This window comes from Mesocricetus auratus, unplaced genomic scaffold, assembly GCF_017639785.1.
Source record: "Mesocricetus auratus isolate SY011 unplaced genomic scaffold, BCM_Maur_2.0 Super-Scaffold_6730, whole genome shotgun sequence".
Lineage (NCBI taxonomy): Eukaryota > Metazoa > Chordata > Mammalia > Rodentia > Cricetidae > Mesocricetus > Mesocricetus auratus.
In genome coordinates this window covers 110,779,352-110,851,440 of record NW_024429184.1, presented here as the reverse complement: position 1 = coordinate 110,851,440, position 72,089 = coordinate 110,779,352, and the positions used below count along the sequence as shown (strand labels likewise).

Sequence of the window (72,089 nt, the reverse complement as noted above, 5' to 3'; positions counted from 1 at the left end):
CAAGTTGGCACTCCCACCAGCAATGGACAAATGTTCCCCATTCTCCACATCCTCTCCAGCATAAGCTGTCATTGATGTTTTTGATTTTAGCCATTCTGGCAGGAGTAAGATGATATCTCAGGGTTGTTTAGATTTGCATTTCCCTATTGCTAAGGATGTTGAGCATTTTCTTAAGTCTTCCTCAGCCATTTTAGACTCCTCTATTGAGAATTCTCTATTTAGTTCAGTCCCCCACTTTTTAATTGGGTCCTTTGATGTTTTGTAGAGTAGCTTCTTGAGTTCTTTGTAAACTTTGGAGATCAGCCCTCTTTTGGATGTGGGGTTAGTGAATATATTTTCCCAATCTGTGGGTTGCCTTTTTTTTTTTTTTTTTGTGATGTAAGGGATTGTGTTCTGGAATGTTATTTTAGCTGGGCAAAGATGTGCTGCACAATATTACTTTAACTAGGTAATGGGGCGTTACTTTTGTTTTTTTTTTTTTTTTTTTTTTTTTTAATCATTTTTTATTTTAATTTTAAATAGCTTGTTTCACATGTCAATCCCAGTTCCCTCTCCCTCCCCTCCTCCCGCACTCCCCTTCCACCCTCCCTCCCACCCTATTGCCAAATCCCTCCACATAGGGGATGTCTAGAGTCTATCATTTCACTCTTGGTAGGGTCAAGGCACTCCCCTAAGAGTCCAGGCTGAGAGAGCATCTCTCTTTGTGCCATAGGCACATGAAGACAGATTGTATACCAGGGATAGACACTGATCCACAGCTCAGAGCCCCATAGGTTGCCCAGGCCTTCTCACTGACACTCACATTTGGGGGGTCCAGATCAGTCCCATTCTGGCCTCCCCACTGTCGGTCTGGGGTTGTGGGTTGCCTTTTTGTCTTGCTGACTGTATCCTTTGCCTTACAGAAGCTACTCAGTTTCAGGAGGTCCCATTTATTAATTGTCAATCACAGTGTTTGTGCTGCTGGTGTTATATTCAGGAAGTGGTCTCCTGTACCAATTCGTTCAAGAGTACCACCCACTTTCTCTTCTAACAGGTTCAGTGTGGCTGGGTTTTTGTTGAGGTCTTTGATCCATTTTGACTTAAGTTTTGTGCATTGCAATAGACATGGATCTATCTGCAGTCTTCTACATGCCAATATCCAGTTATGCCGGCACCATTTGTTGAAGATCCTATCTTTTTTCCATTGTATAATTTTAGCTTCTTTGTCGAAGATCAGCTGTTAATAGGTTTGTGGATTAATCACAGAGTGTTCAATTTGATTTGCTTGGTCTACCTGTCTATTTTTGTGCCAATACCAAGCTGTTTTCAGGAATACAGCTCTATAATAGAGTTTGAACTCAGGAACAATGATGCCTCCAGATGTTGCTTTGTTGAGCAGGGTTGTCTTGGCTATCCAGAGTTTTTTGTTTTTTTCATATAAAGTTGATAATTGTTCTTTCAAGGTCTGTGAAGAATTGTGCTGGAATTTTGATGAGGATTGCATAGAGTCTGTAGATTGCTTTTGGCAGGATTGCCATTTTTACTACATTGATCCTGCCTATCCAAAATCATGGGAGATCATTCCATTTTCTGGTGTCTTCTTTAATTTCTTTCTTTAGAGACTCAAAGGTATATTCTTTTGTGTTTGGATGGAATGTTGCATAGATATCTGTCAAACCCAACTGGGCCATACTTCTATTAGGTCTTTTGTTTCTTTGTTAAGTTTCTGTCTGGTAGTCCTTTCTAGTGGTGACAGTGGAGTGTTGAAATCTCCCACTATAAGTTGTGATGTTTTACGTGTGGTTTGAGTTTTAGTAATGTTTCTTTTACGAATGTGGATGCCTTTGTATTTGGGGCACAGATGTTCGGAATCGATACGTCATCTTGGTGTATTTTTCCTGTGAGGAATACAAAATGACCTCCTTCATGTCTTTTGATTGATTTCAGTTTAAAGGATTGCGAACCCTGCTTGTTTATTAGGACCATTTGATTGGAAAATCTTTTCCCAAACTTTAACTCTGAGGTAATATCTGTCTTTGAGTCTGAGGTGTGTTTCTTGTATGCAGCAGAAGGATGGGTTCTGTCTTCGAATCAATTCTGTTAGCCTGTACCCTGTTATGGGTGAGTTAAGATCATTAATACTGAGGGATATTAATGACCTTTGATTGCTCGTCCTCGTTTGTTTTGGAATGGTGGAATTGTATGTGGATTTCCACCCCCTTTTCTCTTTTAGGTGTTGGTAAAGTGGGATTATCTATTTTCTATGTTTTTCTGGTTGTAGTTAACTTCCTTGGACTGGAGTTTTCCTTCCAGAACTTTCTGTAGGGCTGGGTTAGTGGATATGTATTGTTTAAATCTGGTTTTTTCATGGAATATCTTGTTTTCTCCATCTATAGTGATTGAAATCTTTGTTGTGTATAGTAGTCTGATCTGGCATCCTTGGTACCTTAGTGTTGATGGAATATCTATCCAGGAACTTCTGGCTTTCAGAATTTCCAAGGAGAAGTCAGATATAATTCTTGTAGGTTTGCCTTTATATGTTATTTGATCTTTTTCCTTAGCTGCTCTAATCTAAGTATTCTTTCTTTATTCTGTATTATTTGGGTCTTCATTATTATGTGGCGAGGGGACTTTTTTGTGGTCCACTCTATTTGGTGTTCTGTAAACTTCTTGTACCTTCATTGGCATGTCTTTCTTTAGGTTGGGAAAGTTTTCTTCTGCGATTTTGTTAAATATATTTTCTGTCCCTTTAAGTTGGGTTTTTTCACCTTCTTCTATACCTATTATTCTTAGGTTTGGTCTTTTCACTGTGTCCCATATTTCCTGGATATTTTGTGTTAGGGATTTGTTGGCCTTAAGATTTTCTTTGATTGATGAATCTATTTCCCCTAGTGTGTCTTCAACACCTGAAATTATCTCTTCCATCTCGTGTATTCTATTGGTTATGCTTGCATCTGTTGTACCTGGCCAGTTCCCCAGTTTTTCTATTTCCAGCATTCCTTCAGACTGTTTTTTTTTTATTGTCTCCATGTCAGCTTTCAACTTTGCACTGTTTGAATTGTTTCTTGTAATTTTTGCTTCATGTTTTCCTCCCTTACTTGCATTTGTTGGATTTTTTGGGTTTTTTTCCAATCTTTAAGGGATTTTCTCATACCCTCTTTGAGGGCCTCTTGTTTTTAAGATCATTCCCTTCTGCTTCATCCGCATTGGGGTGTTGAAGTCTTACTGGTGTAGAATCTCTAGACTCTGGTGGCATCATATTTGTTTTTATGTTGCCTCTTCCCCATCACTTCTTCCAATGGGTGTAGAAAAAGTCTCTTCCTCTCCTGGTGGGTAGGCAACCAGGGTTCCCTTTCGGTGGGTGAACTCTCTGCCCTCTGCCCTCTGCCCTCTGCCCTCTGCCCTCTGCCCTCTGCCCTCTGCCCTCTGCTCTCTGCTCTCTGCCCTGAGTGTGGATGGAAGTGAACCAGCACTTTCTGCAGGCTCCTGGTTTCTTGGTCATCCATCCTGGGGAGGGGAGTCGACCTGGCTGCAGTCCCCAATCCAGGGAATCCAAGAGAGGGCAAGCGGGAGGAATTTGGGTGTAAGATGAGGACTGGATGCTCACCTCTGCCCTCTGTCCTGAGTGTGGATGGCAGTGGATCAGCTCTCTCAGCAGGCTCCTTGTCATTTGGTTGTCTGTCCGGGGGCGAGCCAACCTAGATGCAGTCCCCAAGCCAGGGAATTCAAGAGAGGGCAAGCGGGAGGAATTCGAGTCTAAGATGGGGACCCAGTGCTGACCTCTGCCCTCTGCCCTGAGTTGAACAAGATGTTTTTAAGTATGAATGTTAAGATAATATGTCTGACTTATATTAGGAGATTTAACTCAGTGGTAGAGTACTAGCCTAGCAAGAAGAAGACCTTGTATTAGTTCCCCAACATAATTAATAACTATATAAGTATAACTAAAATCTCAAGTATATTTTTTCTTTTTTTAAATTTATTTTTCAGGTTAAATTTAGATAAGAAACAAGGTTGATTCACAAGTCAGTTCCAGGTCCCTCTCCCCTCCCCTCCCCTCCTCCCGTGCCCTCCCCCAACCCCCCCATTATCCCCTCATTTCCCCAGGGAGGGTGAAGCCCTCCATGGGGGTGTCCATAGTCTGTCATTTCATATAGGGCAGGGCCTAGACCCTTCCCCAAGAGTTCAGGGTGAGAGTGCACCTCACATTGTTGGATGGGAGTCCAAAATCCGTGTGTATACTCGGGATGGGTACTGATCTGCTGCCCAAGGCTCAATAGATTACCTAGGCCTCCTCACTGACACCCACGTTCAAGGGGTCTTGATCAGCGCCATGCTGGATTCCCAGGCATCAGCCTGGGATTCAAGAGTTAACCTTTGTCAGGTCAGCTGTTTCTGGGGGTTAAACCAGCCCAGTCTTAATCCCTTTGGTCATTAGTCCTCCCTCTCTGTTACCAGCTTTCTTGAGTTCACCTCAGTGTTGCCTCTTCTTCCATCAGCCACTGAATGAAGGTTCTGTTTCCCAGACTCTCTGGCCATGGGATTGTAGGCAGGCTCTCCCCAGATCTATGTCTGAAACCCATATATGACAGAGTACATGCCATGTTTCTCTTTTTGTGACTGGGTTACCTCACTCAGGATGGTTTCTTCTAGTGTCATCCATTTGTCTGCAAATCTCAGGATTCCATTGTTTTTTTCTGCTTAATAGTACTCCATTGTGTAAATGTACCATATTTTCTCTATCCACTCTTCAGTTGAGGGACATTTAGGTTGCTTCCAAGTTCGGGCTATTACAAATAATGCTGCTATGAACATAGTGAAACAGACATCTTTGTTGTATGAATGGGCATCTTTTAGATATATGCCTAAGAGTGGAGTTGCTGGGTTTTGTGGTAGGTTTATTCCCATTTTTCTGAGGAATCTCCATACTGATTTCCAAAGTGGCTGAACCAGTTGGCACTCCCACCAGCAATGGAGGAGTGTCCCCCTTTCACCACATCCTCTCCAGCATAAATTGTCATTGGTGTTTTTTTTATTTTAGCCATTCTGATAGGAGTGAGATGGTATCTCAGAGTTTTTTGATTTGCATTTCCCAGATGGCTAAGGATGTTGAGCACTTTCTCAAGTGCCTCTCAGCCATTTTAGACTCCTCTATTGAAAATTTTCTATTTAGTTCTGCAGCCCACTTTTAATTGGGTCCTTTGATGTTTTGGAGACTTGCTTCTTGAGTTCTTTGTAAATTTTGGAGATCAACCCTCTGTCAGATGTGGGATTAGTGAATATTTTTTTCCCATTCTGTGGGCTGCCTTTTTGTCTTGCTGACTGTGTCCTTTGCCTTACAGAAGCTTCTCAGTTTCAGGAGGTCCCATTTATTAATTGTTGATCTCACTGACGGTGCTAGTGGTGTTATGTTCAGGAAGCTGTCTCCTGTACCAATTTGTTCAAGGGTACCACCCACTTCCTCTTCTAACAGGTTCAGTGTGGGTGGATTTATGTTGAGGTCTTTGATCCATTTGGACTTAAGTTTTGTGCATGGCGATAAACATGGATCAATCCGCATTCTTCTACATGCCAGCCTCCAGTTATGCTAGCACCATTTGTTGAAGATGCTTTCTTTATTCCATTGTATATTTTTAGCTTCTTTGTCAAAGATCAGATGTTCATACATGTGTGGGTTAATATGCGGGTTTTCAGTTGGATTCCATTGGTCTACCTATCTGTTTTTGTGCCAATACCAAGCTGTTTTCAGGACTATAGCTCTATAATAGAGCTTGAGGTCAGGGATGGTGGTACCTCTGGATGTTGCCTTGTTGAACAGGGTTGTTTGGGCTATCCTGGGTCTTTTGTTTTTCCATACAAAAGTGATTATTGTTCTTTCAAGGTCTGTGAAGAATTGTGCTGGGATTTTAATAGGGATTGCATTGAATCTGTAGATTGCTTTTGGCAGGATTGCTATTTGTACCACATTGATCCTACCTATCCAAGAGCATGGCAGGTCTTTCCATTTTCTGAGGGCTTCTTTAATTTCTTTCTTTAAAGATTCAAAGTTCTTGCGATACAGGTCTTTCACTTGGTTAGAGTTACCCCAAGGTATTTTATGTTGTTCGTGGCAATTGTAAAGGGTGATGTTTCTCTGATTTCTTTCTCAGCCGTTTTATCATCTGTATATAGTAGGGCTACTGATTTTCTTGAGTTGATCTTGTAGCGTGCCACTTTGCTGAAGATGTTAATCAGCTGTAAGAGTTCCCTGGTAGAGTTCTTTCGGTCATTGATGTAAACTATCATATCGTCTGCAAACAGTGAAAGTTTGACCTCTTCCTTCCTAATTTGTATCCCCTTGATCCCCCTTTGTTGTCATATGGCAATGGCTAGAACTTCAAGTACCATGTTGAAAAGGCATAGAGAGAGTGGACAGCCTTGTTTGTTCCTGATTTTAGAGGAATTGCATTGAGTTTCTGTCCATTTAATTTGATGTTGGCTGTTGGTTTACTGTATGTAGCTTTTATTATGTTTAAGTATGTCCCTGTTATCCCAGATCTATCCAAGACCTTTATCATAAAGGGGTGTTGGATTTTGTCAAAGGCTTTTTCAGCATCTAGTGAGATGGTCATGTGATTTTTGATTTTCATCTTGTTTATATGGTGGATTACGTTGATGGATTTTCGTATGTTTAACCATCCCTGCATCCCTGGGATGAAACTTACTTGATCGTGGTGAATGATGGTTTTGATGTGTTCTTGGATACGATTTGCCAGTATTTTATTGAGTATTTTTGCATCAATGTTCATGAGGGATATTGGTCTGAAGTTCTCTTTCTTAGTTGTATCTTTGTGTGGCTTAGGGATCAAGGTTATTGAAGCCTCATAGAAAGAGTTTGGCAAAGACCCTTCTGCTTCTATTGTGTGGAATACTTTGAGAAGAATTGGTATAAGCTGTTCTTTGAATTTCTGGTAGAATTCTGCACTGAGGCCTTCTGGACCTGGACTTGTTTTGGTTGGGAGACTTTTGATGACTGCTTCTATTTCCATAGGGGATATAGGTCTATTTAAATTGCTTATCTGTTCTTGATTTAGTTTTGGCAAGTGATAGCTATCCAGGAAGTCAACCATTTCCTTTAAATTTTCGAATTTTGTGGAGTACAGGCTTTCAAAGTATGACCTGATGATTCTCTGGATTTCCTCAGAGTCCATTGTTATGTCCCCCTTTTCATTTCTGATTTTGTTAATTTGCATGTTCACTCTCTGCTATTTGGTAAGTTTGGACAAAGGTTTGTCTATCTTGTTGTTTTTCTCAAAGAACCAGCTCTTCGTTGCATTGATTCTTTGTATTGTTTTCCTAGTTTCTACTTTATTGATTTCAGCCCTCAACTTGATTATTTCCTGGCGTCTACTCCTCCTGGGGGAGTTTGCTTCTTTGTGTTCTAGAGCTTTCAGCTGTGCTGTTAATTCTCTAGTATAACTGTTCTCCAGTTTCTTTATGTGGGCGCTTAGTGCTATGAAATTACCCCGTAGCACTGCTTTCAAAGTGTCCCATAGGATTGGGTATGTTGTGTCTTCATTCTCATTGAATTCGAGGAAGTCTTTAATTTCTTTTTTATTTCTTCTTTGACCCAGAGATGGTGCAGTTGAGCATTATTCAATTTCCATGAGTTTGTAGGTTTTCTGCAATTTGTGTTGTTGTTGAATTCTAATTTTAAAGCATGGTGGTCTGATAAGATGCATGGAGTTATTCCGATTGTTTTGTAGCTGCTGAGGTTTGATATGTTGCCAAATATGTGGTCGATTTTTGAGAAGGTTCCATGTGGTGGTGAGAAGAAGATATATTCTTTTTTATGGGGATGAAATGTTCTATAGATGTCTGTTAATCCCAGTTGGCTCATTACTTCTATTAGACCCTTTGCTTCTTTGTTGAGTTTCTGTCTGGTATTCCTGTCTAGTGGTGAGAGTGGTGTGTTGAAATCTCCCAATATTAATGTATGTGGCTTTAGATGTGATTTAAAGTCCAGTTTGTTAGATATTAGGATTGCTACCCCTGCTTGATTCTTGGGTCCATTTGATTGAAAAAAAATTTCCCAACCTTTAACTCTCAGGAAATGTCTGTCTTTGAGGTGAGGTGTGTTTCTTGTATGCAGCAGAAGGAAGGGTTCTGTCTTTGAATCCATTCTGCTAGTCTGTGTCTTTTTATGGGTGAGTTAAGGCCATTAATGTTTAGGGATATTAATGACCATTGATTGCTCATCCTTCTTCGATTTGCAATGGTTGTTGTTGGTGGAATTTCACCCCTTTGTTCTTTTGGCTGTTGGTAGAGAGGGATTCTCTAATGCCTATGTTTTTCTGGTTGTAGTTAGCTTCCTTGGGTTGGAGTTTACCTTCCAAAACTTTCTGTAGGGCTGGGTTAGTGGATACGTATTGCTTGAATCTAGTTTTGTAATGGAATATCTTGTTTTCTCCGTCTATAGTGATTGAGAGCTTTGCCGGGTATAGTAGTCTGGGCTAGCATCCATGGTCTCTTAGTGTTGGTAGAATATCTATCCAGGACCTTCTGGCTTTCAGAGTTTCCATGGAGAAATCAGGTGTAATTCTGATAGGTCTGCCTTTATATGTTACCTGACCTTTTTCCTTAGCTGCTCTTAATATTCTTTCTTTATTCTGTATATTTGGGGTCTTGATTATTATGTAGCGAGGGGATTTTTTTGTGGTCCACTCTATTTGGTGTTCTGTAAGCTTCTTCTACCTTCATTGTCATGTCTTTCCTAAGGTTGGGAAAGTTTTCTTCTATGATTTTGTTGAATATGTCTTCTGCCCCTTTGAGGTGGTTTCTTCTCCTTCTTCTATACCTATTATTCTTAGGTTTGGTCTTTTCATGGTGTCCCATATTTCCTGGATGTTTTGTGTTAAGGATTTGTTGGACTTAAGGTTTTCTTTGGTTGATGAATCCATTTCTCCTAGTGTGTCTTCAACACTTGAGATTCTGTCTTCCATCTCTTCTATTCTGTTGGTATTGCTTGTATCGATAGTACCTGAATGTTTGCCCAGCTTTTCTATTTCTTGCCTTTCTTCAGATTGTGTTTTTTATTATCTCTATTTCAGTTTTCAACTATTGCAGTGTTTGCATTGCTTCTTGCAATTTTCTGTTTATCTATTTGTCCATTTGTTGCCTTTTATGAATTTTTTGGTTTGTTCTTTCTTCCATTTCTTGCATTTTTTGGTTTGCTTCTTCTTCCATTTCTTGCATTTTTTGCTTTGTTTCTTCTTCCATTTCCTGCCTTTTTTGGTATGTTTCTTCCTCCAATTCTTGCATTTTTTGCTTTGCTTTTTCTTCCATTTCTTGCATTTTTTGGTTTGTTTTTTCTTCCATTTCTTTGAGGGATTTTCCTATATCCTCTTTTAGGGCCTCTATCATTTTCATGAAAGTGCTTTTAAGGTCGTTCTCTTCTGCTTCATTCTCATTGGAATGTTGGAGTCTTGCTGGTGTGGAGTCTCTAGAATCTGGACGTGTCATATTTGTTTTTCTGTTTTTGAGTGTGTTTTGTATTGTCTCTTTCCTATCTCTTCTTCTAGTGGATGCAGAAAGAGCCCCTTACTGGTCTGGGGACCAGAGTTCCCTTTTGGTGGGTGCTAGCAAGTCCAATAATCTGGTGGTTCTTCTATTGCTTGTCCTCGTTCTGGTCCCATGGGATGGAGAAGAAGAACAGGCACTTAGCGTCCTACTTGGTCCCCTGGACCCTATGCTGGATCCTGTTGTACCTGATCCTGTGGCCGGAACAGCTGCTTCCCTGGTCTCCCTGGCTCCTCTGGTTTCCTGGTCTTGTTGTTGGGAGAGAAGACCTGGAGTCTGGGGTGCTTGGCTCCCACCAGGATTGGAAGCTCTGTGCAGTTCCCGGGCAAACCCCAGGCACTGGAGCACAGGCCCAGAAGCTGGTCTGTTTACCTGATGCTGCCACCAGAACAGCTGCTCCCCTGGTCTCCCTGGCTCCTCTGGTTTCCTGGTCTCATTGGTGGGAGAGAAGACCTGGAGTCTGGGGTGCTTGGCTCCTGTCGGGATTGGAAGCTCTGTGCAGTTCCCAGGCAATCTGCAGGCACTGGAACACAGGCCGGGAAGCTGGCCTGTTTACCTGATGCTGCCCCAGAACAGCTGCTTCCCTGGACTCCCTGGCTCCTCTGGTTTCCTGGTCTCGTTGGTGGGAGAGAAGACCTGGAGTCTGAGGTGCTTGGCTCCTGTCAGAATTGGAAGCTCTGTGCAGTTCCCAGGTGATCCGCAGGCACTGGAAAACAGGCCGGGAAGACGGCCTGTTTACCTGATGCTGCCACCGGAACAGCTGCTCCCCTGGTCTCCCTGGCTCCTCTCAATCTCAAGTATATTTGAGACATGTGGATGTTACTCATCATGAATATAGTCAAAGAAAATCTAGCCAGATTAGAGTGTTATGAGTGACTAGATAAAGATCCAAGAAATGATTTAGATTATGCAAGGACAAGCATATACACATGAGTTTACATATCTAAATATTATCCCCCTTTATACATAAAATAATTATATAAAATGTAATTGGGATATAATGATATGAAGGTGGGCTTTCAGTCAATGCAACACAATGTGACTCTTGACTATTGCATGAAGCTATAAAGATATTTATCTATTTGTGTCCTTAATCTACAGAGTGCTAGGATTAGAGTCATGAACCACTAAATTTGATCAAGATTGAGATTAGATCTGTGAATTGTTTGGCTTCTTTATCATTATTTTTCACTTGCAAATGAAAACAAACTACTTCTTTTTATTATGAGAAATAAAAATTCATGTTACTCACTTAGCTTTTATATGTAATAAGAGGTAATATATAGTGGCTGTGATTATTATGTTCAGTCACCATCTAAAGCATAATACTGTCTATATTCATATAGACTTTTTATTTCATATGTAATGTAATAGTTTTAAAATGTATATCTCATTTGTATATCCCACTTTTGGAACTCTTTTTTTTTTGGTTTTTACGAGACAGGGTTTCTCTGTATTGTTTTGGAGGCTATTGGTCCAGCCCTGCCTCAAACTCACAGAGATCCACCTGCCTCTGCCTCCCAAGTGCTGGGATTAAAGGCATGTGCCACCACCGCCCGGCCACTTTTGGAACTCTTTATCATAACTACTTTGTCCTCAATATCTGTCAGTCAAAATACAACTTCTCACTTGGGAATTCATGCCTTTACTTTACATGCTTACTTTAATATTACTCAGAAAAATACCTGTCCTTCCTGGGACATTTCTCACATCATCTTCTACTGCACAATCTACTTCTTCCTTCATACAAGTCTCTGAACTGCATCTTAATATGTAGAGTGAAGTCTTCCCACCAGCCTGGTTTCAGAGCCACATGAGTCCCAAATGAAAACACAGGATGCTATATTAATTATGAAGTTGTTGGCTATTTGTTTGGTTTCTTACTGGCTATCTCTGACTTAAGTATTTACCCCATAATTGGTAATCTAAATATTTCTCTTACCGGAGAAAGTGTCTGGACCTTTTACTTCTCTGGAGACTACATCATGACTCCCTGTGTTTCTCTTTCCTAGAATCCTCCTCAACTCCTAGTCCCACCTATCTTGCTTCCCTATTGGCCAACAGTGTTTTATTCAACAATCAATAAGAGACAGATTTCAGAATGACATCTCCCATCATTAGTCCTATCACGTATCCTATGGCCCATTTCATGAGCTGTATCTGAAAGTAGGGGAAAAATAAAAAAAAACATTTTCTATCCAGTTTTAAGTCATTTTTGAGGATGTAAAGAAAATATATAAAAACAAATAACAGAAAATGAGAAATTATATTTCCTATAAGGAAATGTAACCAATATTAGTATTCAAAATGTAGGGTTTTAGTGTTGTATACATTTACCAGTATTCATGGTTGGGTTATAGGGTTGTACACATATATCATAATTATGTTAAAAAGACTTAGTAATTATGACATGCATAGGCACTAATGCCTGTAATTTAATTTAAGCCACAGATGAAAGGACATATCCAAATTGATTCTTAGTATTGTAATTTAGGGAAGGCAGTACACTAGAGAAATATTACATGCACCAGGGTTCAAGCACAGGGATGTTTATTAGGGAAAGGGCTCATGAAAAGGGAAAAAGGAAGGAGACCAGCTTCCAGAGACAGGAGCATCAGGAGAGAGGAGAGAGGAAAGAGAGGGAGAGAGAGGAACAGAGAGAATGAGAGAGGAACATACAGAGAGAGGAAGAGAAAGAAAGAGAAAGAGAAGGATGGGAGATGGGCAGGGTCATTTTAAAAGGGAACATAGTGAACATGAACAGGTTGTGCTCTTAGTGGCTTCAGCTGAGGGAATACCCTATCAGAACCCCAAGGACAGGCCAGTTCAGATGTCTGAATACTAACACTTAGTAAAAGCCAAGCAAATAGAAACAGAGAGTAGAAAGTGGATTTCTAGAGTCAAGAAGAAAAACAATGGGAGGAAGGAAATCAATGGTTCAGATTTTGTTTGTGGAAATGAGTTATGTCCTAAAGATTTAACGTTCACAAAGACTGTGTTGATAACTTTGTATTGATACTGAAAAGTAACTAAGAAATACATTCATGTGTCGTGGAGAGTGTCTCATGTGTAATCATTCAATCTAGTTTTTATTTTTCTATGCATGTACATATGAGGACATGTCATATCTTAAACACACATTATAAAATAAGTTTAAAAATGCATAATGTCACAATCCATATGTATGGGTGTTCTCAATAAAATTACTTCATAACTGAAAATTATCAAAAAATAAAAATAATTTTAAAAAACTAATTCATTTATGCTATATTTTTCATTGTTTTCAGTGAAAAATACTTAAATTGAAAATCACAACCTTTCTCTAATGCACAAAGACAAATTCAGATATTAGGATAACACACATCAATCTGTTTAGCTGAGAAAAAATTTTCCACTGTTGTTATGCTCAGGACAAAGCATGCTCTTTCAAGTATGACCTGTTCTCCTTGTTCTAAAGCAAAACTAATAATAATTAATTCATTTGATCTCAGTTCCATGTCTATCATCATACCATCAGATCAAAAGGGGAACTTGCCAAGAACAGATTAAACAAAAGTTGCGATCATTGACTGTTCCTGGCATTTTCGCTTGCTCGCATTGTTGCCAAGTCACGTCTTTCTCAGTTATTAGCTTTTTTCTGACATAACTACATGGAAAACATTATTTGTATATCAATGATTAAGCTTTAGTGAAGGAATGTTGCAGGGCCTAACAATGTAAAGGACTCATGAAGAGAAATACGCAAGCACAAGAAAAAAAGAGATACAACAAGATAAATTAAAGTCCTAGAAAATAGTGATGCAGATACTGAAATAACTCATTATTAACCATGATAACTAATCTATTTACTGAAACTAACATGAATAGAATTTAGCAATAGCCCCTGCCTCCTGACTGTGAAGACAGTGTGTCCTGCCATTCCATCTTCTGCTGCCATTTCCTATCCACCATGACAGAGTAAGTATTCTTTTTTTAATATCATTTTTTATTTTAATTTTAAATAGCTTGTTTTACATGTCAATCCCAGTTCCCTCTCCCTCCCGTCCTCCCGCACTCCCTACCACCCCAGCCCCCCACCCTATTGCCAATTCCTTCCACATAGGGGATATCTAGAGTCTGTCATTTCACTCCGGGTAGGGTCCAGGCATTCCCCTAAGAGTCCAGGCTGAGAGAGCATCCCTCTTTGTGCTATGGGCACACAATGACTGTTTGTATTCCAGGGATAGACACTTATCCACTGCTCAAGGCCCCATAGGTTGCCCAGGCCTTCTCACTGACACTCACATTTGGGGGGTCCAGATCAGTCCCATGTTAGCCTCCCCGATGTCAGTCTGGGGTCCAAGAGCTCTCCCCTGTTCAGATCAGCTGTCTCTGCTGGTTTTGCCAGCCCATTCTTTGCCAATTTGCTCATCACTCCTCTCTCTCTGCCACTGGGTTCCTTGGGTTCAGTTCAGTGTTTAACTTTGTGTTTGCCTCTGCTTCCATCAGCCACCGGATGAAGGCTCCCAGATGCTTATAGACATCAAGTTCATTATCAGGAATGGGCATTCGAGGTGGTCTCTCCACTATTACTTAGCTTGCCAATAGGTGTTATCCCTTTAGATCACTAGAGGTCACTCTGGTGCCTGATCCGTCTTCTAACCTATGATTCCCTCTTCCCCCTATTCTACCTCCACTCAACTTCCTGTTCTCCCATGACCTACTCTCTCTTTCTCTTCTACCCCTCTCTTCTTCCCAGCTCCCACTCCCCCTTACCCCTCACCGCGTTCCCCATCCATTCAGAGGATCTTGTCTCAATCTCTTGGGTACTATGCATATATGCATACCTTTTAGGTTCTTTCCTGTTTCCCAGACTCTCTAGAAATCATATATGAGTGAGTAATACCATGTTTGTCTTTTTGCGACTGGGTTACCTCACTCAGGATGGCTTAATCCAGTGCCATCCATTTACCTGCGAATTTTAAGATTCCAATGTTTTTTTACTGCTGAGTAGTACTCCATTGTGTAAATGTACCACATTTTCTCCACCCACTCTTCAGTTGAGGGGCATCTAGGTTGCTTCCAGGTTCTGGCTATTACAAATACTGCTGCTATGAACATAGTGGAGCAGATGCCCTTGTTGTATGAATTTGCCTCATTTGGATATATGCCCAAGAGTGCAATTGATGGGTCTTGCGGTAGATTATTTCCCATTTTCCTGAGGAATCTCCACACTGATTTCCAAAGAGGCTGTATGAGTCGGCACTCCCACCAGCAGTGGAGTAGAGTTCCCCTCTCTCCACATCCTCTCCAGCATAAATTATCTTCAGTGTTTTTCATTTTAGCCATTCTGACAGGAGTAAGATGGTATCTCAGAGTTGTTTTGATTTGCATTTCCCTGATGGCTAAGGATGTTGAGCACTTTCTTAAGTGTCTCTTGGCCATTTTAGCCTCCTCTGTTGAGAATTATCTATTTAGATCTGACCCCACCTTTTAATTGGATCCTTTGGTGTTTTGGAGACTTGTTCCTTGAGTTCTTTGTAAATTTTGGAGATTACCCCTCTGTCAGATGTGGGGTTAGTGAATATCTTTTCCCATTCTGAGGACTGCCTTTTTGTCTTGTTGACTGTGTCCTTTGCCTTACAGAAGCTTTTTAGTTTCAGGAGGTCCCATTTAATTGTCGATCTCAGTGTTTGCACCACTGGTGTTATGTTTAGGAAGTGGTCTCCTGTACCAACTTCTTGAAGAGTATCTCCCACTTTCTCTTCTAAAAGTTTCAGTGTGGCTGGATTTATGTTGAGATATTTGATCCATTTGGACTTAAGTTTTGTGCAAGGCGATAAACATGGATCTATCTGCAGTCTTCTGCATACCAGTATCCAGTTATGCCAGCACCATTTGTTGAAGATGCTTTCTTTTTTCCATTGTACAGTTTTAGCTTCTTTGTCAAAAATCAAGTGTTCATAGGTGTGTGAGTTAAAATTATGGTTTTCAATTCGGTTCCATTGGTCTACCTGCCTATTTTTGTGCCAATACCAAGCTGTTTTCAGGACTATAGCTCTATAATAGATCTTGAAGTCAGGTATGGTGATGCCTCCTGAAGTTCCTTTATTGTATAGGGTTGTTTTGGCTATCCTGGGCCTTTTGTTTTTCCATATAAAGTTGATTAATGTTTGTTCCAGGTCCTTGAAGAATTGTGATGGAATTTTGATAGGGATTGCATTGAATCTGTAGACTGCTTTTGGCAAGATTGCCATTTTTATTATGTTGATCCTACCAATCCAAGAGCATGGGAGATCTTTCCATTTTCTGGTATCCTCTTTGATTTCTTTCTTTAAAGACACAAAGTTCTTGATATACCGGTCTTTCACTTCCTTGGTTAACATTATCCCCAGATATTTGATGCTGTTTTTGGCTATTGTAAAGGGTGATGTTTCTCTGATTTCTTTCTCAGTCACTTCATCATCTGTATATAATAGGGCCACTGATTTTTTTTGAGTTTACCTTGTATCCTGCCACATTGCTGAAGGTGTTTATCAGCTCTAGGAGTAAACTTGCAGAGTTTTTTGGGTCACTTATGTAAACAATCATGTCATCTGCAAATAGTAAAAGTTTGACTTCTTTTCCTATTTGTATCCCATTTATCGCCTTTTGTTGTCTTATTGTTGTAGCTAGAACTTCAAGTAAATATTGAAGAGATATGGAGAGAGAGGACAGCCTTGTCTTGTTCCTGATTTTAGAGGAATTGCTTGGAGTTTCTCTCCATTTAATTGGATGTTAGCTGTTGGTTTACTGTATATTGCTTTTATTATATTCAGGTATGTTCCTGTTATCCCTGATCTCTCTAGGACCTTTATCATGAAGGGGTGCTGGATTTTGTCAAAGGCTTTTTCAGCATCTAGTGAGATGATCATGTGGTTTTTCTTTTGCAGTTTGTTTATATGGTGGATTACATTGATAGATTTTCTAATGTTGAACCATCCCTGCATTCCTGGGATGAAGCCTACTTGATCATGGTGGATGATTTTTCTGATGTATTCTTGAATCCGGTTTGCGAGTATTTTATTGAGTATTTTTGCATCGATGTCCTTCTTCATCTCTTTTGATTGATTTTAATTTGAAGTCTAGTTTGTTAGATATTAGGATTGCTACACCCGCTTGTTTCTTGGGGCCATTTGATTGGAAGATCTTTTCCCAACCCTTTACTCTGAGGTAACGTCTGTCTTTGATGTTGAGATGTGTTTCTTGTATGCAGCAGAAGGAAGGGTTCTGTCTTCGTATCCATTCTGCTAGTCTGTGTCTTTTTATAGGCAAGTTGAGGCCATTGACATTGAGGGATATTAATGACCATTGATTGATGATTCTTGTTTGTGCTTGATTTATTATTAGTGAAGTTATTTTGTGTAGTTTCTCCTCCCTTTTTCTTTTGGTATTTTGTAGAGTGGGATTATATCTTGCCTGTGTCTTTGTGAATGTAGTTATCTTCCTTGGATCTAGGTTTTCCTTCTAGCACTTTCTGTAGAGCTGGATTCATGGATACGTATTGTTTAAATCTGGCTTTGTCATGGAATAGCTTGTTTTATCCATCTATGGTAATTGAGAGCTTTGCTGGATATAGTAGTCTGGGCTGGCATCCTTGTTCCCTTAGTGTTTGTAGGACATCTGCCCATGATCTTCTGGCTTTAATCGTTTCGATTGAGAAGTCAGGTGTAATTCGGATAGGTCCGCCTTTGTATGTTACTTGGCCTTTTTCTTTAGCTGCTCTTAATATTTTTTCTTTACTCTGTAGGTTTGATGTTTTGATTATTATATGGCGAGGTGACTTCTTTTTCTGGTTGAGCCTATTTGGTGTTCTGTAAGATTCTTGTATTTTTATAGGCATATCCTTCTTTAGGTTAGGGAAGTTTTCTTCTATGATTTTGTTGAATATGTTTTCTGTACCTTTGAGTTGTATTTCTTCACCTTCTTCTATACCTATTATTCTCAGGTTTGGCTTCTTCACAGTGTCCCATATTTCCTGGATATTTTGTGTTAAGGATTTGTTGGTTTTGAGATTTTCTTTGGTTGACGACTCTATATCCTCTAATGAGTCTTCAAGACCTGAGATTCTCTCTTCTATCTCTTGTATTCTATTGGTGATACTTGCATCTGTAGTTCCTGATCATTTACCCAGCTTTTCTATTTCCAGCTTCCCTTCATTCTGTGTTTTCTTTATCATTTCTATTTCAGCTTTCAATCCTTCAACTGTTTGAGTTGTTTCCTTCATTTTTTGGTTGTTTTTTCTTGGTGCTCTTTAGATTCTTTGAGAGATTTGTTTATTTCTTGAATTTTTCCCCCCATTTCATGGATTTTTTGTTTGTTTTTTCTTCTATTTCTTTAAGGGATTTCCTCGTTTCTTCTTTGAGGATCTCCATCATCTTCATGAAATAATTTTTAAGGTCTGTCTCCTCTCCTTCATCTATGTAGTCGTTTTCGGGTCTTGCTGGTGTTGGATCCCTAGATTCTGGTGGGGTCATGTTGGTCTTTCTATTGCTGAGTGAGCTCTTATTCTGTCTTCTTCCCATCTCTTCTTCCAGTGGATGCTGGTGGGGTCTTTCTGTCTCCACTGGTCTCCTTCCTTCCTGAAGCTGAAGCTGGACTAGCTGTGGTTTGGGGCTTGGAATAGCTGATGTCTTTCCTGAAGCTGGACTCGCTGGGGTTTGTGGCTTGGAAGAGCTGATGTCTTTCCTGTGTGGGCGGGTCTTCTGAAGCTGGATTTGCTGGGGTTTGGGCCTTGGGGCTTGGAAGAGCTGATGTCTTTCCTGAAGCTGGACTCTCTGGGGTTTGGGGCTTGGAAGAGCTGATGTCTTTCCTGATGCTGGGCTCGCTGAAGCTGGACTCGCTGGGGTTTGGGGCTTGGAAGAGCTGATGCCTTTCCTGTGTGGGTGGGTCTTCTGGATGCCAGGAGCGGCCCCGAAGATCAAGGAGATGGGTGTTGGGCGGGGGATCCCAGCCGGAGACCCAATCTCACCTGAAGCTGGACTTGCTGGGGTTTGGGGCTGGGAAGAGCTGATGTCTTTCCTGTGTGGGTGGGTCTTCTGGATGCCAGGAGTGGCCCGGAAGATCAAGGGATGGGAGTGGGGGAGGGATCCCAGCCGGAGACCCAATCTCACCTGAAGCTGGGCTCGCTCCAGATTAAGTATTCTTGAACACCATGTTTCCTCATTGCTGAGTAGTATTGGGAATTTGAAACTGAAGCATAAACTGATCCTTAAGAACAGAATCCTTCAAAATCCAGAAGGGACATTCTACCAACAGATGTGTCAATAGCCACACAGGAATCAAGAAATATGAAACACAAAGCAATGTGACTCCTTTTTAAACAGACCATAGATCTTCAACTGATGAATTCAAATGCTCTACAATAGGTCATGTCTGCCTATGTTTCTGTTTCTGTTAGAAACAATCAATGATCCAATAGGATACAAACATTGTTTAAAATTAACCTTAAAATCCTAGAACTTTCATTCAGTGGCTGATGGAAGCAGAGGCAAAAAACCCTCAGCTAAACACTGAAGTGAACTCCTGGAATCCAGTGACAGAGAGGGAGGAGTGATGAGCCAAGGGGTCAAGCCTGTGCTGGTGAAAACCACAAAAACAGCTGACCTGAACAAGCGGGAGCTCTTGGACCCAAGACTAATGAATGAGGGGCTAGCATGGGACTGATCCAGACCCCTGAATGTAGGTGTAAGTGAGGAGGCCTAGGCAATCTATGGGACCTTGAGTAGATCAGTATTTATCCATGGCATACAAATGAACTTTGGGTACCCATCCCACAACGAGGGATGCTCTCTCAGCCTGGACTCTTGGGGGAGGGCCTAGACCCTGCTGTGGATTATATGAAAGACTTTGGACATCCCCCATGGAGGGCCTCACCTTCCCTGAGGAATGGAGTGGAGAAAGGGTGGGGGTTGGAGGCACTGGAGGGGCAGGGGAGGAGAGGAGGGGAAGGGAGCTGGGATTGACATATGAAGCAAGGTTGTTTCTAATTTAAATTTAAAAATTTAAAGAAAAGAAATAAAGCACTTGAACAGCTCAAAACAATTCTCAAATAATTAATGAATCATCATGGATCTGGATCTAGCAGAAGAACCTGCAGCCACCCCTTTACTAAGCCAGCAGAATCTCTAACTACATCCTAAATATTCGTCCTTATGCCCACAGTAAGTATAATCCTCTCTCTTCATCAAGGAAACTTCTCATTGCGACAGACGGATACCAGTACAGAAAACCACAAGTAATCAAAATTCAGAGTTGTATATCCCAGTCTCAATGGATACATTTGCAAAACTCTCCCACAAGTAAGGATCAAGGAACGTTAAGGAAGACAGGGCAGAAAGATTGTTAGGAACCATAAAATCGGAAGTTTGCTGTGAGATTATATCTCCTCGTAATATGAGAAGCTATGCCTATGAATTCTCACAAAAATGAATGCCTAACCATGACCTGAACAACAGCAACATCAACAGACATGTCAAAGTGGACAGGGGGAGACCCACGAGGCTTTAATCCTACATAAGAACTACAGGCAACTAAGGAATGCTGAAAGCAGAAGAAACGGCCCTCTCCAGAGAAAGGCACACTAACTGGTTACCCAGCGCCAAAGGATCAATTCTGAAAACATACATATAAGTGACATTTTACAGAATGACCAGGTCATATTTAGGAATACATATGTAACAACAGTGAATGAAAAAAGGGGGTCATGAGTTTGGAAGATAGCAAGGAGGTATATATGGGAAGGTGTGAAGGGAGGGAAGGGGGAAATGATGTAATTACATTATCATCTCAGAAATGAATAAAGACACAAAATGAACATGTAAAAATCGGTAGCTTGCCTATACCAAAAAGCTTGCCAAGACAAAAACAAAAAAAAAATCCCATTCTCAAGAAGTTTAGTCCATGAATGTTGGAGTGTTTAGTATGTAAAAAAAATGATATATGCTTCCTTAATAGAATGTAATCAGAAAATACATTTGATTCACAAAAGTCACTAGATAAATTTTAACATACTTTCTTTGTGGAGACATATGCAGCATAGGCTGACCTTGAAATAGAAAATGTGAGCTTGTAATTTTTAGCATACTGTTGAATATGGTCTCCAGTATTTTATGGAACAATTTTTGATTCTCTTTATATAATATCCATACATATTTCTAGTATCAGACTCGTAAGTCTTCTTCCTTTTCAATGTTTGGAAAGGGTTGATGTTAATTTTTCTTGAACTGTTTAGTAGAACTATCTATAAAGTTACACAGTTAAATCAGATTTATTATGTGGTCTGATTCACAACTGTTCTTTTACGGGAGATTTCAATTGTTTAAAAATCTGCTCACAGTGTTAGGGAGATGGTTCAGGGGTTAAGAGCACTTGATGTTCATCTAGAGGATTCAGATTCAGTTCCCAGATCCCACACAGCAGCTCAACCTTCTGTAACTAACTTCAGAACCAATGATTCATAGTACTTTCCTGGCCTCCATAGTCCCCAGGCATGCATGCAGCACACAAACATACATCAGGCAAACGCACATAAACATCAAATAAATAAATGCTTTTAAAATATCTCCAATAAGATTCTCTCTTGATAATTAAATTTTGATAGATTATGTATTTCTAGAAACTTACATGCTTCATTTAGTTTATATGATAGTTAGAATACAGTTATGTTCTCCTATAATGTTTTAATTTCTATTAATTAGTAAGAATGTTTTCACTGTCAAATCCAATTTTAGATTTTCCCTTTTTATTCTTAGTCATACGAGATTATATGGTATTCTAAATAATACCTTTACCAATTTGTTCACATTCTCAGAGAAATAAGGCTGGGTTTTGCTCTTTATCCATATTACATGGTTAATCTCTATTTTTTTATATTTGTCTTGAAATTGCATTGCTTTTTCCTTCTTTCGTTAGTGTTGGGTTTAGATTGCTCTTTTTTAAATCATGAAATTGATTAAACAATGTAGTATCAAAAACAAGGTACAGCAGCTATGGGCTGAGTCCATTCCATGACTGCCCAGCTTGTAACTGCTGCTTTAGGGGGTCAGACATTGCTTCTAGAGAGGACAACTTCACTTGCAAAGAGTGATTAGAAAACTCCAAAGGGAAATATTAAAAAGTCTTAGGAAAGCTAAATTTGACAAATATATTATTGAATAACACAAGAAAGGTAGACTTTAGCTAAAGTCTTCAGAGAGAATAAGATGTAAACATGAATCACATAGAAGCCAGGGTCTGGCTCTCATTCAAGGATGACAATACTACAAAGGCTGTTTGAAAAAAATGATTGAGCAGGGAGGGTCAGAAATCACACATACTTCAAAACAGAGTGGCAGTGTGAATGGAAACAATGTGGATTATTTTAGTTTTCCTGTGAATAATTTCACTTAATCACAGCTCTCCTTAAATTATCATTATGAAAAATATAAAACTCTGTCAATCCAATGAAAGCCACCTTATTTTTCTGTAATAAACATTTTAGACGTGCAATGCTTTGAAATTTTTATAGACTTAGGCACACATCATTAAACACCCTCTTACTGACCATAAAAAAGCATTAAGCCCCTCCTATAAGCGTCATAATTAATTACAGGTTAATTTCTGGAAGATGCTGAAAACCTCTGTTCTCTTTTATAAGAATGAAACTGTAAAATCTCTCAACACTTCATCAAGTATGAGTCAATTCCCACGTCTCTAAGAACACTAGCTTTCTGTTCTTGAAATCCTACAGTGGAAAAAGAGACTGGGCCTCTACTAGGTAATAAGCAGTGTCCCTCCCTGCTTTTTGAACACTATTACACTGTGTTCCTTAAGAGAAATATCACATTGTAAAAACACAAAGAGGGAGAGTAATGTGTTGCTCAGATGATCAAGAACAACAAAACGCATGTCTATGCAACAACAATGATTGAAAGAAAAGACATTGGATCTGAAAGGGAGCAGAAGGGAGTACACGGGAGGGATTGAAGGAAGAAAAGGAAGGGGTAAATTATGTAAATGTGTTATAATCTCATAAAATAAATAATAGAAGAGAGTATTCACTTGTTCTCATAGAAATCTCAATTTGCTTCTATGGCATAAATTAATCTCTAGAGGAAATAAGGTTGGAAACCCTTTGTCCTCTCCATAAATTCAATACACAAATATGTACTATAGACAGCCTGTCAGTCTACTCCCTAAGGGGAATTAGGTTTTGAGTTAGAAGATGTTTTTGTTTGAATTTTAACAGGAATGACGAGTTAACTCAGAACTTAGTAATGTTTAATATAATATAATGCTCAATATAATAATAATTAGAAATCACTAATTTAGTTTTAAGGAAAAATAAATACAAACCACGTTAAGTTTACACACACTGTAAAGTAAAATTTGTGTGACTATATGAAAATGGACTTCTAATGACAGGCATGAAAGAGCTAACTTCCAGTTTGAGAGACAGTCCTGATAATGCACTCAACTGCTGAAGAAAACTTGTGTTGACGTAAGTATTGTGTTTGTTTTTTAAATTAATTTTTTATTTTTAATTTAACTTTTCACCAGTGTCTGTTAATTTTACATGCTAGCTTTGAGATTGTAACTCATGCGGATATCATGCATTGACAGAATTAACAATCAGCATTTTCTTTTCCTTTTATTTCCCTACACTTGTGCTCTTCCCATCCAGATATTAATAAAATATTTTAAAAGAATTTTAGCAATAATACAAAATTAAGTGGGAATTCTCACGTTTGGCCTTCTGAAAATTTTACTCAGACTTTTTCCATCATTTGTCCAGCATAGGATGCATTCATCGCAAGAGACGGCAACATTGTCACATCATTACTGGCCAAATAAAACGGTGCACATCACACAAATGTCTTTACTATATCCTCTGGAAGCTGATGTATGCTTAAGAATGGATTCTTACAATCCTATGCAAAATGATTCCATTGACCTTCTCCTATGTCTGCTCCTCACTCTCCTTCCATTTCTGAGCTTCTGGGATCCACTGGTTTCATTTGTTGTCTCTACCATCTTGTCATTCCTAGATGTCATGAAGCTAGAACCATACAGAATTCATCCTTTTGGATGAATTTCCCATTAGCAGTATTCATCTGTGTGCATCTGAAATCACATGTGGTTTGTGACTGCTGCACTTTGCTACATTTGTTTCTGTCAGTTGGCTTTTAAATTATTTCTTTTACTGTTTGAGACTGTAGTATAATTACATCATTTCTCCCTTCTCTTATCTCCTTCCAAACCCTCCCATACACCGCTCTGCCCTTTCAAATTTATGGTATCTTTTTCCATTCACTGTAGTTACATACATATGTATAAATGTATATACGTATATATTCCTAAATACAACCAGATTATCCTATATAATGTTACATATATATATATATATATATATATGTGTGTGTGTGTGTGTGTGTTCATAACTATCAGTTTGATTCTGCATGTATTGATACTCGCTACCACCCCTGATGACCTGCGTTCAATCTCAGAAATCCACAGGTAGTAAGAGGGAAACCTGAATTCATAACTACCCTCTGATCACCAAATGAGTGCTGGCTGTGGCATTTTATTGGTTTCTCAGCATTTTAATTTGCCACATTTCCTTCAGAATTTTGAATAAATTATACATTTATTTTAAAAACATTTACAATTGTAACAGCTTCTAGTAAATGAGAGAAGTAGGCACTTAAGTGTCTCTTTGCAGTATTTTGCTATGTAGCTGTAATACTTCACTATAAAAATTATTAGGAGCAAAAGCACCAGAGTGGTAGCTATACTTTTTCTCCTTCAGACAGTCCAAAAGTACTTAACATGCTGTTTTTCTCCTTTTGTCTGAATTTCCAGAAACATGCTCCAAACTTCACAACCACTAACTCTTGCATTTGTAAGTTTACTTAATCAACCTGTAACATAACTCTTCTTTTTCAAAGTCTGCTTTTAAAACTGTATTAATAATTACATCTTAGAATGAGAATCTATAATATCTTTCTAAAATAGCACATTTACAAATACATACAATGATTATTACCATATGCATATGTGTGTCATATGTCTCAAGATATGTATGTGTATGCATGTATAACTGTACGAAAGAGACAGAGAGAAAGAAAGAGAGAGAGAAGGGTTATATGTAGTTTGAATTTCAAAACTACCCAGGGGTAATAAAATAGGTTAATGTGAGATACCATTTCAATTTGCTCCATGCAAAGTATAGATCAATCTTATCTCCAATTTAACAATTTCTCTCCCAGTCTTAGTTCCAGAGAACTAGTGGAGGGACACCCCTAACCAGTTTTTAGATACAACAAAACTCTATATAATGTATAATTCCCTAACATGAATAAATTAAGTATAAATATTCAAACAATATCTTCATTTTTGTTTTATTTTGAATGCTAGAATTAAATTCAGGCTCTCTTGTGAGCTAAGCCCATGCTGTACTAATGAATTACACTCTCAACCTGGAAAGAGTTGCTTTACATAAAAGATAAAAGCTTATTGCAAGCAATAACAAATGATTTAAAAAACAAGACTGGAGTATTGAAGATAATGATAGGAGGTTAGCAATTAATGTACCAGACAAACATATATAACTCAACATCTTTCATACAATAATCATGACAAAGAAACTGTGTCCTAAAGTGACACCAATTTGTTTCCTGTAGAATTTCCTGGTGATGGAATTAGAAGAGAGCCCCCAGTAATGCCCTTGTACTCTACATGAGGGAGAACAAAGCAACTGGATTCTACAGGGCAGAGTATAGGGCACAGGAGGTCTACAGAGAAGCACTGTCCAGTCCCCAGTTAAATGTTGGTCACAAAGTCTATATTAAGAATCTCTGTCACACAAACCCGATGACATGAGTTCTATCACCAGAGTCCAGAAAAAGGTGAAAGAAAAGAATTGACTCTCAAAGTTATCCCCTGATTTCTATAGACATACAAACAAGCATTAGACACCCAATTATTATTGTTATTATAATTAAATTTTAAGTAGGAATAGAAGCTATAGAAGACCAAGGAAAGAATTGCCCAAATGGAATGCACAGAGAAACAGCACAAAACAAACTATTTTACAATCTACTTGTCACAGTTTGAAACTTCATAACACACAGCATCTAGCTGAGAGCTTGAGACACAAGGTCTCTGTGATATGGCAACTTCAGCCTTGGGTCAGAAGTTACTTTGTATGCATCTAAGAAAGTCTTAAAGCAGATCCGAGAAAATAAAGATGACTTTCAAGCAATTTGACTGAAGAAATTAAAATTATATGTATAAAATACAGAAAGATCTAATTTCAATCACAAATAAAAGCCACACTCTCTATTTTCCAAAGGAGAAGGAAAAAATGCTTTCTTGTCTGAACAATGTCATTTGTATAAGCTAGGCAGATGAGGCCCATATAATGTAATTTATAAACAAGATTATTAAATCAATTATCATATATGCTTGAGAAGATGTAAGAAGAATGAAACTTGTTTAGCAGATACACGGAAAATTTAGATATCCGAAGTATCAGTACACTTCCAAAGAGAAAAAACTGGGTTTTGTGAAAGATAATGTTCCCTATGATATAACAGCAAATTTAATATACTGCAGAGACAAAGAGAACCATGAAATCTCGAAAACTACCTTGTGTCTTCAGGTTGTCCTCTGAATTTAAACCTAACTCTAGTTATCTTCCTCTCCAAGACTACACCCTCATCGGTGATGGAACTTGGTGGAGGAACATTTGAACAGCATGTGAGTCCCTCTGGGTACAAACTTCCAGGACCAAAAAGAAAAACCTACAAAATTGCACTTTAATTTATTTTCTCATATTAGTCCCTGTTCTCAGACTGCTGGGTATTTGTTTATGAACCTCAAGACCTTCTACTAACTCCCAAGACCAAGAACCCAGTAATCACTACCTCTTGGCTAAAACTGCTATACACTATTCCCAATAAATGTCCTCTCTTTAGTGTTCCTTTACAGATCTCTATATATCTTTAATTGATACTGTTTTTAATGTTATATGTGAACTTCTTTTGCTCATTTTAAATTTTTCAGGACATAATAATTTCCTTGAGTCCATAGGTTTCAAGTTAAAATGTTTAAGAAAGGACTAGAGAATGTAAGTTCTATGAATACGTTTCTGTGTTACTTTATTTTCTTTTTTTTCCAAGCCAATCCGATACAGCTTCATTAAAGAGGGGAAGGAAAGGGAGAGGGATCTGGAACTGACTTGTGAAGCAACCTTGTTTCTAATCTAAAATTAAACTTAAAAATAAATAATAAAACAGCAAAAATAAAAAAGATACTTTCCATAAACAATCGTGGTATTTCAGGCAGGACATAGGCAGACAATCTGCAACCATTTACAAGAACTTCCAAACTCCCTTCTTGTATGGACTACCAAAATCAGAAAGCCACTATAGAACCCGGTGAAGTCTTCATTCAATGCTTTGAAAAGGGGAAGAGCTTAGAGTGAGGGTTGACATTTCACATTAAGGATGTTGTTTAACAACTTTTCACAAGGCAGCCCTGACTTTCAGGAAACAAAGTGAAAACGAATTATCAATCTGAAGATCCACAATCTTGTATGCAAAAGGAACCGCTGCACTTTTGAGGATATCATTTTCACTGCAAAGTCCAGATTGCCCAATAAACCAGCAAAACAATTTTAGAGGATCAGGTTCCAGCAGTTCTCTGGTTTTAAGGGAGTTAAGTCTATGTTGATGGTACAGGGGAAAGAGAATATAAAAAGGAATTGATATTCTCCTCTGTGCCATGGTGACCACATATGTCAAGACCAGGACGTCTCTCCTGAGCCAAGATGAGACTTACTAAATTGTCAGGGAAAGATGTTTTCTATCAACCATCATCAATCCAGCTTAGGAGACATTTTGTTAGTGACATATGTTGCTCCCCCCAAAAATAATGAAATTTTCTGTGTGCTACCAGCATAGTTTAAAAAAAATAAAACAAAATTCTTCATTTTAATAAAACTTGATAAAATAGCATTTCAAACTGTACAGTCACCAGAAGTACTGTACAGTTATCAAAAATGCACACACTTTCACTTGGTGTCTCCAGCGTCTTCAGTTTTTTCTGCCTGGTCTGTTTTGTGTCTCCACTTTCTGCAGGATCATTCGCATCCTTCTCAAGCATCTGTCTTCCCCTTCTTCCCCCTGGGTAACTTCTTTCCTTCTTTGCAGGGGCCTTTTTAGGCTTGGGCTCCGGCTTTGAAGGAGCAGGTTTAGCAGGCAACCGTGCAGATCTTCTCTGTGGCTCGTCCTCCACTTTGGTTCTATCTCCTTTAGTATCCCCTTCAGCCTTTCTGGCATGGAGGTAGCAGGAAATTCAGAGCTGAACGCAGGGATGCAGCGGTGCACGGGTTTGGTCCGTCCTGGGATCGTTCTTGCGGCTTCTTCACACTGCTTCTACTTTATTTTCAACATTTAATTAAACCTGAAACTATCATTGCCTAGGTAATATTTTGGAAGGGCAAAGGAAATTTTTATTGCTTTCCATTTGCAAGTGATGTCTATGTGCATGCAAGATATTGTGTAATTGTGCAGACACAGGAAAAAGAATGACCCAATGGTTTATATCCTAGCTTTTATGGCCCTGAACTTGTAAATGTTTGTTTGTCTATTGATAAATATATAATGGAAACTTTACCGAAGTGGCAATTTCAGACCTTTAAACGTATTTTGTAGACAACAGGAAACATCAATTTTATCTGAGATTAGAGTATTGTGACTAGTCAGGGAACTCTTCTAGGCAGGTAATATCTGAACTTCTATTTCTTTTTTTCCTTTGTGTTTGATATTATAGTATAATTGTCATTTCCCCATTCCCTTTCCTCTCCCAAAGCCCTCCCTTCTTTCTCTCTTTCAAATTCATGGTCCTTTTATTCATTAATCCTTACTGCATGCAGACATGCACATACAAGCCTAAATTCCTAAATATAACCTGCTCAGTCTGCATAATATTATTTGTGAGTATGTTTTTAGTATTGGATAAGTAATTGGTGTTCTTTTCTCTGGGGATATGTGTTCTCCTACTCTTAGCATTCCTTTGTTGCCTGTGGTGCTTACTGCCCCATCCACTTTGGAATGTCTGCCGCTGTTCTTGTTCAGCTCGTGATTCCGTGATCATGCTAATGAGACTTTATTATATTGCATATAAAATACAAAAAGCAGAATGAACTTGCAAATTTCTAGTTCAGAAATATTTCTGATACAACAATAAAGGTAAGAGTCAAAAGTAGAGTGTGTATTGTGTTTAAGAAAGAGAAAGAGGCCTCTATGAGTGTCTAATGCCTAAAACAGATGTATAAAACATTGATTTGATTAAAAAATAGGAACTATCAATCATAATGCAGACACTGCCTAAAACCAAAGAACTGAAAGAAATAGCCTTGTAAATCCTGTCCACCTCTAATATCTAGCATTTGTCCTGGTAACCCATCAGGCTGGGCTCTTAATGTTTTTAATAAATTCCTTGACCTCAAAATCCCTCACATCAACATTTTTTTCTCATAGCTATGGCGCCAAACCCTATTAGTATTATACTCAAGTTGTCCAAACTGTGTTCCAGGTTACAGCTATTAGCTTTGTGACCCTGAGACATCGTTACAGACATGACCAAGGTATATAAATTGCAAGGTAAGGATTTGATTGCAATTATCACTTGTGTGGTTGGTACTCAGGAGAAATTTTAGGTGTGCTATTTATAATAGAATTCATTATGACTAAATATCATTTCTGATTATGGTTCTTGAATGAAAGGGGCCTGAAATAAGTTTCTTTGGTATCTAGTGCCTGTTCTTTAGGGAAATCAATTGCATAATAACAGGGGTGGAGGATGTGGCTGAGTGACAAATGTGTAGGTACTTGGACTCACACATATAGATCCACTTATAAATACAGCCTGGGGAACATCATCCACAGCGTTGAACTCCATTAGCACTTGACATCCTCACGGACATGAAGCCAGCGGGCACCATTCTGCTTTTGATCACCCTGGCCTGTTTGTTCCTCTGTGCAGGTGAGTGCAAAACCATGCAGTGTGTTTCTGGACCAGACTGGCTGATGCCAACAGTTGGATTATGATGTTGTTTTTTATGATAATGATAACAATGGTGAATGATACCCTAAACCTTCTTGTTTCAGTGGAATTTTAGTATATAAATGAGCCATTTTAATTTTTGCTACAGTGCTCTGCCTTAATCATTTTTATTCACTTCCACATTTAGTTTCACACTGTCTAGGACAAGAAGGCTAGCTTTAGATTTCATAGATTTTAGGCCATTTGTGTTGCTGTCTGAGGACCACCACAGAGGTATCTGGTTAGAATTTTGCTTGCATCTTTAGGGAAACTTTGATATAGAAATGAGAAATTCTCCTAAGTCATCTTCTTCCTTATCTGATGGGCTTCAACTATAAGCATTCTTTTCAGATGTGGCATGAAAACCCGATTCATTCTTTTTTACCCTCTCATCAAATGAAAGAGACTCGGTGAAAAAGAAAGGGAGGAGGGGCGGGAGAGAAAGACAAAAGTGTGATGAGGTACGAGCGTATAAGCACCCCAGGACTGGCATCCCAAGACTTGTTTCCAATGTTCATTCTCCGACCGCCCCTTCTCATACGGAATAAGTCGCTCCAGTGCTCTGGTCACTATTTTGTCTGGTATTGATGGTAGCCGGGAAACTCAAGTGCACTGACACTTCCTTCAACAAAAAAATGCAGCCTGAGCACACTGGATTTAGATTCTAACAAGTCTAGATTGCATTCCTTATTCAGCAATTTACAACAAATAAATATTAATGCTTAGCCAAATACTTGTCCTGGTACTCAGTTTCCTTTGTTTCTTTGGTTGTTTTTTTTTTTTTTTTGGTTTTGTTTGGGCTTTTCTGTTGGGGGGGCGTGTGTGTGTGTGTGTGTGTGTGTGTGTGTGTGTGTGTGTTTTCTTGAGATCAGGTCTAATTATGCAGTTCTTGAGGACTTGGCACTTGGCTAGGCAGACCAGGATTTGAATTTTCAGTGATCCACCTATCTCTACAGCTGTGTCTGGAAATATAAGCATGTTCAATCATGAACAGCTTTCCTTAGCTTTAAAACTAAGATTGCTACATGAGTTGATATATGTGAGGTTTCATATAGTACTTAAATGAATAATTCCCTCAGTAGAAGGGGGATATGCCAAATGAAAATGTGATAAATTACAGTTTTTCATATTGCAATTATCTAAAACGTATGTAGCATTTTTATATCACTATCCTTTCACCAAAAGCTTTTAATTCAGAGATTTTCAGTTCCCCTTTTAGTAAATATATACCTATTCAACCAAGAACAGCTCAAAACTTTGCCTTCATTTCTCCACGAAGAGGCTGAGAAATCACAAAGTGCAAAGTGTGATTGCAGAAAAGGACATAAAGGGCAAACATGGGCAGAGCAATGTTGTCCCAGCCGTGGGTAATGCAGCCTGTCTCTGGCACTTCCTTGTGGCTAACAGGCTGTGTGTCTCGGTGTAGTTCTCCATCAGCAAAGCAAAAGGGATGCAGCAGGAGACTATTGTGGCTGGCTGAAACTGGAAAATACAGTTGTCATGTGTGATTTACCAGCGTCTGTTCTCTCACTGCAGATGCTGTGAGCCAAGGAGGCTTTCAGGTATGTGCCCCTGGTCCTTCCTCTAGCCATTCTGCCCCAGCAAGCTGCACCACAATGTCCAGAGAAGAGGTGGAAGGACTCAATAAACTGCTAACAGGAGTGCTGCAATTTTAGGGCTTTTGTTCTGTTTTTCAATGAATTTTCATTTTCATAACAAAAAAGATGAATGTGCTTCAAGGGATTTTGAGGTATGTAAGGCTGTTTTTTCATTCCATAAGAAATGAAAATTTAAAAATACTTCATTTAATTGACAGGCTTTTTGCAAAAACTATGAGAAGACAGGGGGTGCAGATGAAAAATCATGCCCAAAGGTCAACAAACCAGTGTGTGGCACTGATGGAAAAACTTACCAAAACCGCTGTGAATTCTGCCAAACAGCCATGTAAGCAAATGGATGCTACTAACAACATGATGTCCTTAGTTGGGCCCAGTGGAGTAGACGTCCATGAACTGAATTATTTATTAATAATTTATTAGTCTATTAAGGTTAATTTTATATGAAACAGTGTAATATGATTATCTGACAATCCTAAACCTAGAAAAGCAGTCTTTACCTACTTTAGGCAGCCTACAATTATCCCATTTCTACTATATTTTATTTCTGAACATCGTATCTTTTCTTTCAGGGAAAGAAGTTTTGGAAAAGTTGGTTTCAAACATGAAGGAAAATGCTGAATCCTCTAACACAACACTGGGTGCACATTTGGTTTGATTTTTTACACTAAGATGTATATTCTCTGTTGCCCGGTCTCCATGGCAACATACGTGCCACCAGTTATTATGCATAAGACAAAATTTTAATAAAGTTACCTCAGTAACATTTACAAGCCAATGCTTTGTTTTGGATAATGGAAGCCCCTCTACTTAAGTTAATTAAACTATTACATGATGCAATAAGAAATTTGACAACTAAACACAATATTACTGCACTTACCAGACCCAGAACTGCCCACTAGCTATGCAGAGGATCTTAAGAAAATAAAATTGAACCCATGTAGTAAATATGTGTATCTGACACAATGACATGTTGGAATAGTGGTTTTTCCTAAAGAGTATGTTGAGCTGTATGAGGTCTCAATTTAAGCATTGAGGTCAAAAGCAGTTAAAAGAAGGGCAGAATTCTGGTCACTCTGAGTATGTCCTGGAACAGTTGAAGCCTCTGCATTACTTCTCTCTGGCTTTATCACATGTACCACAGAAAATACAATTTCTGTAAGTGCAAAACTGTGAGAAGGTTTAAAAGAGTCAATCCACTCATGTGTTTTGGATGTTTCAAAACAGAGAAATGGACAAGATAAGCACTTTCAGTCACTGTAAAGACAAGTACATATCAACATTACAGCATGCTTTGATGTGTTCTTGCTTAAAAATTCCAGTGAAAGTATTATTCTATTTACTATTTCTAGAAATAATTGCCCAGTGCCTATGACACACCAGATATCACTGCAATAAAAAGCAAAGACAAGATTCCTACCTTGAAGAAACTTGTAACTTATATAGACAAGACTATGAGTTAGATCTGTTTTCAGTTTTTAAAAAATTTAAAAGGAAGCAAAATAGAGGCAATTAATAGATGTAATTGGAGGAGTGGTGGAGGCAAAGATTGCTTGAAACTGATTCTTTCGAGCGAATCTTGAAGAATGGAGAAATAGAGAGGGGGTATTCAAGTAGATAAAATAACAAATATAAAACAAAGGTGAGTCAAACAGGATGGGCATGATTACATGAGTGAGGACAGCCACACAAAATCTGAAGCATTGCTATGTTACAGGAACCTATCGATATATACTAAGAAAACTATTCACGAAGGCATGTTGTTTTAGTAGACCCGTGATACAAAATAAGTTTTCTGGGTTAAGAATAATGGAAAGTTTAGATAAAGGATAGTTTTGACGTCTGAAATTGAGCAAGTGTATTAATAAAATGCAAACTTGGTCAGAGTACTTCCCTATTATAAAGCTAAGCACACTGCTTTGGAAGAAAAAGTTCTCACTGCACAACAAACAAGTCAGAAGTGCCTTAGCGATGTTTCTTTAGTCAAGATACCTTAAACACACTCACATGCATATGTATATGCATATGTGTGTATACACACATGCATGTATGTGTACACATATGCTCACACTTGCATTTTCTTACTTTCCGTGAGATATCAATATTAAGATTTGTAAAAGGTCAGTTAAAAGCCTGGATTTCTAGAAACTATAGATATGAAACTGTAGCTCTGAAACTTCTAGATATGAGAAGATCTAGTCACATGATGATCTAATTCTTCAACATCCAACAACTTATTGACTTCGACTCCCTTTGGTAGACTAATTTCCTATGCCCTCAGATCAGCCTCATTTCTGTTCCTAGTTCCTGAATGCAGTTGAAAAAGTTGTATTCCTTTCTTTAATGGTCTCATTCAATAACTTTGGTTTTAGAAATTTACTCTCTGAGACTGGAGAGATGGCTCAGAGGTTAAGAGAACTAGCTACTCTTCCAGAGGTCATGAGTTCAATTCCCAGCAACCACATGATAGCTCACAACCATCTATCATGAGATCTGGTGCCCTCTTCTTGCTAACAGGCATACATGCAGATAGAATACTTTACATAATAAATAAATTAATTAAAAAGCAACAAGAAATTATTTTTAAAAGGAAAAGAATGGAAATTTACACTCTATAGGGTAAGATCACTTCATCAGCTTCCTCCTTGAATCAATGTTTTCCACTTTATTACTTACACTAAGTGGTAACACTCTCTTATAAAACCACAAACACATCATGCCATCCTAACCACCATACAAAATACTACAGAACACAAATGTAAGGGCAGTGGGTCATATCATTTTACTTGGTTTCCACAGTACCTACATTCAAATATCATCTCCACTTATCTCTTAATATAAAGCTTTGTAATTTTGATTTCTTTGTTCCTTACTTGATTTTCCTTCCCCCTTCTTTCCATTCCATCTTTCTTATCTTCTCCTTATGGGACACTATTCCTCAACTGGGTCACCTGGCCCAGTGTCAATACATGGGGAGGTGCTTAGTCTTACTGCAACTAGATATGCCATGTTTTGTTGATACTCATGGGAGATCTGCCCTTTCCTAAACAGAAACAGAGGAGTGGATTGGGGACTGGGAACAAAGAGGATTAGAGGGAGGGACTGGGAGGAGAGGAGGGAGAGGAAACTGAAGCTAGACTGTAAAATAGACAAAAGAATAAATTTATTTTTAAAAAGAGACTGTCCAAAAATGTGATTAGCCACCAGAAGGCAGTGGGCTATCTCCAATAATTTTACTGTCACCATTGCACTGGTGGATACTTTTTGCCTACCATGTAGGTACTTTATCATGCACAGTCTAGCACTGGAGAAGATAATAAATGTCTTTTTCTACCCTAACAGAACCCATAACATCTTTCTGTCCTATGGATGCTAGCCAGCAGTAAAGAAGTTTTCCAGTCAGCTTGACATGATTTGTCTAATTCGTGAAGCCAAAATGTGTGATGTCTTCAGAGACAGGGTCTTGTCATGTAGTCATGGAAATGGTCTGTGTTATTTTGGAGACCTCATGGGTCTCTCTGACTAATAACTTATAGAGAATTATACCATGCCTTGCACTGAGCTTTTAATTTAATAACCTATATCTTCTGGGAGCAATATTGTTCATCATTTGAGGGTAATTCCTTTTGAACCCTAATTTTTAAGTTATATTTTGAAATTGTCTTACTAATTAGTATGCTTCATAGGCTTTCTTATACATCCCTAATCTTAATTAACTCATCCAGTACCTTTTCATCTATCCCTTATCCCACCAAAACTCCTACTTAATCCTTAAACACCAATATACCCATTCTTCATTCATGTGACCTGTTTCCTACTATCCTACCAATTATATGTTTTATTTAGGTTGTGAGAGATAAGCTTTCATAAAGATTTTCCCTTGGTTTTTCCCTTCCTATAACCCTCATTTCCCCCATACTCTCATGCTCTTCACAACATAATCAATTCTGTTCCCAGTATTCTACCTCCTCATTTTACCTATAATATTCTATGAATCTTCATTAACAGAACTCCCTGTAGTTGGAATTTTCTTTGAGCCACCAACAAGTTCCCAAATAAAGACACAGAGACTTATTATTAATTATGAATGCTAGACCTTAGCTTAGGTGTGTTCCACTAGCTTTTTAACTTAACTTGTTTCTGTCTACATACATTTTTGCCTCATGGTTTTTGAGCCTACTTCTGTATGTCTTACTTTTCTGCTTCCTCTGTGTCTGGCTGGCTAGCCTTTGCATCTATTTTTCTTTCTTCCACCTAGCCTAAATTTCTCCTCCAACTTTCTCTTCCTGCCCCATAGTCCCAGCTATACCTCCTCCCTCACTATCAGCTGTTCAGCTTTTTCTTAGACCAATCAGGTGCCCTAGGTAAAGCAGATACACATCTTCACATAATTAAACAAATGCAACACATCTTTACATAGTTAAACAAAGGCAACACATCTTTGTATAGTTAAACAAATATTTCACAACAATCGCCTTAAGGCTTCATTCTGTGCTCTGAGTTAAAACACAAACCAAAATATTTGAGGCTACTACCATCATTGTTGGGAGCATAGCATGAAGGTCCTTGCACCCACAGATCTCCAGAGGAACCAGGAATGTTAACCAGTGAAAAGATGAAAAACCTGTTCTTCCATCCAGAAATCTGAGAATTGGAAATGGTTGACTTCTTGGTGATCTGCGTTATCTGTTGGGCCAGGCCATGTCAAGCTCTTACAACCAGGCCAGATGTGGCTAGTAATCTGAAAGCTGGTGATAGCCAGGGGCTCCCTACGCTCCCATAACCAGGACCAGAGGTGGCTAATAGCCCAAATGACCACTGTGCTATCTTCATGACTTATACCAGGCCAGATCCTTAGGCTCTTAAGGTAGTGCAGGTAGTGTATCTCTAGATCCTGTCTTCTTGGAGGAAATGACATGTATAACACGAATAATAAAAACCCAGAAACAAATATTGGGGTTCAAGCAGAAGATCACAAAAGCAAAGCAGTCAAGCAAGTAGCTCTTACCTCTGTCTCACACTGAAATGGATGACCTGTCTCCACGAATCCTCAGAGGGAAATGCTTCCCTGTCTGGAAACTAAATCTCACATGAGGCCCTTTGCTTCTTCCTTATATACCTCTCTAGTGCTGGGATTAAAGGCATGAGCTCTGTTACTCTTTTAGACTGATTCACTCTCATGTAGCCCTGGGTGGCCTTGAACTCACGGAGATCCACCTGCCTGTCTCCTGAGACCTAGGAAGGTTGAAGGGGGCAGGGAAGAAGGGGAGGAAGAGGGAGCTGGGATTGACATGTTGAAGCAAGCTTGCTTCTAATTTAAATTAAAAAATAAAAAAATAAAAATGATGTGTATCAGCACTGTCTGGCTTTGTAGCTTGGCTAGCTTTGCATTTTGATCCCCAGTGGACTTATTAGATCATAAATAATATATCACCACAGACATGTACCCTGAAGTTCAGTGTAACTACACTTCCTCGTGCAATGGGTTTTGTATTACACCAGGAAACATATTCCAAAGTATGCTAGGCTTAAATACATTGGGAATAAACCACTAGTTATTAGACACCCAATCGCATGATCCAGGCTGACAGAGTCAATATGCATCTCTTCATTGGGTTCACTTTCCTGTATAACATCTGCAGAGATCCCCTTACCTCATAAGAAAGAGAGAGCATATAGCATCTGTTTTCCTGGGTCTGAGTTACCCCAATGTGATTTTTCAAATTCCATCAGTTACCTCCAAATTTTATTATTTCATTTTTCTTGACTGCTGAGTAACATTCCAAAGTGTATATATATGACATTTTTTCTTATCCCTTCACTTATAGACTTCTGGGTTGACTCCATTCTCTAGATATTGCAAACAGAGTGGCAATGAACATTGATATGCAATTCTATAGTAGGATATAAAATCTCTTTGGTTATGCTCAGAACTGGTATAGCTTGGCATGTTTTTCTTAGTAACCTTGGTTTGACTTCTGTGGTTCTGACCACATACTGTACAAAGCTGAAAGATTTCAAATGTATGATCTATTTACGAAGGCCATTAGTCTAGTTTGAACTTGCTCTGAGGTGAGCTGAGCTAATATGTGCAGTTATTCTGAGCAAAAGAACAAGGCTGGCTATTAAGTGTCCACAGCGCTTGTGGGACAAATAGATCCAGTTATGAAGCATGTCCAAGGATATATTCTTTATATCAAAACTATATAACTAAATGAAAAGTCATCTTCTGACCACCCACTGTATTTGCTCAGTAATTGATTAACATATTGTTGGGTTTTAGGGGGCTAATCTTACCATAGAAAGGGAGTGTTATGTCTTCACAGGGAATTTACTATAAGGATACTGACTATTCAGAAAGCAAATACTTCCACTGCCCTGAGTGTTGGACTCCTCCATTGGAATGTGTGATCCTGGTGGGTTAGCTCTGTGATTTGTCAACTGAGTTATCATTATCACTATATAATCCTATGGACTGCAGCGCAAAGCCTCATAAGGTTTAGACCAAAACCTACCATTCCTCCATACCCACTGCCTCCTATTGCAAGGAAAGGGATAACAGCTCAGATTTCAGGAAAGGAGAGTGTACTCATGGTCTGTAGAAGAATAGACATGTAAGGATGTGTCAGTGATTTTTGTAACATGGTTCTAAAGCTATGCTCTTTCTTCAAAACATAAATCTAATTATGAGTGGATATTATATAGAATGTGGTTGGAATTAAGGCTTAAGTAACAAGTTAACAAACAGTAAAAACATAATTATTGTGTGATTTAATTTCTCTTAAATATGAAATTGGGACTAAAATCAAAACCAGTGTTATTCTTAAAGGGGTAAATGGAGGTGAATTTGGGGGTTAGAAAGAGAACAAACTTCATTTCATAGCCCTAGAATTTACAGACATGTACACCAAAGATCTTCATGCAATAGAAGTCTTGGGAAAAAGTTAATAAATGTCTATTATAACCATCTTACTTCATGACAATTTTAATTACACTCTATTTTGTATTTTATTGGTGTCCCCTCATTTCATGTGGTTTCAACTAAAATGAAGTCAGCAAGATCATGTGTCTGCTATTCTCCAATGCTAATATTAACAGAATAGCATTGGCTAACATTAGTGGAACATGGGTGTGTGTCAGGTAAATGTGTAACCCCAATAAATAATGATGATGAAATTTAATGAAACTGAATCTCAGTTTGCATTGAAACTTTGTGTACTGAATGAAGAAATGAATGACCACAGAAGAGAAACTGTCTCAAGCAATGTTGCAATCATCCCTTCAGAGCTCGGCATACTGAAACTGGCACCTTGTGTGGAGTGGGAAATTGTATAAATTTATTAACCAATGAATCAACTAATGAATGACAAGGGTCCTTGATGCTGAGGGATTATTTAGTGGATAGCCTTTACTCTTTCTGGATACTATAGTTAATACGATTGATTAAGTAACTGGCAAGACTTTCTCTAACAAGTTTGACAACAGGATGCTGATTTTAACAGGGATTGTGTCTCTTATAAAATAAAAATTATATTTTGAAAACCAGAGTAAATGTTCCACTTATCTGCCAGACTCAGCAAAACATACCATGTACGTATCAGAAAAATCTAAGGAGTGTGATGGAGAACATTTTTTCTCTTCTGTGTGCAAATTCTAGAGCTATTCCCAGGGTCACAATAACTAAACTTGCCTTGTGTTTTTCTCTCCCTGAAGCACACAAGTAAAATCAAAAAGAGAAATCAGTAGAGAGTCATAGCTTCTCCACTTCGGGGTGCATGGTAAATCGTTAGATATTAAATCAAATAATCTGGGCATGGATAGCCCACTGCAGGAACCAGGGTCGGTAAACTGCAATGAACGTATTTTTCCTTTTGAAATGCGTTTCAAAGCACTTTTGAAAAAGCCATGCAAATGCTGTGAGTGGCACAGTACCAAAAGGCAGCTTAGCTCTACTCCAGCTTTGCCCCATTTCATCTGCAGAGCAGGCTTGTGAGCACATGCAGGTGGATTCCAAGTACCAGGAACCTTTTAAATTGACACAATTCAGTCTTGTGTAATTGGATTTGAAATAATTATTGGTAGCAGCAAATTGTGTTTTCTATTCCCCCCCACCTCCAGAATAAAACTATTTCAATCCTGACTCCAACTCATTTTATAGATAGAGAAGTAAAGAGAAATTCAGGACAGAATAGCAATAAATACGCTACAAGAGCGAAGGAATTTTCTTTCCAAACAACAGCTAGGAATCTAGAGAAATGCAATACCTTGAATGACTCCTTCTCATGATTTTAGGTGGGTTACTAAAACAGTAGTTGCCTTTCGTTTTAACAGTTGCTCTAAATTACTTAGTGCTACCCCATGTTCCTTTCCAACCACAGGGTAATTGACATATCCAAACAGCATGCATATTAATAAGAGGCAGCATCCTATACTTACTAGGTCAGGACACTATAATGATTGTTAGAATCACTTGATAGTCTCCTTTGAGGTTCCAGATTTTGTTTCAACACCATATTTAGAAGTGTTGCTTCTTTTGTGGAATAGTTGTTCTTGGGGTACCTGTGCTTCGTTTCACTATATGGGGATTCATGATGAGTTTCCTTCAATGTTTCAGTTAACAGAAGCACACCTATACACATACACCACAAGCACATCACATACATTACACCACATACATACACACACACGCACGCGCGCACACACACACACACACACACACACACACACCACCACCACCACCACCACACACCTTCTAAGTCCATTCCATTTAGTGTTACTTATATGTGTATGTGTTTATGACTGACCATTTAGGATTAGATCACCTATCAGGCAGTTATTCCTGGAGGACACTGGTTGTTCCCCTCTTAGCAGCTATTTAATTTCCCATGGCTCATAATCTTGGCATTGGGCTTCATGAGATTTCCCCCATCCGCATTGCCATATCCACTGTGTTTGTTATTGTGTAGGCAACAGTGATGCTGAGATTTCATGGCTGTAACTCTCTGCTGTGTATAGAAAACACAATTTCACAGAAAACGTCTTGCTCCTATGACTCTTATGGTCTTCCCATACACTCTTGATAATGTCCAGTGAGCCTCAGGTATAATGATTGTTTTGTAGACAGATAAATTTGGGTTGGGAAACCCATGGTCAATTGTTTTCTGCATTCTCCCTAGTTGCAGGTTTCTGTGATATTCTCCAGTTACTAAAGAATGAAACTTCTTTGATGAGGATAAGAACCAACAACCTATATCATGTTATTTCATATCTACATGTCACATTATCAAAGGCATGTTTTGGGCATGCTCTAAATAATTTGAATTTCTTACATGGAGCCTCCAAACTTGAAGACAACATTTCAGCATATTATAACACTAAGTTTAAGATTAAGTAAAGTTGCCAAGGTGGTTTTCACATGAACTTCTGTTTGATGTTACAGCATGAGAAGAAAAGGCCAGTATGTTATTCCTCCAACATGAGCACTATAGTCTCTTGCTATCTCATAAAAATCCATTACATGTCATCATTCTCCACTGAATGCATTCATTACTTACTAATGACCAATACTTTGTGCATTTTACTTGTTTTAACATATAATTTGAGGTAAATTATTGGTATAGAATCAAGTTGGAGGAAAATGCCTTGAAGGTCTCGATCGTGGACATATAAACTTGTTGAATGAACAGCAACACCAGCTGACAATAAGGCTTCCCCTAACAATAAAGAAACGAACAGTAAATCCATCCCTTCCCCAAGTGTGCCTCACCATTTTCGTCCTGGGAGAAGATAATCTCATAGATGCATATTAACGTTTGGCTATTTACAGGAGTTGGGGTGTGAAGCTCAAATTTGAGAAACACCTTGGCTTGTGAAAGTTTACTGTGTAATTTTTCAAGACAGTAACAGTGTTTAGCAATAAGGGTGGAGAAATTTTCAAATATATAACATGGGAGTCATGAGGGTGGTTTGTTTAGAAAGGAGCTACAGAAGAGTTACATTTAAGCTAACCGACAATCACATCTGAATCTGCGGGCTCTGTCATGGGGGGTTTAACGTTCCTTGCTTTGGTGTTCCTGGCTGTGTTCTCAGGTAAGAAGGCTGCATCTTGTGTCTTTCTTCCAAACTCTCTGTGGATGAAATTTGAACATTTGAGGGAATAGGTGATGCTTTATCAGAATCAAACAACAAAATGGCAAAGGTAATTTCAGAAAAATATAAACCTAGAGATGTAAAATGGTGACTATATGTAAGAAGAGTGGAAGAATTGTGGTTGGAGTGAAGCAAGAGTAAGAAGTTGGGAAAGGCTACATACAAAGAATCTGTCAACCTAAATATTATAAGAGCATCTAAAAATTCACATTCATGTCCTGGGACAGAAGGGTGGTGTGCTGTGATCTCTAATGTTGTGAGATCAAATCTTAAAAATATATTTTAATACTGAATTTTTATATTTATTTAACTTGCTTAAGATATTTGAGTCTCTTATAAGTAAAATGGGAATATTTATACTTCCCTTTTACTTTAGAAATTACGTGAATGGTTACATCAGTTGCCACTATTGAGTTCTTTCTAGATGACTGATACTATTATACATTCTGTTTTAAAAGATATGAATTCCAGCTGATATATGAATATCTGAATATGTTAAGAAAATTCTGAGTATATTAATACATAAATCTTAATACAATATCTTACTACATATATCAAGTTAATGATTATAATATAATGGATTTTAGGAGACTGTATTTAGTAATAGATCTTATGCTTAACATGTATGTGTCTCTGAAGTCTATCTTCAGGACCAAGAAAGAATTTAATTCATCCCCAAATTATTATCTTTTGATGATGTTTCTTATGACTAGTGTAAAGGAATAACAAAAATGTCTAGTGCCTAATGCTTCCTATGCCTGCGGCAAAGGACATAATGGCTGTCTGCCTACTGCAGACACTGTGGAGCTATTTTATGTTACTGAAGTCAAGAATGATCACATGCAGCTCAGCCAGATGGGCACTGAGTAGAGAATAATTTCTCAAGAAACAAAGGGAAATAAGGATAGAAAGAAGCCTTAGTTAAAAGAATTCATATAACATTATTTACAAATGAAAAAGCTTGATAGATGCTATGCTTTAGGGAAATTATAACTCATTAAAGAAAAACAGATGGAGGGACCAACTTATTTAACATTAGAGAAAAGATGGGAAAATTCCAACTAGGAGCTGATTTTAAAAATCAAGAAGTTATATAATAAAACCTATATCATGTGATGGTTGAAATAATTCCATTTTCATTCTTTTCTTACTGTGTCATTTCAGTATCTTCTACCCAGATTTCAAAACCAGGCATTTTCAAGCTAGAAGAGAATAAAAAACCTGCACTTCTTCTAGAGACCAAAAAAGAAGCTAATCCTGGAGGAGAAAAGGAACCTGGCAAACGAGGTCTCACACAAGGCAAACCAGGAATGCTCATTCTGCAAGGACAACAGGGGTATTCCAATCAGCCAGGGAAAACAGCTAGTGGTTACCAACAAGGGAGGCCAGAAGTTTTGAATAAATCTGGGATGTCCAGTGCTTGGATTTTGAAAGGGAAACCAGGGGAAGAAAACCAAAAGGGGACTCTACATGCTTCTAACAAGCAAGAAGAATCAGGATCACCTAGTCAGCAAGGAAAGCCTGGGTCTCTTAGCCAAAAAGGGAAGCCAGCATCACCCAAGGACCAGAGCAAGCCAGAGGTGAAGCCAACATTACCTAGCAATAAAGGCAAGCCTGGGAATTTAGAGTCTTCTAACCAACAAGGGAAACCAGGATCCTCTGGCCAACAAGGGAAGCCAGAAACTTCTAGCCCACAAAGGAAACCAAGGTCTTTGTATAAACAAGAAGAAGGGAAAAACGTAGATAACCTTTCAAAGGATGATTCAGTGGGGATTAAGGTTAGTATGGATGCCTGTTTTATTCTTTAAGCTTATTACAGTCATTCTCTTCTCCAAACCTGATAATAGTTAACCAAATACCATAAAATCACAACAATCTGCAGTTCCATTGAGTAAGCAGAATGAAAGTGATGTTTATTTCACATCTATTAACACTTAGAGACTATGACTTTCTTCCACTCAAAAGCTCAAACCTGAACTGAATTAATTCAAAATCTCATCAACTGAGTCCATCCCTTTCAGGTTTAACTTTCACAGTCATTTCAATCCCAGCTGTAATCTGTAAAGTGTTGAACATGATAATTCCAAGTGAAACTCTGGTCTGTCCCACCTAATCAAAATTCTTCAGTGTTTCTTGTTACCTAGAAAATGCAACTTAACCTCCCTGAACTTTCAGGTCAGGGTTTTTCAGGGCTAGGACCCTGTTTGTCTTCCAATGTCATTCCAAACTGCACTTCCTCACATGCCATCCATACCACACATAAAGTTCTTAGATAGCCTGCCAATATGTTCCTGTTCACATCCTTCATCGTGGAAGTTACGTTGTTTCTTTATAACTATCTATAGTTTCAACTCAGTCATGAACACGTTTTAAAAACACCACTTCTTGCCGGACGTTGGTGGCATAGGCCTTTAATCCCAGCACTCCGGAGGCAGAGGCAGGCGGATCTCTGTAAATGTGATACCAGCCTGATCTACAGAGTGAGTTCCAGGACAGGCTCCAAAGCAATACAGAGAAACCCTGTCTCGAAAAACAAAACAAAACAAAACACAAAAACTTCTTTGTTAGCCTATATTCTTATAGTGAGACTCAATATCAGTTCTCCTGGTTTTGTCAATGGATGTAATAACAATAGGTTTGATGCCTATGAGCCGTTTTTTCACGAAGATGAGCGTCCGTGTGCTCAGCGTAGCTCCTGCATCCTGTTCTGTTCCCGCTATGCTTTCCTCTCACTTGCCTTCTCTCCCTTGCGACTTCCTGGTTCAATCTATTAATAATTCTGAAAGCTTCCATCTCATACTTACACCTGAGTTTGATAGAACATGTCCTCCATCTCATTTTAAGGAAAATTCCTTTTTTTATCATAATTGCCTATTTTTATCTTCCTCTCATAGGAAAGCTATTTTTCGTCTTAGTGTCTTAGTTGATATAAAATAATACCCTCCCAGAAAAATGGCTGCCATGCATGCTAACACTCTTAGCAGGTCTCCGCAGTCTTCAGGATATCATACACCTTTGACAATTTTATATTGTTTCTAAAATGGGAGAAATAACTATGTCGATTTTATAGACTATGTATGAATGAGTCACCATCATAAGAAGGTTGCAAATTTTTGACTAAAAGTGTCTCACCATTCTTATTAATGTCTGTTCTCATGGGCTAGTCAAAGCTTCATGGAACCAATACACTGATATTTAGTAATTTACACTCAAAGAAATATCCTTAGGTACTATGTAAAGGAATTGTGCATAATCTTATTCCTGCCTCATCTTTCTTTCTTTGGCACAGGAAATAATCAATAAACTCTATGTGATTTATATTTATCAGTGTGGCTTTTCCCAGACTTGCTTCTCCTTTTAGAGTTAAGATTTGTCTCTAAGTAATTTAAGAGTTGGTTATGTGTTATGAAGTTCGCAGTAAGTAACTACTTATTTAGGTTACTGATTAGATACTTAACACACTCATGTGTGAGGCTTTAACCTGAAAGCAAGCACTATGCTTCTATATCTAGGATTTTAAAATAGATAAAAAATATATTGTTCATTTAAAACATTCACATAACCCTATAGATATATAGATTTATTGTATATATTAAGGGAATCATAAGATTGATACAGTAATGCAGAATAATGCTTTTCAATAATAAATGAGCAATTAGTGTTTTCCTTGGTGATGTTTGACTCAAACTCATCACACTGTCCTTACCTGATGTTCTCTCCTATTTTTGCAGGCGGGAAGCATGGTCAACAAGAGCCCAGCTAGTAGTTGTGATGCAGTTTACAAACCAGTCTGTGGTTCTGATGGAAAAACATACGGGAACTCGTGTGTATTTAAGGAAGGAAAGAGGTAATAATCTTTTGTTCTCCTTTTCAGTCATGGAGAAGAGAATACCCTGTCGATACAGTCTTCTCTAAACAATGTCCTAGCTATTATTTGTCTAAGGAAATGCTTAAAAGATACAGAATTTTTTTAACTTACAGGTGTGAATGTCTAAGGAGACCAAAAGAGGTTGTCAGATCCCCTAGAGCTGGAGATAATATGTTATTTATGCCACTTAGAAGTTGTGAGCCACTCAGTGTGAATGCTGGGAACCAATTTCTGGTCCTCTGGAAGAAAAGCAAGCTCTCTTAGCTACTGGGGCCCATCTTTAGCCCCTAATCATTGAACTGCGTATTCCATTAAGTATTGGGGGGAATGGTGTTTATTTATCTAATCACGGTAGAATAAAATTACTTTCAGTTGTGGATTTTCCAAATATTGCTTAATAGCTTAATAGTACCAGACAGTGCTTTAATATTTGGAAGTAAAACAATGAACTAAACTCAGAAATCCCTGATTCTTTGAACGTTAGTGTTTAAAATATGAGAGAAATAAAACGTATCAAAAAATAAACACTGAGAAGCCCTTAGTTATTGTCGCTTAAAATAATATTTTAATTGTGATAATACTAAAGACTGGATTTGGTGATCCATATGAACCACATAGTGCTATATACCTCTACAAGACACAAAATTATTTATGCCACTTAGAAATTGTAATTGTTGGATGGCTCATTGGGTAAACATTCTTGCCTCCTAGATTGACAGTATGATTATCATCCTAGGGACCCACATGGTAAAAGAAGAGAAGTTAATCCTGCAAATGTGTCCTCTGATCTTTGCATATGTGTGATGGCACACATCTGCACTCCCATACACATAAAAAGAATAAAATAAATAGAAATCAACAAAAAGCTTTTGAAATTGTGACAACTGATTAAGAGTTACAGGACCCCCCAAATGTGAGTGTCAGTGAGAAGACCTGGGCAACCTATGGGGCCCTGAGCTGTGGATCAGTGTCTATCCCTGGTATACAAACTGTCTTCATGTGCCTATAGCACATAGAGAGATGCTCTCTCAGCCTGGACTCTTAGGGGAGTGCCTTGACCCTACCAAGAGTAAAATGACAGACTCTAGATATCCCCTATGTGGAAGGATTTGGCAATAGGGTGGGAGGGAGGGGGGAAGGGGAGTGCGGGAGGAGGGGAGGGAGAGGGAACTGGGATTGACATGTAAAACAAGCTATTTAAAATTAAAATAAAAAATGATTAAAAAAAAGAGTTACAAAGTAACTTTTCAGAATCTTTGTTCAGCAAGTTAAGAATGTTTCCCTTGTTTTCAACCATTGTGGTCTCTGGGGATTACTTAACTGTTAACATTGTACTCCCCATTAGCATCTGTTGTTACAAAAGACCTTAGAAACTAATTCTCTGCTATTATTGGTAAATGCCTCATCGAGAGAGGAGTGGTAGCAGAAGCAAAGCACATAGATCTGCAGAACAGTGAAGGAGGTCATAGAACACAGCAGCTAAGCCCGCTCTTCTGACTGATTTCAAATAATCACATTTTTCTTCACGGTGTTGCCCCAATGACTTGATTTATCTCATTGCTTTTTCAGGCTGAGTAACGGGAAGTTGACTCTCAAACACGAGGGGAAATGCTAGATGTTCATATGAAGCAAATTATCTATACCCTCAAACTCCACTTGCAATTCTGGATTTCCTGGCTAGTTCAAGTGTGAAGCCAGCATGGTGTTCTATGGCTAAAAGAGTCTACATTATTTTTGAGCTTGTTCCATTTACTGCAAATAAAATCAATTCAAAAGTAGCTTCTGGTTTCTGGACTTTTATGTGTACTTTCCCAAACATTATCAGCATCTTTGATCCCTCTCCTTCACAAACTTCAAAACCTTGTAAATATTGTCTTTCCTTCAATACCTGAACCAACATGTAAGAATTTCAGGATTGCCTGCTAAATATAAAGAGTTTTCACTTTGGGAACCTTGATTCTAGAAATTTCTGGTAGTGTTAAAGAAGTCTCAGTGAAACTCTACTATGAGCAAGTGTATGTAGACAAGTTGAGGGACCTAACTGAAGTAGACAAAATCATAAAAATGCATTATTGTCTAAGAAGGAACATGACCAAACCTAGAGATGGTAAGATTGGGACACTAATCAAAAACTTCCAAATCAGATGGCTTCCCTAGGGAATTACATGAAGCATTTAAAGTAGAATTAATATTAATCTTTCTCAGACTCATCCAAAGGATACTCACAGAAAAGCACTTGACAACTCACTCTATGAAGCCAGTACTACCCTGATGGTGATGATAAACAAAGACCCAGCTACAGAAACCTCAGACCAGCATCCATTGTAAGTGTTGACACACATAACCATTGCTGACATAATAGGACCCCACATTCACCAGCATACTGAAAGGATTAGGCCTATTAAGATGGCTCAGAAAGTAAAGGTTCTTGCCACCACACCTGAAAATCCACATTTGATCTCCAGGACCCATATGATGAAAAGTGAAAGCTAGCTCCACAAGTTTTCCTCTGATCCCCACAAATGAACTGTAGCATACTCACATCACACACACACACACACACACACACACACACACACACACACACACACACATGCAATTAAACAAGTAAATATAGCCTAAAATATAAAGTTTATGCACCATTGCCATTTAGAATGTTGTTGTGATGCAAAAATTGTTCAACATGGAAATAATGTGATATACATATTATGAAAAGAAAGAAAGGCATGATTTTTAAATGATGACATTTTAAATGATTTTAGATGATATTTTAAAAAGTATGGTATAACATTTGGTAAAATCACTCAACATATTATAAGAAAAAAAACAGCTAACTTAATCTTACTAAGAGTAAAAGCCTAAAGACTTTCCTCTCTCGTCAGAAATGAGGTGGGATGCCTACATTCACAAGTTCTATTGGATATAGTAACAGAAGCTCCAGGTAGATTCCTTAAATAAGACAAGAAATGAAGGCATCCAAATTGCACAAACAAATGAAATTAGCTTGTGCTCACAAAAGACACAATAATATATCTAGACAATTGGAAGAAACCCACACACACAAAGCTCTGCAACAAATTACTATGCTTTACAAGGCTTCAGTATACAAATTCAACACATAAAATTTGGTTATATTTTCATGCACCTTAAAAAAAATCTAAAAATAAAATTAAGGAAACAATTGCTGGCTAGGCATTGTAATCCCAGTAATTGAAATGCAGAAGCAGGCAGATATCTGTGAATTTAAGGTCAGACTGGTCTACATAGTGAGTTCCAGTCTACTACCCAAGGCCCCAGAGATTTCTGAGGCCTCTTCACTGACATTACATTCATGGAGTCTGGATCAGTCCCTTGTTGGCCTCTTAGTCATCAGTCTGGGGTTCAAGAGCTCCCCCTTGTCCAGTCAGCTGTCTTTGTGGGTTTCACCAGCGTTGTCTTGACCACCTAGCTCATCACTCCTCCAACTCTGTCACTGGATTCCAGGGGGCCAGTTCAGTGTTTAGCTGTGATTATCTGTCTCTGCTTCCATCAGTCACAGGATGAAGGTTCTAGGATGTCACATAAGGTAGTCATCAACCTTATCATCAGGTAGGGGTTATTAATGTAGTCTCTCCGCTATTACTTAGATTTCCAGTTGTATATCTCTGGAAATCTCACTAGTGTCAGCTCTCTCCTCAAAGCTATAATAACCCAACTATTATGGTATCTCTCTCATCCTGGTCTCCTCTATTCTTACCCCGACTCAACCTTCCTGCTCCCGTGTCTTCTACCCTCCTCTTATCCCCCTCTCTTTTTCCTGGTTCCCTCTCTTCTCCCCCCATGTTCCCAATCTGCTCAAGAGATCTTGCCTCTTTCCTCTTCTCTGGGAAGCTCCTGGTTTTCATTAGGCATTTTCTTAGTTATGTCTAACTCACGTTTCTGTTACAAAGCAACAACAAAAATAAAGGCTATGATTATGAAAGTAGAATTTAAAACATACAGATTTCTATGCCTTCCTCAAAAGAAAGAAAAAGGAAAGCAAATTAACAAACAAAGGGGTCTTTTAAGAAGATGCTGAATCATTCTCTTTGTAGCATCTGTCAGAAAATCAAGGACAGCAACAGGAGACAAGAAGTGATTCTTCAAGAGGGCAAGGTTATGCAGTTCACTGGTTGCCTTGAGTGATCTAACCTGAGATGGAGCTTTAGTGTTAGACAGCTTCAGCTTCAGTCTGTTCTTACATTCTTCACATAACGTCTTGATCAACTACAGTGTTCCTGGAAGTGTAAGTGATTTGCTAGCATCAGCATCCTTCCTAAAGCTTTGTACAAGGGCTGCTTCTCCTCATGGAAAAACTAACCACGTTATCCACATCCACCAAGTGCAGTCAGCAATGAACAGATCTCACAGCAACTGGGAAAGGGAATCCACAAGACTCAGCACATTTTTACATTTTAATTTTTTTATTCATCAAAATACTAGGAAATTACTAGTATTTTCAGAACAGGAAATTTATTTTTTTAAAAAGTCAACTAGGAAATAATTCTTTTGTGAATTCAGAAACAAATCATGACTTGTGTGAGCTGAGTTTCTACATCCTCTGGCACAAAAAAAAAGTTATGGAAACTTCTCAACTCACTTTAACAAAACAGAAAGAACAAGAGGATTTCTTGCATTTTTAAAGCCATTTCATTGAATCAACATTGAAAATAATGTTTGAATTTAAGTTGGCCATTCCGCTGCCTGAAAAAGAAAAAGAAACGGTTAGATCATTATATGAGAAATTTTATATGAAACCCACCAGGGTTCCTCAAAGTAAAAGTTTTGTGTGTGGTGGACTAAGCATGGTGGTATCGGTCTCCTAAAGGCCAGGACCTGTCTTAGGCCCACATTTTCTGGCTCAAACCTCCTTTTCTGTAGACTGATGACTACACTTGTTCAATGTGCTGCTATAAAAACAAACGTGACCTGACAGTGGTTTGTAAAAGCCAGAAGCAGCCTTATCCATCTTAGAGTGAACTGACATCATTGCATACCAGTCATCTAGAGGATAACTTCTGGTCCACTCCACTGGCTTGACCTTGATTTTGTTATTTATGTCTCAGTAGAGGTACTAATTTTTGCTTTGGACCTGTATGTTCAGTCAAGTTTTCATGAGATATGCTTCAGCAGTTGACTAACAATCTAACCAGGTTCTGTATATTCAGCCCCCAAGAAAAGTGTCCCTTTTGACACTCTACTTGTAGAACCAGAGACTGACCCTCAGATACTTCTCATTGGACCTGTGATTTGTCTACTAACAGCCTCTCTGCTGAATACAATTCCCTTGTTTCTCCCTTTTGCTTCAAATCCCCTTCCTTTCATTTTTTTCATTCTAACTGTAGCATTGGATCATTTCTACGAGAAGGAAAACTGTTTTATTCTGTTCTTGAATTTTAACTGGAATGGTTTAGTAGCTTTTTCATTAAGACACAGTTCACTGCTTATTTTGTGATCAAACAAATGCATGGATGTTAAGCTTAAGTAAAAAGTAAAGGAATGAATAAATATTCCTGATTCATTCTGTCTTCATTTATTTTATTTTTCCTGAATGATCTGTAGTCATAACAGGAAAAATGTAGAAAAAATTAATGTTTCTTGCTGATAGAAATAACAAAATACAAACTGGGTGATGATGGTGCATGCTTTAACCCCAGCACTTAGGAGGCAGAGACAGATGGATCTCTAAGTTCCAGGCCAGACTGAGTTTCAGGACAGGGAAACCCTACCTGGAAAACCAGTGTGTGTGTGTGTGTGTGTGTGTGTGTGTGTGTGTGTGTGTGTGTGTGTGTCTGTGTATCTATCTGTATACATATGTGTTTGTGTATATATATGTGTGTGTATGTATATATATGTTCATATGTATGCATATATTATATTTGTAATAAAGATACTATTTTGCTGAAATTAAACTGAAGAACAAAATTGTATTGAGGTAAAGTAATTAATCAGGGACTATGGTTTTTCTTGGCTTATTTTGATGTCTATATGTCTTGATGATCAGTGAGAATAATTCTAAAAATATTCCACTGTGAAACCATCCTGAATGGTGATTTCCTCGCATATAAATGATAATCAAATCCCATTCAATGTATTAAATTATTGTCAATACTGGTTTTCATGAAATTACTGAATAAAGCAACAATATTTAAGAAGAGTAAATGTAAAGGATTTTGTTTGCCAGTTTATTTGTTTTTACCTTGCTTCATTGCAAAAAGCTACATAATTATCATAGGTATTGTCATCTGATCCACAAATAGGCAAGTAATCTTTGGTACAATCTAGTCTTTGATCTCCACCAGAACAGTCAGTCTATAAAAAAAACAAAGATTTTTTAAAATAAAACAACAATGACAGAACTAGAAGATTTCATCTCCCACGTGCTATGAATATCATGAAGTGTAAATTTTAATTGAATTGCTTTTAGATTTGAATATCTGAATATTCTGATTTGAACATCAGAATTTGAAAAATTAGAATAACTCCTGAAATACAAACTAGACTCTACAAAAACTTCTTTTTGATTAATTCATAAAAGTGGCCACACCACAAGTTCAATTCCAGTTTTTGCTTTCATTTCTTCTATCATACTCCAAGCAGCTATTACCTTTGACATGACAATTGCCCAATTTCCCTGTATACATATCTAGGTATAGACACTTCCAATAGTTCTCAAAAGTTGCATTGAATCTATCTTCACCTAAAACTTTTTTAACTCTTTGTGCTTCAGATTCAACGACATTTCTGTTTTGTCAAAATCCATACCACGCTTCCCATGTTGTATATACAGTTCATTTACTCTCCCTTTTATGAACACCTCATCACATATCACATTTCTTCAAACACCCTGAGCCTGTTCAAACTAGTTTTCTCCACACTCCTTCATACTTAACACTGCATCGATAGAGAATGTAGCATTTACAGTAATGTGCTCTGATGTCATCACAAATTCACAAATTAAAATGTTGAGGGGTTTTGTTTTGTTTGTCTTAAATCAACATATCTTGTGTCAATCTTTTTGGTACTATGAAGTGTGAAGACTTTAATCATCCAAATGAAAGCTCACCTTACATTTCTCATCATACTTAACTTTGGAACGTGCATCTGCAAACAGAACATAGGGGAAAACAGTAAAACAACAATAATGACTATTGGACTTTTAAAATTAAAATGTGGCATTTAATTACAACCATGATTCTCTATAATCCTATAACACATAAACACAGAAGACAGAAGTGATTACATGGCAACATAAAACATATGTGTATGCCTGCTATAAGTCTGGATGATGTCATAAATTCTGTGACAGTAGTTTGTATAATTCTAGGATGACTGTCAAAACTGTCATTACTTTAAAGATGAGGAAGCTGAAGTTGGAAGAGAGCAGTGACCATTATGAAGGTCTTCAGCCTTAGAACAGGACACCAAGTAAATTCATTGTACCAAATCTAATTTAGTACTATTTAAAAGGGATCAATGTTTTTTCCATAAACTGTCTTACATTAAGAAAAAAAATTACCCTTGCGATCCTCTCTGTCATTTCCAGGTGGCTCCTTTACTCTGGCATGGCCCAATTATTGCACTGACTGAATGATCAAAGGTTTTTCAATGACAAAGAAATAAATACTTACCTGAGAAAGTGTTAAGCATCAAAATGATTAATAAGATAAACTTGATCACTAGAAAGAAAGCCATCTGGTCTGATATCAACTTGCAATGAGACTAGGAGAAAAATAAACGGATTCAGATAGCAATTGTTTGGACAAATCTTAGAGTTAGCACTCAGTAGACAGTGCAATGGTAGCACAGGGCTGCTTCTATACAGCCTTTATCAGAAAAGAAACTGCACCACAGTTAGAAATGGCCACTTGGCTCACTCTTACTGAACAATGCGGGAAGATGAAGAATACTGAGACGGAGAGTTGAACGTTTTGTATCACTGCTTGTCACAAAGGAAATAGCATGTATATAAGGAACATAGGTAATTGCACTAAAATATGATGATCACAGAAAAGATAGCACAACATCCTCAACCAACAACAGCTCAGCTATCTGTCCCTTCATATTTAAATATACTACATTTTGCATGACTTTGCTAACTAACAGTAGTTATTTTGAAGATCATGTAGGCATACTCATTCCTCTTTGTTATGAACTGGTATCTCATGTTCATAGATGACCTATAATATATGCATTCATTCACCTAAGGATGTATTTTCAGGGTGTTTCCTGGTTGCAGCTTTACAAAAGATTTAAAATCTGTTGCATGATTGTTGTATTGTTATAGCAACTTAGATGTATGGCATGGTTAGCTAATTGCAGTTAAGTATTCCACTTTTTAATTTCTACTAAATTACAACGTTTAAACTAAAGTCCAATACATCAACTTGTTTGGTCCTGTCAAACATTTGAACTGCATCTAAAGTGTCTTACTTCAACTAAAAAGCACAAAGTTTTTTACTAACATTTCTTGAGGTTTCATACTTAGTTTGAAGATACTTTTTTGAATTAATTTCCCCATATTGTACAATAAAAATCAGTTTTAAAGACAAGGGTACTGAAAGGTTCAAACACCACTTTCCTAGTGAATTGCTATTTTGATTTTGTCAAAATCTATTGTACATATTCATTCAAATAATAATAACCTTGTTATTTACTGACTTCCATTGATCTAATTGTTGTCTTGAGTCCCATAGTCAAGTCTTGATTAGTGTATAATAAATCTTGAAAATAGATGGTCTCAGAACTTAAAAATCAATCTGTTCACTTTCTCTCTTTTTCAAAATCCATGTGGAAAATCGAGGTTGTTTGCCACCATATGAATTTTAGAATGTGCTTGTTAATTTCTCCTATAGAAACCACTGTTAATATTCTAATAGGGATTGTTTTAGCTCCCATAAAGGGGAATGTGCATACTAATGAAAACACATCTTAACTCAAGTTCTAGTGTTCATTAAAAACGTAATATCCTTTGTCAGATTTATCATTATTTCATTCCTGGTTGAATAGTACAATGCATAATGTAGGACTATATTATAAATAGCTTTAAACTCTTAGTTTTGCTGTAACTAATATACACATGTATAAAGCACATCAGTAATATTAGGGCACTGATATTCTCTTTTGTTCCTTGACACACTAATCTAGAATTTATAAAATAAATTGTGAATCCCATTGCATTTTCTACAGGCAATCATGACAATATTTAGTAAGGGTGGAATTACATTTTTCTTGCAAAATGAGAAATTATACTTTTGTTTTTTCTCCCTGCTATTGGGTAGATAATCCATAAGAATTATAAACAAAAAAGGAAACAATTAAAAACAATTTTCTTGCATTTTTTCTTTGTTTAAAAACATAATGAAAGTTTCAGAATTCTTGCAGAATCTGTTTATCATATTTGGGGGTGTTGCATCTCTTAGATTCTGAGGATATTTGGTTCTATGCCAATAGTGGTTCAATCCTTAACAGTAAAATAAATCAATATATATTTTGGGTTTTGTCAAATTGTTATAAAAGAAAAAAACACTTGGTCCATATATTTTATATTATGAGTGTCTAGCATACTTTTATTTCCTTAGTGCATGGAAAGGATTACAATTGTTGCTTGAATTTTTCTGTTGTAAATTGCATAGTTTGATCTAAAAACTTTAAATACACGTTGCAATGTGAAATAAATTTCACTTGTGTTATAAACTTTAAACTGATCTTCTTCTTCTGAATTTCTGTATCTGTGCCTGTAGTGGTTTAAATGAGAATCGACCCTATTTGAAAACATTCTCTCTCTCTCTCTCTCTCTCTCTCTCTCTCTCTCTCTCTCTCTCTCTCTCTCTCTCTCTCTTTCTCTCTCTCTCTCTCGTGCCTATAGATCAGGATATAAGCTATCAGTCCCATGACCACCTGCCTACCACCATGCTTCCTTCTGTCATGATGATGGACTAGTCCTTTAAAAAACCTGCAAGCAAGCACCAGTGAACTGCTTTCTTTGTAAGAGTTGGCTTGGTCATGGTGTCTCTTCACAGAAATAGAACAGTAATGAAGACAATATCTAAAAGAATATCAGTGTAAATCCAACTGGTTAAATAACAGGTTAGTATCTGAATCATAAAAAAACATTGAAAGCATTCTCTCTTCTTCAGCATTCAATGGTGTTTTATGTAAAAATCACTGTTATTTCTTTATCAAGTGTTAGAATAAATTTACCCATGAAAATTTCTAATGATGCATATACTGTTTCAGGAAGCTTTTAACTTGTTATTCAATTTCTTACATGTATAGAACACTTCAAGTTATCTGCTTCTTGAGAATGATAAGTAGTTTTGCATTGTAGTCAAGGAATTTGTATATTTCTTTTTTAAAAATTTACAATCATTTTACATATCAATCCCCCCCATTCCCTCTCCCTCTCTCCTCCCGTGCCCCCTACCAACCCTCCAACCCACCCCGGCCTACTCCCCAAGGATGGTGAGGCCTTCCATAGGGGATCAGCAAAGTCTGTCACATCATTTGGGGGAGGGCTTAAGTCCTCCTCCGTGTATCTGGGGTGAAATAGTATCCCTCCATAGGGAAAGGGCTCCCAAAATCCATTTGTGCACTTGGGATAAATACTGGCTCCACTGTTAGAGGTCCCATAGCCTTCCCAGGCCTCCTAACTGGATCTCACATTCAGAGGGTTTGAAGTTACCAGTCTGTCAACGGGAATGGTCCAGCTTTTTCAGTCATGCTATCAGTAGACTGTAGAGTGATATTCTCACTAAATCCCAACTCTCTTCATTAGTGGCACACCTCATTTTCTCTTGATAATCTGCCTAACAGTTTTATTAAATATACATTTTCAAAGAATCATCTTTTAATTACTTCTATTCGTTTCTGGGTTTTACTTATTTTCTAATTATTTCATTTTGTCTCTGATCTCCTTTTATCTGCTTCACCCTCCAATGCTTTTATACATTCTGCTCACTGTAGGAGTATTTTCTAGTGGAGCTTTAGTTAAAATCTTGAAGAAAATAATTTTGTTACTGTGTGTATGTGTGTGTGTGTGTGTGTGTGTCACTATAAACACCTCTTTATGTAGCCTATCAGTGTCATGTGACTCATTTCCCATGTTATCTCGTTTTCCTTCAATTCAAAATAACTGTAAATTAACTTTAAATTTCTTCTTTGACTCAACTATTACTTAACAGTAGCCTTGAAACAGCCAACTTCCAAAAATCTTTTATTTCCTTTTATTCAAAAAGTGTTTTACATACCTTAATTTAAATAAAAATTAATTTAAAAAGAAAAAGTATTTTAAAACAAGATTCAGTTGTGACATGTGTTTGTTCCCAGATATCATTTACAGGGCCCCTTGGATGACAGAACAAAGAAATGCCTATGTATTAATGCGTCTGTGTCCATGGCTTATGAGGTGTTATCTGCACTCCCTCCCAAAGTTTACTGATGGCAAAAGAACTGCTCTAATGCCCTAGAGTCCTAATGAAGATAGACTACTTGCTCTCGCCTGTCCTGACCCTCTTATGGAACAAAAAAAATGCAAGAACAAAGACCCCCTAGATGTTTAAGAGGAGGTGTAGGACACATAGGAAGGACCATTTTCCCATATTGTCTCTAAGCCCTGAGGATTTTACCTGCTTTACAATCTCAGTGTCTTCTTCAGGAAAGTGAGAATTGTCATTCCATATATTCCATGAATACCAGGTTAGATTTCAGTTAAACATACCTCAGAGAAGGTAGTGAAGACAGAGGTTAGTGGATATGGAGAAAGGCAATTTGGTTGTCCTCTTTCTCCAGTCATAGAGATCCAGCCAAATAGTTTTTTTAATTTACATGTGAACTTGATTTGCATAATACTGATGGCCCAAGATGAAGAGATACAGGTATCCCTCCTGGAGGCCTGAAAGTCACTGAAGCAAAAGCATCAGATAATTTTCAAAGATCTTTCTTCATAGGGGGTTGGAGAAAATATTGTTCTCATAAATGCAGAACTATGAAGATAACAAAAGTAGCAAAGATTCATGATAGATCACAAAATGGAGAAAGTTTCCAAACAAGGGCCTAGAAAGGAAAAACAACATCACAGAAAACAGTTGGGGAACTGTCATCAGCTATGGGGCTCTTGTCACTAAATTCTCAGAATTTCTCTCTACTAGGGGTACTGTAGATGTAACTGGGATCATTCTTTTTATACTTCACTATTTTAACAGGTAATTACAGATTTAAGTGAAGTTATGAAATAGTTGATCTGTTTGCAAGACTATGAAGACAGTGTCCCTTTCAAATACTATGCAGAGAAAATGCACAGTGCAGCAACCTGTGTTGATTCATGTTTCTGTTCATGAATCACATATGATAACATAATTAATTTATTTTATATTTTACTAGTGTTTGTGCTTATTTTGTCCTAGGAAACTAGCATATATAAAGTTATCCTGAAAATCTACCTATAAGAGTAGATTTTCACAGCACACATTATTTACTAATGAATTAGTTTTAGTTACATTGGGAGAAAATATATATGATCAAGCAATTTTACTCCTGCAAAGAAGGGTGTTTAGTAGTTCAAAGATTGGAAAGTAAGCTCACCTGGTTGAAAAGGCTTTTGTCTTTTATCCCTAACTCAAGTTGGAACTTGGGTTTTTCTTAATGGCTGAGTTCAACCTTGTATTCTGTACTGGATTGGTTAGCTTGCCAGAGGAATGGGAAGCCTTGAGGATGAAGTTTTGTATCTGGAGAGTGAGGCAGCTTGGTATGTATGCCCACCAGGGATTCCTAGAGAAAGACTATCAGGATAGGTGGGTGACCCAAATGCAAGCCTACAGTTCTTACTTGATAAATTCATGAGACCAGTGTTCCAATATACAGAGATGCAGGCATTCTGTCCAGATGCTTTGCAGCATTCCAAGCAGCAGCTCCGGGTGAATTTTCAAAGGTCTCCCCTTAGAAAGAGGTTAGAGAAAGTTTGTTCTCATCAACAGAGGAGTGTGAATGTAACAGAAATTTTCCAAACAAGTTGCCTAGAAAGGTAAAAGAATTTCAAAGCAGAGAAAAGTATGCAGGGATCTACCAACAGCTTTGTAGCCAGTATAAATAAGTACTTAGAATTTCTATACATAAGAAACTCGTGTGAGGTACAAACTCCAATACCAGGGAAGGAAAAGAATGACAGAAGAGTAAAAAGTTTAAGAGAGTATGAGAATGCTTCAAGAGTTAAGACATACTGCCCCTGGCAGGTACCCAGGCACACGCTGGCACACATAAGCCACACACAGGTATGCAGAGACACATACAGGCACACAGACACACAAAGTACTCGTAGACCAGCAAATAAGCCACACTGAAGAAAGCACCAGGCCTACAGTAAGGCATGCTATAAACAGGTTGGTAATAAAAAATTGAAAAGGTCTCTGACCTCAAGACTGTATTTATAGAAAACTCACACCTAAGTTGCATTTGAGCAAGAATAGTTACATGGTACATTGTATTACTGTTTATTTTGGGGTTCCCTGGATGTCTGAAGTCAGTCAATTTGTGCTGACTCAGAGTCCCCTAAGACCTAGTGTTAGCCATATTGCACAATGTTGTGTAGACATCAGTTCTGTACAACAAAGAGATTCAATTGGAGTGACTTCACTTTGTTATCACACAGGTTAAGTAAAGATGTGCTGCCGGGCAACGGTGGCGCACGCCTTTGATCCCAGCACTAGGGAGGCAGAGGCAGGCAGATCTCTGTGAGTTTGAGGCCGGGCTGGACCAACAGCCTCCAAAACAATACAGAGAAACCCTGTCTCGTAAAACCAAAAAAAAAAAAAAAAAAGATGTGCTATTGCCAGGGTTGTGACGAGTATCACTTTCTAGCACTATAGACAGAGCAGAGTAGAACAAGCCCTATGGACTCCCATTTCCTTTCATATATCACTTATGCTGACATAGTAAACAATTATATTTTTGTTATATTTTACTGATGATTGTATCTATCTTTTGTCCTAGGAAATAGTCATTTGCATAGGCATAATATTGCCCAAATTATTTGCTAAAATATTCTTATTAATAAAATGGAAATTAGATGATCAAATATGTAAGTTGGCTTATATAATGAATCTAAGCTTCTAATTTGACAGGATATTTATAGGGAGAATAATATTGTTTTCTTAGAAAGTAATAACTGCATAGTTTTTTAATCAATAATTTTGTTGTAAACATTTTCTAGAAAAGTGTTTTACGATAAATTTTTCAAAAATCAACCTTTGTGGAATTGGGGTTTTTGTTTCATGATGAGGTCAGTAGTCACTATTATTGTCCTTAAACAAAAATATAAATAACAAAAAGATAGACAACTAAAAGTTAGTGGTTTGTGGTGACCCTCCAGAACTCTGTGTCTATAATATTGAAAGCCCTTATCAAGCATGAAAAGATAGGTTTCAGAAAGATTTGCCGAACAAGTTTGCCATCCCAAGGCAGTGAACCACTAAAGCAAGAAACTCACAGGAGTATTAAAAAAAACTAATTCGACAATTTGGTATATATATGGAATGAGTTACTGAGATCTCAGGAGAAAGAGCTGAATTACACTCCTGTAGTGATCTCAATTATCACTGGCTGTCTTGGGGTTTTATTGCTGCCTTAAAACACCATGACCAAAAGCAACTTGGGGAGGAAAGGGTTTATTTCAGCTCATAGTTCCCCATCAGACTCCACCATTGAGGGAAAGACCAGGAGAAAGGAACTGAAACCAAGTCCATGAAGCAATGCAGCTTACTAGCTTGCTAGTTTTTTGTGACAGGGTTTCTCTGTGTAGTCCTGGCTGTCCTAGAACTCATTCTAACTCTGTAGACCAGGCTGACCTCGATATCAGAGATCTGCCTTTCTCTGTCTCCCAAGTGCTGCGATTCCAGGTGTGCACCACCACTGCCCAGCTCTGGTTTGCTCAGTCTGTTTATTATTTCTTTAGTTATTATTCTCTCATTCAATACATCCCAGCCACAGCCTCCCCCCTCTCCACTCCTTTCAGTTCCCCCTTTAAACACAAACACACCTCCCCTCTCCCACAACCCACTGCTCCTCTGTTTCCCTTCAGAAAAGAGCAGGCCTCGCAGCATTATCAACCAAACACAGCATAACAAGATGCAATAAGACTAGTCACAAACTGCCATATCAAGGCTAGGTGAGGCCACCCAGTAGGAGGAAAAGAGTGCCAAGAACACAGTCTGCTTTCTTAAATCATCCAGAACCACCCAGGGGCACCACTTCTAGAGAGTGAGGCCCTCTCACATCAACCATGAATCAAGAAAATGCATTCTAGGTCAATGTTGTGAAGGTATTTTTTGCCAGTGAGAGTCTCCCTACACAAATGACTCTAGAATGTGTCAAGTAGACATAAAATATTAAAAACACACTGAGTTTTGCCAATAGGCATTCTGTAGACTTTTCATAGTTAGTAGAAAGATGCTTTGGTAGCTCTGGAAAGAGGAACAACATAAAAATCTCTGTGAAATGAGCCTGTAGACTTCCCCCATGGCAATAGGTACCCAGGAGCTACTCCCTGAGGAAAGATCCATGTCAAAACCTAATTTAAAGTATAGAAATAGAATCCCTCCAACCTTATATTTTTCTCAAGTCTTGTCACCTTCCCTAAATAACAAGAGGCATTAAGAGTCAGGGTTTCAGGAAAATGTATTATGGTTGTTGGAGGCAAGGTAGAAAGTAGAGCCACTGGGATTTAAGTAGGCAATTGTATAAATGCACTCTAAGTCATGAGAAGATGCAGAAAAATTCTTCAATCTTTATTTGGAATTTGTCACTCATGAATGCCCCTGCCATCCATCCCCAGTGGTACTTTTCTGGTTTCCTGTCTTACACTTGTGCTCCAAGTTAAACACATAAAATGAAAGGTTTGAAGCCAAACACAACAGCTAGAAAGACTGTGCTGTGTTTGTCTTGACAGGCCAGAGTTTTATCACTAGATATAGTGATTTCCACATACACCCACTTGCCTACAAATTTCATAATTTCTGCTTTGTTACATGTAATTTCCAGTTTCCTTATCCATCTTCTTTATCCATTCATTACTGATGGGAATCTAGCTATCATGAATGGATAGGCGATTGCCTCTGTACTAGTACACAGAGAACATTGGCTATGTATTTGGAGAAGTAGTGCAGCCAGGCCACATAGAAGGCCCATTTCTAGGTTGTTGAGTTGCCTTTCCTTTTGTTAAGTAGTCCTCTGAGAATTTCGTGTGTGTCTTGCCCATATTCACCCCTCTCCCAACTCTTTCTAGATCCAGCCTATCCTCATCCACCCAAAACTTTGTGTCCTATCCTAGTTTTTCACCCATAAAGTCCAGTTTGTGCTACCCATACGCTCAAAGACACACGGCTTCACTGGAGACCAGGAAACCTTGTAGTGGCAACACTCTTTAAAAAACTGAGTCTACTTCTCAGTGTCTGAAGTAGTTTACAGTATCACCAGTGTACAAATGTTGCCCATTCCCTGCATTCATTGTCATTTGTATTCCTAACGAGGGCCAGTCCAAGTGTGATGCTATGAACTGTCAATACACTTCTTTTTATCAGGATTTCCTTAATGGCTAAGGATGTTGGATGCTTTTTTTTTAAGTGAACTGATTTTAACTAGATATCTGCATATCTTCCTTTAAGAATGTTCTCTTCAGTTCCATGGGTTATTTTTTTCTCTTGATGTTTAATCTTTTGAGTTGTTTGTAGGTGCTATATAATGATCCTAGTTCAGGTAAATAGTTGGCAGTCCCATTTAAAACAGAAGGACCTTTTTTTTTACAGACATAACAACAACATACAAAAGAACAAAGGTAGCCATGGTAGTTCTAAACAAAAAGTATACTGCAGATGGAATCACAATACCTGATTTGATATTCTGTACTGTTCAGAATAAAAACAGCATAGACTGGCACAAAAAGCAAACACATGAATAAATTGTATAGAAGAGGAACCAAGTAATAGTCCAACAGGAACAGCCACCTGATCTTTTTAAAGATGACAAAATGAGCACTGAATTGAAGTTGAGAAGCCTAGACTTTAATATGCAGGAAAAGTTAGATCCTTATCTTTTACCTGGCACAAAACTCAATTCCAAATGAATCAAGGACCTACCTCAATATCATACCACATACCCTAAAATAGACATCTTAAAAGATAAGGAATGAAATTCAACATATAAGCACTAGCAAAGGCTTTTTGTTTTATTCTTTTATGTATTATTTATTATCCTTGTTTGTTTGTTTGTTTGTTTGTTTGAGACAAGGATTCTTTGTGTAACAGCACTAGCTGTTCAGGAGACCAAGCTGACCTCTGTGGAACTTTACATGAAAGTTCTCTGAAATCTAATCCTGAGTAGGGGTGTGGAGGTTTGAAAGAAAATTGCCACCAAAAGTAATGGCACTGTTAGGAGGTATGGCCTTCTTGGAGCAGGTATGATCTTGTTGAATAAAATGTGGCACTGTGGAGGAGGGCTTTGAGGTCTCATCTATGCTTGAGCTACACCAAGTGAGACAGATCACTTCCTGTTACCTACACGCACACTTGGCTACTTCTCAACCACCATGTATGCCGGAGCTCCACCATGCTACATCTCGATGAAAATGGATTAAACCTCTGAAAACACAGGCCACCCTAAATAAATGTTTTCCTTTGCAATAGTTGTTGTGGTCATGATGTCTCTTCACAAAAATAGAAACCCCTACTAAGACAAGGGATATTCATGTCAGTTAAAGCTCAGGTGTCTCTGGGACCTATTTTAAAATTGTTTAATTCTCTGTGACTCACTTTTATATTATCCAAATTATGGTATAAATTAACACTCAGTGAAAGCTTACTGACATGCATATCTGAGTCTCCCTTTGCTAGAGACTTTTCTGGGTTGAATCTCTGAGTTCAGGAGAAAGGGCCTCCTCCTCAGATGCAACACCAGAGTTAGTTAGTGGTGCTCTATTAATGAACAGACTCTTCCTCTTTTCCCAAGCTGATTTTTCTACTTCTGTATCTCCCATCTGTCCTCACAAAGATAACTGCTACATATTTACTTAACAGTGCATAAAATATGGTATACAAACGAATGGGGATTGTCTTGTCTTCCATTTTTGCTTGTCTGTTTGATTTTGCCTTTTCATAATGCCTAATGTATTGAATTAAAAAAACATTGGCAAGGTATGTTGACTTCACTGGCAGCCATTTGCTGGGTATTCTGGCTCTCCCTAGGGATTTCAGCTGTAGCAAACATAAGTTCCTTTATTTCAAATTCTGTTACTAATACTAACGCTCATATCACACATCATACAGTAAACAGGAAAACACATGAGCGCACGTGCATACAGACACACACACACACACACACACACACACATAGTTGTATTGTGGTACTATATATATATCCATAGGTGTGTGTATAGGCAGACTATAGAGTGACTACAAATGATTAAAGAGGCAAAGCATTTCAAAAGGTTTCAAAAGTGAAGTGTTTCAACTAGAAGCACTTAATTGAAAACAGAAGTTATCAACTTAGAATCACATGTCACTTTCAGTCTTTCTATTGCACATTTGTTTTCAAGGTTGCTTTCAACCTCCTACTTCCGGTGAACATTTCCCACGATAAACTCACAGGCATGGAAAGGTCATGAAGAAGAGGGAGAAGACAATTTAAGGTTAAACAGTCTTGATGCATATAGTCGAATTGTGAGATCATAGCACAAAAGTTCAACTCCTGAGGCAGGTGTTATTTCCAGAAAATGTCATTCCCACTGATACTTTTTGAAAATCAGCACTTTACTTCAAGGCTGTCATATGAATTTGTCAAAAGTTACTTCTTATTCCAAGGAAGCAAAGAGCATTGTTCTTAAAAGATTTATTTTTATTTATGCTTATGCTATGTCAGTGTGCATGTATAACATATCTGTCCAAGTATCCAGGGTGGTGAGAAGATAGTATGAGATAGCCCTGGAGATGAAGGCTATAAACCACCTGACATGGGGCTGGAAACCAAACTTGGGTTCTCTCCAAGACTGCCAAGCTTCCCCAACCACAGGGCAATCATTCCATTCCCCAAAAGATATTCTTGAAAAAGAGTACATTTTAAGATGCTTATTAAGAAATATAATTAGAGCATGGATTGTTTAAGCTCTCAGTTTGCAGAATGTATAGTTACAATTTTGCATTTTAGGTGACATTAAGTAATTGACCATATCTGGTAAAACCTTGAAATCCCAAAATCTCAAAAGTGAAATGAGCAAGGAGAGCCCAGCCTTCTGTCCTCTATCCTACACACAGATTCACCCAATCTTCTAGGGCTATGAAAAACTTATAGCAAAATCTCCAATCCACTGTAGACATCAGAGAAAAACTATGATCATAATAAGATCCACAGGAATATGTAGCTGCATAAAAACTCAGCATTTACCATAATGTGCCAAATCAACGAGACCACGGCTTTCTCTGTAAAGGAAAGAGTAAAAGAGGTCAACAATGTTTAAAGAAAGTATTGAAAGAATACACCAAACTCTTTGGGAAGTGTACCATGTAATTTACAAAGGGGAAAGATTGAACTGTAGACATTAATTTCTCCTTCTATGAGCAAATAGACCCTGACTGCTTCCAACATCTGCACACTCCCAGCTGTGAGTACCCTGGACCTCTTCATCTGCACACTCCCAGCTGTGAGTATCCTGGACCTTTTCTATTGTCTCAGCTCTGCCTTAGTCATGGAGCTTGCCCAGACTCAAAACAGAAAAGAATTAAGGATTGTCAATAGACCTAGATTAGAGGATTGTTCAGTGGAGAAGCCAATGAGATCATGTGATGTAAAATAGTAGAAAAATATTTATACATGAGACATACCTATCTGATCACAGAGCACAAAGGGCAAGGATAGTAGATGGAGACATCCTAGAACATCCCGTGATATAGAATTATTCATGGAGTTCAGGAGGTAAGAGGATCTTCCCTGGGAGATCTTTCTACCATGATAGATTGCAGACTGTGGCAGAAATATGTTTGTTTGTACAATGTTCAACACAACTAAATTCTTAATTCCCAAATGCAAAAGTCACTTTCAGAAATCGCAATATTAAAAAGGGGTACTTTCCTTTCTCTTTCATAGCACATTGGATTGTAGGGTCAATTTTGCTGTGCATTATAAGCATGGAATATCAATAACACAGATCTAAGTCTTCATTACTTAGAAAGAACTTGTATTTAGTATTGTATTATTACCTGTATGCAATACAGAAAAAGCATTTGTTGATATAAGTTCGGCGATTGGTTCCACAGACAGGAAAATACTCTCTGGAACAAATTCCTAGACGATTATACATACTACAAACTATCTGAAAAACACACAAAGATAACATAAATGAGTTAGATGATGGGCAATTGAATAAAAATATTCTTCACTCTTAGTATGTAATGTCATACAAAATAGTTTAAATATAATCTACACATAGACGTAAAGGACATATAACATATAAACCATGTGAAAATGATTATCATATTTTTAGTTTGTAAGCCCCTACTAATAAGAAAACAACACAGCTGGTGTAACAAGATCTTGTAAAAGAGACAGACAACTCACACTATGACATCTGTGATTCTCCACAAGACAATATTCCCTTCATCCCCTCATAATCAAATTGAACTTTCTATCGGTTATTCTCATTCCTCTGTAAATCCTATGCAATTTGATGCACATATGTACTGTATATTTACATGTCAATACATCTCATTTATGTACATGTTCATAAACAATTTCAATTTTAGATACTTTGGTAATTTACACAATGAAAGCAATACTATATATCATATACAAGTGACTCACATTTTACGCATCTTGTGACACACATGTCACAGACATACACATATATATTGATATTTAGAGGGACAATTCACTTATTTTCAAATTTAATATTTATATTTCAAAGGCAGAATTGTACAAATAGTGTGTGGAAGTCATCATTTCTAATGGTAAGTTAACCATTGAACTGTCTACACTGGGTTGTATAGATATTTAATCACATATCTTATTGCCAATGGTAGGAATCTGGGATTAAGATACTGTCAAATCTTGTATCAATAATAAATTTCCTTGCATTTCTGGATTGCGGTTTGGACTTGTTGCATTAAAAGATATATTTTTTTTACTTTTGAAGAGTTTAGTAAATTTTACATGAAATCCCTCAGATTATAAAAAATAAATCTTTACTTTTAAATTTCCATATAAATAAAAGTAACTTACTGGTCTCCTGTAAATTAATGACTTTATTAAGGAACATTCTGGAAACAAAGCAAAGATGTCAGATAAAATGTATAAAAACAACCTTGTCCATATTGTTTTGATGAGAAGTACCCACATTGACATTGAAATGTTGCAGACATTATTGTAAATTGCCTATAGCTCTAAGCAGTAAGTGAGAATTTAGTGGCAGTAGCAAAAATATTAACTAAAAATACATGAAAATCTAGACAATTATAATTTCCAAATATACATAGTCTGTGAAAAACAGTACTATATACTATTCTCCCATATGAAAGTATCATCTTACATATGTTAATAGATCTGGACATATTAACTTCATATAACTTTTTATGTGAAATACACTGGTCTCAGAGTTCAAAATATCTTTCATGTATTCACTGATTGGCATTTTTTTTTTGAGACAAGTTTTCCCTGTATTGTTTTGGAGGCTGTCCTGGAACTTTCTCTGTGAACCAGGCTGGTCTCAAACTCACAGAGATCTGCCTGCATCTGCCTCCTGAGTGCTGGGATTAAAGGCATGCACCACCAACGCCCAGCCCCTGACTTGCCATTTAACAATAGGATTAAGTTACCAAGTTGTAGTACAAATGAGCAGAGACTGATACTCTACATAGGCTGTTCTTATCCACTGCTCTCTTCAAACTTCTCCAATGGGGACTAGTTAGAAAAACCAATCCACTGCTCTAATTTTAGAGACTTTTGTAACATGACCAGTTTAAGGACTACAAACCAAATAAGACAAGCTCATTAATTCATATATCATATTTAGAGTTTTTGCCTTCCTTGATTTTTTAGAATATGCTCAAGGTTCTCATCCAGGATAGGAAAATGTACTCACCAGAATAAAGAAGAAATAACAATGTGATGTACATCACTCTTGAGAAGACCAGCATTTTATGAAATGTACACAAGAAACCTTTGGAGTGTTGGTAAACACAGTACCTTGGACAGCAAATAAAAACAACCAGGGATCAGTCTGACAGAGATTCTTGAATTTAAGGGAACAATTAAATCCACCCAGATTCCTAATTAAGATAAACTCCCTTTTATCTGTTTTGAAACTATTATTCAAAAGGTCATAAAATATGATGACAGGAAACCACCCAGATATTACAAATGATAGAGGATAGACAGAAAATGAATGGATATATGCATATATACATATATGTATAAAAAGTAAAATGGGCAAATACTAACAGAGGAAGTATGCTAATACATATATGTGTGAGAGGAGGGGAGGAAAATGAGACACTTAAATGTATATTTTTTAAAAAGCCTCCATTGTATTTTAGGAAGAACACTAACCTGGAGAAGCCCTCACACAAGGCTGTCTTGCTGAGAGCCCACTTGACTCAACTAATACAGAGAGATATTTGGTTTAAGGACAACAGTTTTGGGACTGTGGTTATTTTGCTCATTTCAACGTTCACTTTTATTTCCTCAATCACAGCCTATCAGCAAAGCCTCAAATTTATCCATGCATGATGAGCACTAAGGACTAAGAGGATTGCACATGGGAGATAAGACACGGAAGCATCAGGAATTCACCCTGGAGGTTGTAAAGTAGATCATGAGTGAATCCTATCAAATGCTTCTCAGTAGGTCTTTTCTTAGCAGGAGACTTGGGGAATATCTGACCTCATGAACTCATAAGTTCTAAAAGAGTGACAGCAGCCATTTATTCTAGAAAAGCGCAGATGCGGAAAAATTCTCCAAATGAATGAGTTGTAAGAGGAAATGAGAAACAAGGAGGACAAGTAAGTTGGAAAGTGATATGAAAATAGGTTATTATTTTGTTTTTGGATTTTGGAGACAGGGTTTCTCTGTGTAGCTTTGGTAGACCAGGCTGGTCTCGAACTTACAGAGATGTGCATGCCTCTGACCCCCCAAGTGCTGTGACTAAAGGCATGTGCCACCACTATGCAGCAGGTTATTAAACTTTTTTAAGTAGATATATGCTAGCAACATGGGAACATTCTAACAACAGTGAAGACATTGCTGCCGTCACAGCAGTGAATTGATAGTTAGGAGAAAAGACCTGAACATTGCATGGGCAAATGCTCCCAGCTGAGTCTCATCATCAGCCTGGTTTAAGGAAGCTCCCCCAAACAGAGTTCAAAAGTGTAGAGCAGAGAGAGTGAAGGGGGGAAGTGACCCTGTTGCAGTTTATTAACTATGTCTATCCAACTTTTCTGCAACTATAAACACTAGGAATGGATTCTCGTTGAGCCTGTCCTGAGCCACAATTTCTACTGCTATGCTTTCGAAACATTGCTCTCCTGTTCCCTGAGTATATAGGGACGTTTGTCAAAAAATAAACACATACTGATAGTCTATATTTCATTAAATCTAAAGCATTACAAACAGACCATTGGCGATCTCAGAGTCTGTGCCGCTGGTGTTATGTTCAGGAAGTGGTTCCTGTACCAACTCGTTGAAGAGTATCTCCCACCTTCTCTTCTAAGAGTTTCAGTGTGGCTGGATTTATGTTGAGATCTTTGATCCACTTGGACTTAAGTTTTGTACAAAGCAATAAACATGGATCTATCTACAGTCTTCTGCATACCAGTACCCAGTTATGCCAGCACCGTTTGTTGAAGATGCTTTCTTTTTTCCATTGTATGGTTTTAGCTTTTTTGTCAAAAATCAAGTGTTCATAGGTGTGTGGGTTAAAATCAGGGTTTTCAATTTGGTTCCATTGGTCCACCTGTCTATTTTTGTGCCAATACCAAGCTGTTTTCATGACTATAGCTCTATAATAGAGCTTGAAGTCAGGTATGGTGATGCCTTCTGAAGTTCCTTTGTTGTATAGGGTTGTTTTTGGCTCTCCTGGACCTTTTGTTTTTCCATATAAAGTTGATTATTGTTCTTTCAAGGTCTGTGAAGAATTGTGCCGGAATTTTGATAGGGATTGCATTGAATCTGTAGACTGCTTTTGGCAAGATTGCCATTTTTATTATGCTGATCCTACCAATCCAAGAGGGTGGGAGATCTTTCCATTTTCTGGTATCCTCTTTGATTTCTTTCTTTAAAGACTCAAAGTTCTTGATATACAGGTCTTTCACTTCCTTGGTTAACATTATCCCCAGATATTTTGATTCTGTTAATGGCTATTATAAAGGGTGATGTTTCTCTGATTTCTTTCTCAGCCACTTCATCATCTGTATATAATACGGCCACTGATTTTTTGACTTAACCTTGTATCCTGCCACTTTGCTGAAGGTATTTATCAGCTCTAGGAGTTCCCTTGCGGAGTTTTTCAGGTCACTTATGTAAACTATCATATCATCTGCAAATAGTGAATGTTTGACTTCTTCTTTTCCTATTTGTATCCCCTTGATCTCCTTTTGTTGTCTTATTGCTGTAGCTAGAACTTCAAGTAAAATATTGAAGAGAAATGGAGAGAGTGGCAAGCCTTGTCTTGTTCCTGATTTTAGAAGAATTGTGTTGAGTTTCTCTCCATTTAGTTTGATGCTGGCTGTTTGTTTGCTGTATACAGCTTTTATTATGTTTAAGTATGTTCCTGTTATCGCGGATCTCTCCAAGACCTTTATCATGAAGGGGTGTTGGATTTTGTCAAAGACTTTTTCTGCATCTAGTTAGATGATCATGTGATTTTTGTTTTTCCAGCTTGTTTTTATGGTGGATTACATTGATGGATTTTCGTACATTGAACCATCCCTGCATCCCTGGGATGAAACCTACTTGATTGTGGTGAATGATTGTTTTGATGTGTTCTTGGGTCCGGTATTTTATTGAGTATTTTTGCATCAATGTTCATGAGGGATATTAGCCTGAAGTTCTCTTTCTTGGTTGTGTCTTTGTGTGGCATGGGGATCAAGGTTATTGAAGCCTTGTAGAAAGAGTTTGGCAAAGACCCTTCTGCTTCTATTGCATGGAATACTTTCAGAAGAATTAGGATAAGCTGCTCTTTGAATTTCTGGTAGAATTCTGCACTGAGGCCATCTGGACCTGGGTTTTTTGTTTTGTTTTGTTTTGTTTTTTGGTTGGGAGACTTTTGATGACTGCTCCTATTTCCATAGGGGTTATAGGTCTATATAAATCGCTTATCTTTTTTTTAATGAAATTCATTTAAATTAGAAACAATCTTATTTTGCACATCAATCCCAGTTCCCTTTCTCTCCCATCCTCCCATGCTCCCCAGAGACCCCCACATCCCATTCCCTACCCACTCCCCAGAGAAGGTGAGGCCTTCCATGAGGGGTCATCATTCTTTTTTTTTTTTTAGATATTTTTTATTTTTAAACTTAAATTTAAATTAGAAACAAGGTTGCTTCACATGTCAATTATAGGTCCCTCCCCATTTCCCTCTCCTCCTCCCGTGTCCTCCCACCAACCCCCCCAATATCCCCTCATTTCCCAAGGGAAGGTGAGGCCCTCCATGGGGGTGTCCATAGTCTGTCATTTCATCCAGGACAGGGCATGGACCCTCCCCCAAGAGTTCTGGGTGAGAGTGCATCTCTCATTGTTGGATGGGCGTCCAAAGTCCATTTGTATACTCGGGATAAATACTGATCTACTACCCAAGGCTCAATAGATTACCTAGGCCTCCTCACCAACACCCCCATTCAGGGGGTCTTGATCAGTCCCATGCTGGATTCCCAGGCATCAGTCTGGGATTCAAGAGCTAACCCTTGTCAAGTCAGCTGCTTCTGGGGGTTAAGCCTGCCCAGTCTTAATGCCTTTGGTCATCATTCCTCCCTCCCTGTCACTGGATTTCTTGAGTTCAGCTCCATGCTTAGCCATGGGAGTCTGCCTCTTCTTCCATCAGCCACTGAATGAAGGTTCTGTTTCCCAGACTCTCTAGTCATGGGATTGTAGGCTGGCACTCTCCAGATCTATGTCTAAAATCCATATATGAGAGAGTGCATGCCATGTTTCTCTTTTTAAAAAAATATTCCATCCATCTGGAGTTTCATGAGAGATGGAAGATAAGGATCCATTTTCATTCTTTGACATGTATCCTTATCTGGTTTGAGTAGTACCACTTGTTGAAGGTGCAGTGTAGTCTCCAACTATAAAACTCTTATCTGGTCCCTTTGTACATCACATGGTAAGCACCAGTCTTTTCTGTCAGTACTGTAAAACTGTGATTAAGGAAAATAAAATAATTTTATTTCATCCACCTTGTAATACTTTTATACAATTTTTTTTACCAAATCCTGTGGGGATCACAGACCCTGGCCGGAAATCCACCCCTCCATCAGCCTGAGAGCAGGCAGCTGCCAGACAATGTTTACTGAAAACATGTTTACTGAAAGCAATTCAGTGCCATAAGCTCCTGATAAGGGCTTGATAAGGGCAAGGTCACTGAAACACCCTGACTTTGATTCCCCCAAAGGCTAACTACTTCTTCCTGCTTCCTGCTGTTTTTCCCCGATTCTGGTGTCAGAGATTTAACCACCAGCCAGGAGGAAGGAGAGGTCTGTGAGAGGTATGTGAGAGGGCTGTTGGAGATTTGTGCGTGTATGGATGGCAGAAGTCTTTCTGAAGGG

The 72,089-nt window shown here is 38.0% G+C and overlaps 2 protein-coding genes and 1 pseudogene across 2 annotated transcripts; 1 reads left to right on the top strand and 2 right to left on the bottom strand.

Annotated features, from left to right (window-relative positions):
- Positions 1-27,610: 27,610 nt before the first annotated feature.
- LOC101829511 lies at positions 27,611-27,888 on the bottom strand (annotated as a pseudogene).
- Positions 27,889-29,525: 1,637 nt separating this feature from the next.
- On the top strand, positions 29,526-31,883 carry LOC101837941 (serine protease inhibitor Kazal-type 12-like). The gene is made up of 4 exons (XM_005069159.4): positions 29,526-29,586; positions 31,183-31,208; positions 31,463-31,590; positions 31,835-31,883. The coding sequence occupies exons 1-4, from the start codon at positions 29,526-29,528 to the stop codon at positions 31,881-31,883; spliced, it is 264 nt and encodes an 87-aa protein (XP_005069216.1).
- An 18,097-nt stretch (positions 31,884-49,980) lies between these two features.
- Positions 49,981-67,466, bottom strand: LOC106021068 (ovomucoid-like). Its single transcript, XM_013112672.2, has 5 exons — positions 67,412-67,466; positions 65,535-65,643; positions 64,723-64,757; positions 52,364-52,401; positions 49,981-50,001 (listed from the first exon to the last, which is right to left on the bottom strand). The coding sequence occupies exons 1-5, from the start codon at positions 67,464-67,466 to the stop codon at positions 49,981-49,983; spliced, it is 258 nt and encodes an 85-aa protein (XP_012968126.2).
- Positions 67,467-72,089: the final 4,623 nt, after the last annotated feature.

Bases quoted from the DNA above. Each gene is read 5' to 3' on its own strand.
- LOC106021068 (XM_013112672.2), bottom strand. From the start codon at position 67,466: ATGCTGGTCTTCTCAAGAGTGATGTACATCACATTGTTATTTCTTCTT. The intron at 65,644-67,411 runs GTGAGTACATTT...TTTTTCAGATAG, and splicing joins GTTATTTCTTCTTTATTCTG to TTTGTAGTATGTATAATCGT. The intron at 50,002-52,363 runs GTGAGCTTTCAT...TTTCTTTTTCAG, and splicing joins AGTATGATGAGAAATGTAAG to GCAGCGGAATGGCCAACTTA.
- LOC101837941 (XM_005069159.4), top strand. From the start codon at position 29,526: ATGAAGCCAGCGGGCACCATTCTGCTTTTGATCACCCTGGCCTGTTTG. The intron at 29,587-31,182 runs GTGAGTGCAAAA...CTCTCACTGCAG, and splicing joins CTGTTTGTTCCTCTGTGCAG to ATGCTGTGAGCCAAGGAGGC. The intron at 31,209-31,462 runs GTATGTGCCCCT...TTTAATTGACAG, and splicing joins TGAGCCAAGGAGGCTTTCAG to GCTTTTTGCAAAAACTATGA.